This window comes from Furipterus horrens, unplaced genomic scaffold (genome assembly GCF_987537825.1).
Source record: "Furipterus horrens unplaced genomic scaffold, mFurHor1.1.pri manual_scaffold_5, whole genome shotgun sequence".
Classification (NCBI taxonomy): domain Eukaryota; kingdom Metazoa; phylum Chordata; class Mammalia; order Chiroptera; family Furipteridae; genus Furipterus; species Furipterus horrens.
In genome coordinates, this window is record NW_028327175.1 from 28,302,635 (window position 1) to 28,374,723 (window position 72,089).

Below are 72,089 nucleotides of genomic sequence, written 5' to 3' on the forward strand. Positions count from 1 at the left end.
TCCCTATGTTCATAGCAGCACTATTTACAATAGCCAAGTGCTGGAAACAGCCTAAGTGCCCATCAGTGGATGAGTGGATCAAAAAACTGTGGTACATTTACACAACGGAATAGTACCCAGCAGAAAGATTGAAGGAACTCCTACGTTTTGTGACAGCATGGATGGAACTGGAGAGTATTATGCTAAGTGAAATAAGCCAGGCGGTGAAAGACAAATACCATATGATCTCACCTATAAGAGAAACCTAATGAACAAAACAAACAAATGAGCAAAATAGAACCAGAGACATGGAAACGAGGAAGAGACTGACAGCAACCAGAGAGGAGGGGGATACGGGTGGAAAGGAGGGGAAGAGACTAGTCAAGGAATATGCATAAATTACCCATGGACATGGGCAACAGGGTGATGATTGACTGTGGGAGTGGGGGGTGGACTTGGTGGAGGAGCGAAAAGGGGAAAAACTGGGACAAGTGTAATAGAATAACAATAAATATTTAATAAAAAAAGATGAAGATGTGACCTTTAGAGATCTTTCACCTTAACTTAGAAATGGGAAGAGAGAAGTTGAGGGAAGTTGCTTGATTGCTCAGAGTGGAGATGGCATCTATGCCCAGATCTCCTGACTCCAAGTCTGGGACTTTCACCTCCATATCACCATGAAAGCCTTCTAGTGTGGGGACCAGCGATAAAACTAATTTAAAAAGAAAAGGAAGAAAAGGAAAGAAAAACCTTCTGGCAGTAGTGTCCTGCAGCCTGAAGGAGACAGTAGAGATGAGCTCTTACTAGGATTTTGAGGTTCTACTCTGGACCCGATGGTCTGACCAAGTTCTAGAAATGATCCCACGGTGTCAACCTGAGGGGCAGAGGCTGGGGAGTCAGTGAAGAGAAATACAGCAGTTTCTACACTGGTAGATTTTGAAAGTGTGTTTGAAGAAAACCACAATAGTTTTGCCTGAGTGTAATGCTGGCAGCATTTTACTTTGCCATATAGGACTTTGAAAAAAAAAAAAAAAACTAGCTCTGTAAGTTTTCATTACAGTATTTATTCTATTACAGTTGTCCCAGAAAATAATCTCATTTTTTTGGGGGGGGGTGTTCCTCTCCACCCCCTGTATAATTCAAAATAACAAAGTCGGAGAAAATGCATTGTATAATTTTATGTTATTTATATTGTCTTTACAATAATTTTGTCAATATGGGAAGATATATTTGATGCTGTAAAATAAAGTGACCCTCAATTACCCAACTCGTTCCATGTGGTACTTTGTTTTTATCACAGTCACTGCTGAGAATTGGGTTGGTATGCACTTCTAATAATAGTTCAACTATTTGGAATATTCTGCACATTCTGAGAGGAGGTAAAAGCAACAGCCCCTTTCCTGAGAGTGGCTTCTCTTGCTTTCCTTGTGGGACAGAACAAAAAGGCCAGATGCTCAGGGTGCATGGGCTCCAAGGGCAGCCTTTTAGGATTGCCAGTCTGGGGACCCAAGGACCCATCATAGACAAAGTGAACATACCAGAGAGACACAGGGGCTCAGGAAGGGTTGTCAGTGAGCAGCATAGGCTGGGCACAGTGGGTGAGGATCTGGGGCTCAGAAGCAGGTGCCCACATTAATTCCAGGACTTTCACTTGTTAGTTTAAAACTCAGGAGAAGTTACTTTGACACTTAATTCTTTGTTTCCTCGTACGTAAAATGAAAATCAGAATAGTGCTACCTCATTGGATTGCCATGAGGATCATCTGAGCAGAAATGCCTCTTAAGTTCTCTGGACCAGTCCTGACATGCTATAAACCCTCAAAAGATGGTTGCAATTATTATTAGTCCAGAACATTATCTGACAGATGAATGATTAATGGAATTAATGGACGACTTAATGATAATGGGGCACCAGTTAATTTTAGAATTAGATATGCTGTTTCTTCAAGTCAATATGGTTGTGCCCGACAGATAGTGTGATTATCATCTTTTGCCTGCATATATTATTTCCTCCAACTTAATTAAATCATTTTTTCATGTGATGGAATTAAAATATTTAATTAATATACCTAAATGCTCTTTGGTTAGTAGCCCAAGGGTGGGATAAATTTACAGGTGAAATTTAATTTCTGGACATATTTGTATTTATTTGTGGTCTTTATCATATTTCAATTTTAGATAGAAAATCCTCAAGTTGTGAAGGCAGCAGAAAAATAAAAAGTGTGAGGACCATTTAAAAATACCTTATTGCATATCCAATTTCAGCCTACTCATTCTGCTACCCAGAGTGATGGGTGGATAGAGATTATAATAAGGGTTTTGAGTTTTGAATTCTTATTAATTTTTTTTACATTGGCTAGAGCAGTGGGCTTTTTCAAAGGGGAAAGTGAATTATGAAAATAACAACCTGTGACATTAGATATGATTCTCTCTTTGTTGGTGTGAAATACTCTGGAGAATTGGCTCTCCAATCCAGCTAATAGTAACCATCTAGAAAAAAAGTTAAACAGCTTGGTGAGAATTACGTTGCTATGTCTATATGCCTATTGCTATACCATTGCTGAGCTCTGAATTACATGGAGCCTTTTGGGAAAAATTGCAGGAAATATTCTATTTCTTGTTTTTTTTAAGGCCACAATACTATAAAAAGTGTTTATATTCATGGAAGCAAAAATGAGTATAAATAGTTACTTTTTTTGATTTAGAGAAAAGTACTATTATATTAGTATATCATCTACTCTATTGGGTATCTAAACAGATATATAGCTTTATTATATAACCAAATCTACACTTTTGAAGTCAGCAGTGAGTCAAGATTATTTGCAGTCACTTGGTTTCTGTTGATTTTCTGTCCTAAGCTTATGTCCATTTTGGAGATTTACGCTTTGATCATTGGATTTGCCAACAGTAGAGTAATTATGACACTTCAGTTGAATCATCCATTGCCCAGGGCACATTCTGTTGTGGGCAGGGACCATGTCTTGTACATGATAAAATGCTCAGTGCATTTTAGTGCACCCACTTTCCCACTGAAAATGTCTGATAGTCGTTGAACTCAACAACTGTCAATTAACTATTCTCCTTTGTTTGAGAACCATTTTGGGCAGAGGGAGTACTTCACATGGCACCTTTTTTACACACGAAGAGTGGAAGGTCATGGGATAAAATTCTTTCTATAGATACTATAGGTCTTGGTGAACACACTCCCCCAGCCGAATCTGAGCAATGGAGGGGGAGAAAGAGGGAGTCTTTCTGATTGCTCTGGCAAGCTGGGCCTGTGGTTCTTTTGTCTGTGTCCAGGGCTGCAATGGGCTAGGCCAAGTGGACACTGCGGTGTGATTTGAGTGGTGCCAGAAAGCTATTCTTCATCCAAAACCTCCTGTGAGTAGTCATTGTGGCATTGGCTGTAGGAAAACAGCATGCTGACATGGACACAGCCAACCTCTGAAATGACGATTGTTGTTTGGCCAACCTTGGAAAGGGTGTGGTCCAACAGAGGCAGTGCCTCTCCTTCATCTGACCTGTAATCACCAAGAATTATCTCGGAAAACATCCACCCCTTCAGTTGGGATCTTTGATTGGCTTCCTTATCCTAACTCTCCTTTTTTTTTAATTTTTATTTTTTAACAGCTGTTTTATTTTTTTAAGAGAGAGAGGGGAAGGGAAGGAGAAAGAGAGGGAGTGAAACAGAAATGTGAGAGAGAAACATTGACTGGTTGCCTTTCGCATGCACGTAGACCGGGACCAAACTCACAATCCAGGCATGTGCCCTGGCCAGGAATCGAGCTCACAACCCTTTGGTCTGCAGGATGATGCCCAAGAAAATGAGCCACACGGGCCTAACTCTCCTTTTTAAGGTTTCCTCTGACAATCGTTTTGCTCTTATCTCCTTGATTGTCTCCTGGTTCTTGAATTTGGCTCCTGTCTCTTGCTCTCATGAAAGGATGGGTGCTACCAGCTACTCTCATGAAGTCTAACAAAGACAGTCTTCCAGATCTTTAATCATGCAAACCATGCATCATTCAGCAAAATTCTAGAAATGTGAAAAGAAACCAACCAACCAAACTCTAGAAATGCTACTTAAAATTTTTTTTCTTAGAATCTTCTGGTACTTAGGTTTTTCAAATGAAAGTTATTTTAAGAAAACCAATACACTGAATTTTAAATTAGTTTAGCTCCTGTAACGTTTTCTGTTGTGGCGTTCCACAGGCAGAGTGCCTTGGATATGCCTGCCTCTGCCTGCAGTGCATTTCATCCTATCTTTATGGAGAACACTTACTGAGCTTTCAAAATGCACCACGTGCATCCCATCCTCCATCCTCTGGGAGTGATGATCACTTCCCCTTTTGTAAGCTCACAGTAGTTGACTTTGTTTTATAATCCCATTGCTTCATACTTTATGGTACTTATTTCCACATCTTCCATTATTTATTAGTCTATAAAGCCCTTGAAGGCTAGGTCGATGTGTTAACTATTTTCACTTCTTTAGTGTCTAGCAGAATGTATGTAGTAGATGCTTAGTAAAGTCTTATTGTTTGAACCTAGAAATTAAAAGGACTGTGTATGGGAGGAAACAGTCCATGTGAGAACTAAGACTAGTGAGACCAAAGGTGCAGACCTGCTTGTGGGAGGCAGGAGAAGAGTGGAAAAGCAGGGAAAGAGGAGGTTCTGTGAGGCAAAACACTTGCTTTGGTCTCTTAGAAGAATGCTGGCCTGACCCAGCATTTGAAGTAACTCAGAGATACTTGAGAGAGAAATAGGCTGTTGAAGATCTAGCTATAGACCTCCATGAGAGCGAGACCAAGGCCAGTTGTGATGTGAGTCCTCTGTGCATAGGAGGCATTTGGAACTGTAGGTGTGGGTGAGACTGCACAGGTAGAGAGGAGAGAATGAGAAGTTAAGAGGGCCCAGGAACTGAAAGCCACGTGCCTGCAAGTGTGCCAGAGGAAGGGAGTAAGAAGTACACATGGCGATAGCTGTGTTACACAGAGCAGGGGCAGTCATGTTTCCAGAAAGATGATGCTCAGCGATGTTAGTGCTGTTGAAAGATCAAATGAGAACCAAAGAAGTACTTGGTAAAAGGATGAATGAAGAGCAGGTCAAGTAAGATAGAGCACTTCAAACTTAATCTATTCAAATCTGAAATCATGACTTTCTCCAATACAGTTGGTCTGTGCTGGGAGGTGGTTAACAACAGCATTTCATCTTGCTGGTGCCCTTGCGCGAGCAGCCCCAAGCTTGCTCCTTGGTCATGGGAAATTTGGTGTCCCTCTCTGTTTTGATACCTGGACCCTCCTAAACCAAGGCTGAAGTCTCCTTCTCTCTGCTTCCTCAGTTTCTAGTTCAAGGAAGAATGCCTTTCTTCCTTATCATTACATTAATGGGTTCAGTTGTTTTAATGTATAGAAACTGTACATTGAAACAGTTTTGGATATTAACCCCTTATCAGATACATGGTTTGCAAATGTTTTCTCCCTTTCAGTAGGGTGGTGTTTAAGATCTTGGTTTCAGTTTATTTGCGTAAATGCCCAGTTGTGGGATTGCTGGATCTTTCAGTAGTTCTATTTTCAATTTTTTGAGGAACCTCCATATTGTTTTCCATAACAGCTGCACCAGTGGATTCCTCCTTATCCCTTGGGACAGAGAATTAAGTGAAAAAAATACGCAAAGCGTTCTGTAGTCTGACACATTGAAGGTGTTCCACCCAAGTTATTTCCCTTTCTCTTGGACTGGTTTTCTACAGATGAAGCCGACAGAACAAGTAGCCTACAAATTGAAGGAAGGGTCTTGTCAAGGAACAAGTATAAAGGACCCGTGGATATGGACAACGAAGTGGGGATTGACTGTGGGGCGGGGGTGGGAGGGTGGGGCAGGGGAGAACCATGAGGGGGAAATTGGGACAACTATAATTGAAAAACAATAAAATAAAATAAAAAAAATTGAAAGCTCTAGTTCTCTGCCTTGTGTCAGGCCTAGATCCAACTTTGGTTTTTAATAACAGCAAAGTTTGGTCTCAGACACAAATATCCTTTACTCCTTTCACTAGCAATGGATGAAGCAATTATATGACAGTGAGAAATGGGATGAAAAATGGACTCATTTTTTAAACGTTAAGTGTTACTTGTTTTTAGCAAGTAAAGTGGACTTGAAGGCAGCCTCTTTGCTCCTAATGGATTTGCCAGTCTCTCCCGGTAATCAGATTGCAAGGGGCCTGCTCTCCTTTATCACCTGGTAGTCATTTTCAGAGCTGGGGAGACATCACGGGGGACTGGCCTCTGACATGGAGTTCTCTATTTGATTTGCACCATTTGTCCATGTGCAGCTTTATGCCATTCGAGTATCTCACGTGACACCATCACTAAACTCGATTCTTTGTCTAAGTGTGTGTTAGCTCTGGGGCGAGGAACCCTCAGGGCCTGCTGCCCTGGAATGTAGCCCAGTGAGTATTTGTAGCAAAGCTTCAGGCGGAGCTGGGGCTGGAAGGGAGCTTAGGTAAACACTCATTTCTCTGCTCAAACCCACTCCCTCCCCCTAAGTTAGGGAGGAAAAGAAAGAATTCCTGCCCGAGGGTGCAGGGCATGTGATGGTAGACTTTCTGCTTCCTTCTGTAGCTAGGACGGCCCCACACATTCTGGTGAACCTGTGTACTCTGCTGTGTCTGGGGTCTCATCTTCTTCCTTAGGTGCCAACTTGGTTGTGTGTGGAGGTTGAGCAGGATTAGACTCAGACAAAACTTTGAAACAAGTTCATTTTCTTCACCATCACTAACTCAAACAACTTCTTCCAACACTCTGATGATAGCACACCACTTCATTGGACAGATACTTATTTAGCACCTACTAGGTGCCTGGCACCATTCCAGGCCATTGATTTATATCAGTTATCCAAAAAGACAAAATTATTGTCCTCAGCTTATTCTGACAGTGACCTAGGCACAAACACAGGCAAGTCAAAGGTTCAAATGACTGGAGGGGATGGTCAGTAAAGTAATGAGTGGCATAAAGGAGTGGTGGGGACAGTGGCCAAGGAGAGTGAAGTGTACCTGAGGAGGCCACTGCTCTTCTGCCAACATGAGGGAATGGTGGCCCTTTGCATTTCATTTCAAGAAAAGCTGGAAATCTGGATTTTTAACATGTAAAATCTCTTGTTTTTTTTTTTTTTTTTTAATGTTGGCAACTAGCTCAGAAGTTTTAAAAATATTATTCCAGTCCAAATTCAAAAACAGAAAAACAGAAAAAATAAAAATCTGTCTTTGCCAGATTCTTCCCATTGCAGTCAGTTTGTGACTTCTGTGCTCTGAAGTAAGCAATAAAAATAGGCTTTTTAACTTCAGGCAACCAGTAGATAAAGGAACCTACTATTTGGGAGGCAGCTGCTCAGCTCTCTCCAGGAAGCATAATTGACCAATGGCCTCATCTGCTGCCCCTTCTTACCCACCCCCACATTTACACTGAGGCCACCCTCTCTGTAGCCACTAGCCAATGAATGGGCATGGCTGAGTACGGAAGCGTAATGCAGGACTTCTTCAGGGGGTGACTTGGCTCAAGGTTTGCCCATAGACTTGGCCAAACCACTCTTTCGGCAGTCTGAGACTCTTTCCCCTCCAGTCTTCCTTCCCTCTCTCCTTCCACAGCATCAGACCTGCAGTCTCAGCCTCTTCCTGCCTTCTGCTCTCTCCCAACAAATCCCTTGCACATAGAATTCTCAGTGGACCAGAACTAACACTAGGTACCAGAAGTTTTTATTGAAAGGGAGTTCCCTTCCTAGTCCTGGTTCCCTAGCTTGTTATTTCCTATTAGTTTTTTCTGGCTTGTTATTTGATGCCTCAGTGAGTTTCAGAGGGGCTTGGACCCTGGGGAGGGGAGTTGAAGGGTGGGGAGGTCATCTGAGTGGAGGGAATGGGAGGGAGTGGGGATTGGCGATGATAAGCCCCCACAGTGGGAGGCAGTGGCAGGTGAGAGATCAGGGAGGGTGGTCTGGACAGGGGGATGTTGGGATGGGGTGGTATCTTTCCTAGCAGAAGGCAGTAAAAGCCTTTACCACAATAACCAGCTTTGGCACCTTACTGTTTAGCGATTCACTTGAGCATCTGCTTTTTTTAGTCAAAGGGCAGTTAGATCATGGTCTCTCTATTACGCGTTTCTTTTTCGGATTCCTTCCCTGTATGTCCGTCCTCCTTCCTCCCTTTATCACTATTCCCTTCACTTAAAACACACTCACACACACGTACATGCGCACACACACACACACACGCGCGCGCGCGCACCCCCCCCCCCCCCCCACTTACACTTCCAGCTTAGGTCTCTGGAAGTTCATAACTTGCCAGATAAGATATTAGACTTTTGGGGCAATACACGATGGGATAGTTGATTTAATATTTTATAGCAGCGCACATGGTACTTTTAGCACCTTTATACTCATGTTTTCAATCCATTCTAATTTGTTCAGTTTTTCACTGAATCCTGTGAGAGGTAAGAATTATTGTCCTTGCAGTTATAATCATGACTCAGACTTCAGCCCACTTGCTCCGATTCTCAGGGGCTGTCGTCCAGATGGTGAGAATAGTGTTGTTGTGCATGTTTGTTGACAATAGCTGGAGTAATATGTTCAACTCTGTGGAAGATATAACCAGCAACTGGGGTTTCTAATGGGCAGCTTTTATTCCGGTCTCTCGGCATTACTTTGCTTGCATGTGTGTGACTCAGAACAAAATTGCTTTGAAACCAAAACAACGGACTGTCCCCAGTCAGATTGTGACAGATCCATGGCTTGCAGAGAGTAGAACACAATAATCAATGAGATACTATAAACAAAATAATCTGGGGCACTTACATCAACTTTACAAAAAGGTACCTTAGAAAAAATGCTGACTTTTCAGTTCTTAAATGGGGATGAACTCACTCTATGAAAAACAAAATGTGGTTTTTAAATAGAAGTACATCTACTGTCTGGCAGAAAGTTCTTGTGATTCTTTTGAAGTCTTTAAGCTTTTTCTTACTACAGACTAATGTCTCCCACCACTCTATTTTTGCTTTGTGCTTGACTACCTTGACCATGTGGTATTTCCAGTCCAGCCTACATTTGAATGAAGGTGTCCTTTGGGGGCCAAAGGGAGTGGCTGACATGAGACCCCAGCTGCTGGTAGGCAGGGATTCAATTGTCCCTGATAGACAGAAAAAACCATTATAATGAATAGGTTCTTGAGCTGGGAGGGAATTAGTCAAAAATTGTTTAAGGAAAAACTGTTATTGTTCTTGCATCTGACATCTTAAACACAGTTATTAAATCCATCTGCCTCTTGGTGGCTGGGACGTGAAAACCAGCAGCCAACCCCACTTCATATACCCAATTGTACAAGATTGCTTGCAGCTTACCTGTAACTTGCCAATTCTTACTTTCATATTTTAAGTTCGAGACTTTCTAGAGACATTCTCTTTTATGTATTATTTTTCCGTGTTATTTTGAACTATAACAACTTACAGCAAGCACATACAATTTATATGAACTGTTGTTTAATATAAACCAAATTAATGACTATGAGCCCATTAAACTGTTGTTTAATAAGCCAAAAAAAGAGAGAGAGCTCCCAGAAAACCTACCCTGCTGGCACTTTGATCTTGGACTTCTAGCCTCCCGAACTGTGAGAAAGTAAATGTCTGTTGTTCAAGCCACTCAGTCTGTGGTATTTTGTTACAGCAGCCTGAGCAGACTGATGTAGTATTGAAGTTATTCTTATATATTATCACCTAAAAGTTTTATATTTTTGGTATTGGCATTGAGCTTTTAAATTAAACTGGGAGTTTTTTCTGTTTGTGGTGTGTAGCAAATGTTCTATTTCATTTTTTCCCCTATGGATATCTAATTATTTCTACACATTTTACTCAAAAGCCCATCGTCTCCCACTGATTTGTAATGCTGTCCCTGTCATTTATCTGATGTTCACATAAGCATGTGTGTATATGCTTTTGGGCTATATATTCTGTTCCATTTGTCAGTTTAGCTTTATCTGCACAAAATTAATGTGTCTTCATTAACATCAGATATATAACAAGACTTGATACCGGGTAGAGTGAGTCTTAACAACAACTTTTCCATCAGTGTCTTGGCTACTTTTGGGCCTTTGCATTTTCATCTGTTTTAGAATCAGCTTGTCAATTTCCACACTCATGCACACACATACTACTAACCTGCTGGTATTTTGATAGGGACTGCATGAACCTGAGCCATTCCACCTGGAACTACCACACCGACCCCGTAGGCCACAGTGCTCCCACCATTTTGCTCTGGCGGAAACCTCCTGCCCAGAGAAAATGTCATCTTTAATTAATCTTTAAAATACTGAATATTTCATTAGATGAATATGGTAAATGTATTTAAGTTTTCTAGTATCTTTCAATAAAGTTGAATGATAGTTTTTGAAGAGGTTGCGTACATATATTCTATTTATTCTTAGGCACTTTATATATGTGTGTGTGTGTGTGTGTATATATATACATATACATATATATATATATATTTAATATGCTTTATTGATTACGCTGTTACAGTTGTCCCAATTTCTTTTCCCTCTGCTCCCCTCCACCCAGTGAAACCCCTCCCTCCAGTTGCCCCCCCCTTAGTCCATGCCCATTGGTTGTGCATATAGTTCTTCTCAACATCTTCCTGTCTACTTCACTCCCTCCTACTATGCTTCTTAATTCCTGTACCATCTCCCTCCCTTTCCTCGCTTCCTCCTCCCTGCTGACCTCCCCCCATAATGTACTTATACCTATAGTTATTTTTCCACTCTCATTGCCTACTTAGTTTGCCTTTGTTTCAGTTTCCTAGCTTCTTTGTTGTTTGTTGTGATACAGTTTTCATTTTAATGTTCATAGTTTTGATCCTCTTTCTCCTAAACAAGTCCCTCTAACATTTCATATAACAGTGGTTTGGATCTGATGAACTCCTTCAGTTTTACTTTGTCCTGGAAGCACTTTCTCTACCCTTCTATTCTGAATGACAGCTTCACTGGATAGAGTAATCATGGTTGTAGGTTTTTGCTTTTCATTACTTTGAATGTCTCTTGCCAGTCCCTTCTTGCCTGCAGAGTTTCTTTTGAGAAATCAGCTCATAGTCTTATTGGGACCCCTTTGTATGTAATTCTCTTCTTCTCTCTTGCTGCATTTAAGATTCTCTCTTTATTCTTAATTTTTGATGTTTTGATTATAATGTGTCTTGGTGTGGTTCTCCCTGGGTCCAGTTTTTTTGGAACTCTTGGTGCTTCCTGGACCTGTAAGTCTATCCACCCCCCCCAAGTTTGGGAAGTTCTGCTTCATTGTTTTTTCACATAATTTTTCAATTTCTAGTTCTTCTTCTTCACCTTCTGGCAGCCCTATGATTCGGATGTTGGCCTGCTTATAGCTGTCTGATAAGTTTCTGAGCCTCTCCTCATTTTCCTCACTTCTTGTTTCCTCTTTCTGCACTGGTTGACTGGTTGTTCCTTCCCTATGTTCCAATTTGTTGAATTGATCCCTGGTTTTCTTGCCCTCACCACTGGTTTCGTATGTATTTTTGTTCATTTCAGCAGGACTAGACTTCATTTCTTCCCCCATCTTGTTTGAGATCTGCTCTCAGGTTTTTAAGCATTTTTATAACCAAAGCTCTGAACTGTGCCTCAGAAAGATTTCTTATCTGCTGCTCTGTTAGATTAGATATTTGCTGTCTGGTCAGCTGCATCACCAGGATCTCTATCATGATCTGTGCCATCCTGACAGTTTTGTGTTTACCTTTGCTGTCACACTTCCTATGCTATTGGGGGTGGGAGTCCAAAATGGATTCCTGCCATTAACTCTCTGCCGAGAGACCAGGAGCCTCCTCCTCCATCCCACCCACTCCGGGCCTCACAGTCCAAGGCAAAAGAGGTCTGCCTTCCCCGGCTTTGGAATCGCAAATAGGTCTTGTCTGCAGCCGAGGGTGCTCCCCAGGTAATTCTTGGCTCCCCTTAAATACGGGTGTCTGTGCTTACTGCTGTCCTGCCATAGTCGCTGCTGCTGCCATGGACGGCACAGCCTGACCTCTCCTCCCTAGCTTTGCCCCTCCTACCTGTCCAGATGAACACCACTTCTTTATAACTTCATACGTTGGACACTACCTGAATAGTGTCTGAGGATTTGAGAAAATAACCCCTAAATCCTTTCATGTAGACCTCTTTTTAAAGTGTATTTTATTGATTATGCTGTTTTCCCAATTTTTTCCCCTTTGCCCACCTCACCCAGTACCCCCCTTCCTTTCAACAACCCCTCCCCGCTAAGTTAATGTCCATGGATCATGCATGTAAGTTCTTTGGCTTCACCCTTTCCTATACTATTCTTAACATCCCCCTGTCTATTTTGTTCTTACCAATTATGCTTCTTGTTCCTTGCACCATTTCCCCATCCCCGCCTCCTGCCCAGCTAATAACCCTCCAAATGATCCCCACACCCATGATTCTGTTACTGTTCTGGTTGTTTGCTTAGTTTGTTTTTGTTTTTTAGAGTCAGTTGTTGATGGTTGTGAGTTTGTTCTTATTTCAATGTTGATAGTTTTGATCTTTTTCTTAAATAAGTCCCTTTAACATTTCATATAATAAAGGCTTGGTGATGATGAACTCCTTTAGCTTTACCTTGTCTGGGAAGCAGTTTATCTGCCCTTCCATTATAAATGATAGTTTTGCTGGATACAGTAATTTAGATTATAGATCCTTGGTTTTCATCACCTTGAATACTTCTTGCCAGCCCCTTCTTGCCTGCAAAGTTTCTTTTGAGACATCAGCTTATAGGAACTCCTTTGCAGGTAACTCTCTTCTTTTTTGTTGCTGCTTTAAGATTCTCTCTTTATCTTGAACCTTTTGCATTTTAATTATGATGTGTCTTGGTGTGGTCCTCTTTGGGTCTAGCTTGGTTGGGACTCTCTGTGCTCCCTGGACTTGAATGTCTATTTCCTTCACCAAATTAGGGAAGTTGTTTTTCATTATTCCTTGATCTTCCTCTTCTCTTTCTGGAACCGCTATTATTTGGGTGTTGGTATGTTTAAAGTTGCCCCAGAGGTTCATAAACCTCTCCTCATTTTTTTTTCAATCTTTATTTCTTCTTTCTGTCCCAGGTGAATGTTTATTTCTTCCTTTTGTTCAAACCAGGATTTGAATCCTGACTTCTGTCCTATCACTGTTGGTTCTCTGTATATTTTTCTTTATTTTACTTTGTATAACCTTTACTTTTTTCTTTATTTTGTGGCTGTACTCAATCATTTCTCTGATCATCCTGATCACCAGTGTTTTGAACTCTTCATATGATAGGTTGACTATCTCTTCTTTGTTTAGTTCTTTTTCTGGGATTTTGTTCAGTTCTTTCATCTGGGCCATATTTATTTGCCTCCTCAATTTGGCAGCCTCCCTGTGTTTGTTTCTATCTATTAGGTAGAGCTGCTGTGACTCTGTGTCTTGGGAGTATGGCCTATTATAGTAGGTGTCCTGTGGCACAGCCAGTGGCACAGCCCCTCCCTCCTTGTAACCCACACTGGGTACTTGAGGTGTGCCCTTCATGTGGGCTGAGTACACCCTTCTCCTGTAGTCGAGCCTTGGTTGCTGTTGGCAGATCAATGGGGGGCCAGTCAGCTACAAGGACTGGCTATGACCACAGGCAACTAACCTCTGCCCTCCATGGAGGATCAGCTGTGCGGGGGCAGGGTGGTGGTACTCTGACTTGGTCTGTAGCTGACTACTGGGTGCGCTGGCCCTGGGGTTTCCTGGGTGGTGCAGGCCAAGGTCAGCCCCTATCTGTGTTTTGCCTGGGGCACCCTGCCTGAGCTATAAAGCAATCCAACATGGCTGCTACTTGTGCTGGGCTTGGAGATTATGAGGCAAAGCCAAGTTGTGAATTGAAGCTGCCTGCTGGTAGTGCGAAGCCTGGAGCTCACTGAGGCCAGCTATTGCTTCTGTGATAGGATTTAGGAAGTTGTGAAGCATGAGCCAAGACCAGCCATTCCTATGGAGAAGCAGCTTGGGTGGGCCCATAATTTGGGTGGGGCAGAGTCTCTGGGGATCTCCAATGCAGGTCAAACAGTGTTAGCCAGGTTGATGGAGTCTCAGTTATGGCACCAACTTGCCAGCTCTGTGGGAGAAAGGTATAGAAAAGAGACAATGGCCTCTGCTGGCCTTGATGCCAGACACTTCAGTTCCTCCCTGTATAGCACTGGTGCCTTTCAAGCTGCTACCCTGGTGCTGGAGCCCAGAGGGAGGGAGTCTGAGAAGGTGAGTTTGTCTGTGGGTTCTTTAAGATGAACTGCTTGGGCATCCAGCAGTTTCTTCCACCAACTCAACCTCCCCTGTTTTTTTGCAGCCAAAAGTTGTGGGGACTGGAACCCCGGGCTGGAGGGCCTGGCGTGGGGCTGGGACTCCTTGCTCCTGAGACATCCGTCCTGAATTTTTATCCACCACACGTGGGTGAGAGACAGCCCGTTCCACATCTGCACCCCTCCTACCTATCTTGATGGTTGTGACTTAATTCTGCAGTTGTCAGACTTCCCTTCAACTCAATTTCTGATGGTTCTGGTAGATGGTTGTTCTCTATTTTAGTTGTTATTCTCATGTGGTTGTGCAAAGAGGTGAGCCACTTCTGCCTGTGCCACCATCTTGACCAGATCCCTCTCATGTGGAACTGTTAACACTGGTTGCAGTGGACTGGCTATCCTTCCACAAAGCACGAAAAGCCCTTTGTAGTGAGAAAATACCAAAGCTTTAATTTTGATCATCATAACTCATGTGTTTACCGTTCTTTGCTTTTTGTATACTTAGGTTGAATCCAATTTTACAACTTCCTCTATTCTTGGATACTTCCTTCTGATCCTTTCAGTTTAGCAATGCATCAGACTTTTTTTTTTTTTTTTTTAAGCTACTTGGCTTCTAATTTCCTTTTTACTTTTGTAGTTTGAGCATGTCAGTGAATCTGTGGCCTCATATTTCCTCTAACAGGCTCTGTCCCTTATTATAATTCAGGTGAGGCCCTGATGTCTCAGCCTCAGAAGGATACAGTTACAGAAATATTGTATGGGGAGTATTGTGGGTTGAATAATGTCTTTCTCAAATTCATATGTTGAAGTCCTAACCCTAAGCACCTCAGAATGTGACCTGATTTGGACCTAGGGTTGTTACAGATATAATTAGTTAAGATGAGGTCATACTGGAGCAGCGTGGGCTGCTAATCCAATACGACTGGTGTCTTTATCGAGAGGAGAAATTTATACACAAAAACACACATGCACAGGGAGAATGACACACGAACTTGAAGACAGACATCAGGGCAGTGTGCCTTTGGCTGAGGAATACCGAAGATTCCAGCCAGTGGACCTCCAGAAGCCAGGAGAGAGGCAAGGGACAGAATCTCTCCGTTAGCCTCAGAAGGAACCAACCCTGCTGACACCCTGATCTTGGACTTTGGGCTTCTGGATTCTGAGACAATAAACTGTCATTTGATCCTCCCAATCTGTGATACTTTGGTACAGCAGCTCTAGCAAACTAATAAAGGGAGGTTGTGTACGTTAGATCAAAATGAAGGACAATTAGAAATAAGGAGAACCCTTTTACTTTAGGCCAATAGAAATTATAGGGTGGTGGATTTGGCACTCAATATTTGTCAGTAACTTTGACCTTCTTATTACTCTCAAATGTGCTTTTTCCAATGACCCTTATTCATAGGTCACTCTGCTTTAATTCTTCTGCCTCAAGTATATTTTCATGCCCATTTCCATCCTTCCAGGAGCCAGTAGTTACATTCATGCAGATGCATTCCTAGGTATTCCCAGTTAGAAGACCTAGAGACTGCCAATGGCTTCATCTTATCCAGGGATTAAAAATACAATTTTCCATTCTTGGATATCAATGTTTATATATGGACTGGAAGAGGTAAAGGCAAAACTACTTTGTCCCAAATGTCCTTCCTAGCTTTCTTCCTAAGCTCAAAGTAGAATAATGATTTTTATCATGTATTTTTTAGTGCCAAAACATTTCCTATACTAACTAGCTCAGCTAGAAAACTTTGAGATGGTTACTTGGGAGAAGTGTCATCCTCATTTATTGACTAGGAATGATGCCAAGGGTATAAATGAGGCATTTGTTTGTTGTTCCTGGCAAAAAGGAATCAGAGATAGATGTCACCAGTTCATATCAAGCCAAGTCTGAAAATCCATGTCATTTGTCACAATCTGAAGCCATAGAGGGGAGTCAGCAGTGTGGATAAACCTACCAATCTTCATGGGTTATTTCTTGGCTGCCTCATTTTAGAGAGGAATTATATTTTGGACTCTTGCTATTGATTACATCTGAGGCAGATGAAAGGAAGCAAGTTACAATTGTTTAACATGTATGCACAGGTCAGCATATCCCACCTCCAAATTATTAGCTATGTAAGAAATCATAGTTCTCTGGAGACTTACTGAAAGCCCGGGGTTTCAATCACATTAATAAGTTTAGTGACCTTCAAGGGAAACAAGCAAATTATAGCTTCTTCAACTTGTACATGCCAGGAATTGGCCATTTATCCTGCTACCAGACAAATGGACATTGTAGTGACTTCTTGCCAGAAGAGTAGAGAATGAAAAAGATTCTGGGCAGTGAAGATGAGTTTGGACACACTTATGATCTACAATTCAGTCATCCAAAGATGCTAAAGTCAAACTCTTGGACTAATTCTAACTGAAAAACTAGTAGGTCTCGAATTCTTTGGAAGCTCTAGAAATGCATGTATATCAGTAAATAAAATTAGAAGTTAATTTCTTCAAAATCTTTTATATAAAACATACCACCAAAAGCTAGGACTTGACTCATTATTTCAAAGAAAGTTACCCTTCCTTTGTAGAAAAATGCTTCAAGAATAATCATGATGCACTGTAAAGCTATATTTTTTTAATCCTCCATTGTTTCATAAACTCAACATTCTGAGTAGTCACAATGAGGTATTCCTACCACAGCAGACATTTAAACTTCTCTCTTATTCTTTTTCCTTGTCTTTGAACCACATTCATGATGGAAACTTAATCCCTACTCAAACCTCTGTCTGGAGCTGTCTGGAAATAAGGAGTGACTTTTAACAGGCAGACAATAAATAGACAGGATGGATTTTATCTATAGAGAAGCACCTGACAACCCTAGTGTGACCAGCAAAGCTTGAGGTTGTTAAAGCTCTCAGGTTCCAAGTGTTACAGCCCTGAATGAACATTTGTAACCCATTTCTGAGACTGATCTTCTTCCAGTACTGGCAGCATATTCGTCCAGCCATGGGGTCACCTGCTGGCCGTTGGACAGTTGCTTTGCCAGATTATCTGTTTTCCATTATGTGGCTTCCCCATGGTCCTGTAGCTGTTTGGCTTATTCTGCAGATGATCAACTGGGAAGTTCAAGCTGCACTTCTTCTGTTTTAAATGAGTCACGGGCACATTAGAGTTTGGAAAGTAAAAGCAAACACACAATTCTCAGCAGACAGTATTACTTGTTATGAAGTCTACTGGACAAGTAGATCAATGCAGGTCCTATGTGTCTTCAGCTTCACAAACAAGACCAGAATTGAAGTGGTTGAGAGTTGGAGGTGGTATTCTTTCTTTGTCAATTGCAGGCTTTTAAAATTGTAACGTACTTCAAAGGCTACATTGTTGTCTGGTTGTCTGTGTTGTCTAGCCATTTTGGGCCATCAGACAATTAAGATAACTCCTGAGTCAATAAAAGTTTTCAGCCTGGGCTCCTATATTACTGCAGCTAGGTTATCAATAAGGCAGGATGTTGAGTGCATTCTTCTCTCTGAAACCTGTGCTTTTGGGATACGGTTTATAGATTTTGGCTCAGACAGGAAGACTTTAAACATTTATTCACTCCTGTGTGTGGAGGCATACAGGTTCCTCAGAGAAGTGCCTGTTATCCTGCTCCCTCACCGGCAGCCTTGACATCCAGGTCATGGAGTCAGCTGCTTGCCTAAAGACACATCTTAAATCTTAGCTCCTGGAAAGAGAAAGCATCTCTCTCTGGCTCCAGGGGTGCCACCAGTTAAAGCTTTAAAAGGAGACACAGCATTTCTTTCTGCTCTTTCTCATCCTCACTCCCACCTCCATGTCTGAGACTCTTCAATTAATGAATTCCGAAGTTAGAATATGAGAGTAATTCCACTGTAGCACCTCCCAGAACCCAGCAGTGTGTTTTGCTGTTTGGACAGGAGTAATACCATGTACGAGAGACAAATCTTTCATTGGGAGCTCCAACCTGATGTGCAGGCTTGCTGCCTAGTGTACTTAGGTTTATACCCATCTGCCTGGATGGCAAGAGGCCTGTGGAGGTGGCACAAGCCAGGTCCGAGAAGGCTCTTCTGCCAATGGAGGAGCTGGTTCAAGGGCACAGCCTGTAGAACACAGTGTGTGCCAACATTCCTGCCAAGAGAACATTCTGTTGGGCAGTTGTGCTGAACAGGGCAGGGTGCTGCTCTACAATGGGCAACATCTGCTGACTGGAAGCTGGTGGAGGATGTGCCCTCAGTGACTGACCCCATTGCATGCCGTTACCCAACAAACTATCAGTCAACGCCTCGTGAAAGTAAGCGAGTGTGAACATCTCTTCTTCATTGTGGAAATATTTATTGAATACCTGCTATTTGCAAGTCATTGTGTGAGATGGTGAGATGTTTCCAGATACTATAGGTAAATTTCACATGGATCCTCGCTTTGCATGACTGACAGTAGCAACAGAAATAGGCATGCATGTAGAGCGCTGGTTGACTTGAAAGGAATGCCATAGTCATAGAGACACAGACACCAAAGCCACAGAGGTGTGCTGTGGAAGCCAAGAGGGGGGAAGAAGATGCTCAGTAGAGGGGCTGCCAGGGGAGTAGTGTGCAGACTGAGCTTCTAGGGTGAGAAGGGTTTTCACCTGTGGTTAGGGTGGAAAAGACCAACTGAGGTGGAGGGCATTGCATGTTCAGGCAGGAGTGAGCAAATGTCCTGCTCGAGTGAACCCAGGGAGCAGTGAAAGAGGAGGTAGAAAGACATTCTGGGGACAGAGCATGGGAGACCAAGACAGCAGGATGAGGAGTTGGCCTTGGAGAGCTGGTTAAAATGATGGAGACAGAGCTATGCTCCCTCTGGTGCATGGAGAGGTGTTGGGAGAGATGGGAGCTTGGTTAAGAGACCTCAGCAACAGTGCTGGTCCTCAGTGCTGAGAGACAAGTTAGGACCTTTGTAATTTGTCACCAACATTTATTGACCTCCTTGTTACAGGCTCCTTATGTGGACCTTATAATATTTGGCTGCTCCACCTAACCAGGAAGATATATTAAGTAAGAGACCTTGGCAACTCAATACAATGGGATAAGGGCAAAGCTATAGGAATTCCTGTGGGAATCTGGGAACCCTGAGAAGGGGCAACACAGAAGTAGCCAAATGCCTAAAATGTTACTCACAGATCAGAGGACAGAATGAGCCTCAGAGCTTGCTATCCTGGCTCTACCCCAGCAACATGGCTTTGGGCAAGTTACATCACTTTTCTTGCCTCATTTATAAAATGAGCCTAGAATACCACTTATTTCCTAGGATTGTTGTGAAAATTAAGTGGGTGAGTGTGTTTCCTGTGCATAGAACAGCTTGGTTTCTACTATCTGATCAGTACACAATTTTTAAATTGTTTTGTAAAGGCAGTGCTGCAACGAACAATCAGGACGGTGTTTCAACAGGCGTTTGTTTCTCTCTCATGGGTCTGTGGGTCAGGGCAGCTCTGATAACTCTAGGCTGAGGGCCTTATTCTTATGTCTCCACAGCCTGGATTCCAGGAGCACCTCCCGTGTGATACTTGTCATAGCAAAGAGCAGGAGAGCTGAGATCCAAGCCAAGCTGTGTTCCCACACTCAGCGTACATTACATCTGCTCATGTTCCACACCCAAGTCCAACATCAGTGGGGCAAGTACATTTATTCTTCCCATGGAAGTGGGGAGGGGATACTGGATATTTGATAAATAATAACATAATATACCACATCTGCCATGGGAGTTTTTCTGGAAGAGGTAATGGAAATAGATTGAGAAAAAGTTGGGCAGGTGTGTTAACTGGAGGTGAAAACACAAATACAAAGATGGAAAACTGACCAAGTTGGGACTAAGTGTTGTCATGAGCTTTCTTATTTTGGAATGTAGTTGACATATTACATAACAAAAAGCATTACACTGGCAATAAGGAGACCCATGTTCTAGTCGTGTATTCTTGGTGAAGATGCTTACAATTTTGGCGGAGTTGGGGGAGCTCTGTTGTTTCATTTGCAAAAAGGAAGGAACTAGATTAACTAACCTCTAAGTTCTCCCAATATTCTGCGATTTTATAATGACTAGAAGAAAGAAGGGTTGATGAAATTTGCCCTTGGAGGAATACAAGGTGTCTAATCTGGTGGAACGCATCTATATTAACCTTGGGAGTTTATTTTTGACATAGACAATAGTAAAAGAGTTACTATAGGCTCTTGATCAGTGGAGAAATAGTCATATGGGGCTTAAGAAATAAATACTCATAAGTTCTGGGTTGTGTCGTGTGGATGATGTAAACTTCAGTGTGAATCAGAATCGCCTGGAGGGCTAAACTAGATTGTTGGGTTACACCTCAGAATTTGATTCAGTAGGTCTTGGGTGGGGTTTTCGAATTTGCATGTCAGACAAGTTCCTGGGTGCTGCTGCTCCAACTGGTCCAGGGACCACACTTTGAGAGTCACTGGGGTTCGGGATATTGTTGGCACCCTGCCCAAATGCCTTCCACCACAGATGTACCCATCCCCCAGCTGCTTTGAGTATGGTCACACCTCATAGCTGTCCTGTCTCTGGAGAGTTGCCCTTGGCTCACTGAACCCTCTGTGGGGTAAAGCAACCCATCCCCAAGGTATATTAAATCATCAAAGGCTTTCAATGGTTGGTTCCCTCCTCTTAAGCCAGAATCACTCTGTCATGTTATTGGTTCTCTAAAGCTTCCCTGTGACTTCAGCCTCTAGCTAGTCTTTGGTTGAGAGCACATTTTTTGTTAGCATTTTGCCCCTGCTGTATTCAGCTGCCATCCCTCCCCCCTTCTCCTGAGATCAACCCCTAGATCAATCATGTGACCAAGAAATCTCCTCTCAGACGCTGCTTCTGATGAAACTGACTTAGGGCAGATGGTCTACAGTTGGGCAAGCCCAGAGACAAGGAGACCTGCTTGTATGTTGTTTCGGGGATCCAGACATTAGGTGTTGAGGACATAGTTTTGTGGAAACAAAAATGAGATGGTCCAAAGAACTTTAATTTAAAAAAACACTAAAATAGGTCCACTCACCATATGTAGTATTTCGTGTAAGGATAGACATGGGGCAAAGGGGAAGATGTACAGCTATGTCCAGATGGTGGAAACCTGAAGCCTGAGAATGTCATAGGCTCTATAATGGGCATTTTGTAAAGGTGGTTTTGAGAAAGAATAACTTGGATTTCAGCTTGTGAGATTTTGTGTATTTTAGCGACACCCACAAAATTTTCCTGTAGGTACCTGCATAAATGGAACTTGAGTGAGGGTGAGTTGTCAGAGCTGGGCTATAGTTTGGGGGATCATTTTTACAGTTTGCCATTAGATCATGAGGGGTTAATGAGGTTACTGAGACTGAAAACTCTGGGACAGCCCTTGGTCACGCCTGAGGGAAAAGTAGACTTTGAAAGAAAGTAAAGAGGAAGAGAGAACCTAAATAAGATGAAGGCATAAAAAGGATCTGGGAGACAGGAAAAGGTGAGCACAATTTTGTTTTCAATTGGTTAGCCTCATTTGGCACATATTGAAGTATTGGTATAATGAACATCTGAGCCCTGAAGAAATTTTAGGCTCTATGGGGTTGTCATTTGTGTGTGTGTGTGTGTGTGTGTGTGTGTGCGTGCACATGTGTGTGTGCGTGCGTGTGCGTGTGTGTGTATATGATTGGTTTAGACAGGAACGGACATTTACACCTTAGTGTAGTTTCTCAGACCATAAATAAATATTTGTATACTCAGAGAAGTTGAGTGTTAAACATTTTAAAAGAAGAGATAGCCTGGATGGAAAGATGGTGAAGGTTATTTCAAATGGTCTTTGTTCTGACCATTTCATCTTACTCCAAGGCAGGGGAGAGGTGTGTGCAAAGGCAAATCCATAGAAATAAAGGGTCAGGGAGGCACAGACACACTTGACCCAGGGGTTATTAGTTGTGTGTTGTATGCAGGGCATTGTCCCAGACTCTGAGGAGTTGTCCAGGATGGACAAGACCACTCTCCAGGAACTTTTTCTTGTTCCCAGGAGACAGCGTCCAGTATGCAGGAATTACTAAGTGTTCAGAGTTTAAGGACTCTGTAAACTTTTGTATGCTGTTTGCAATTTTTCACCCTAAGTTCTCATTTTCTGTATTCAAAGACCTCCTTTGTTATCCAACCCTTAATTGGAAATCTTCTTGGTGCATATAAATCTCATCTAATTATATTTATATGTCCTTGCCCACACCTTTTCTATTCTCTTTTAAAAAATTGTTAATTGCTTCCATTTTCTAGCTCCTTCCTGTGGTAGTTGGTCGCACAGTGAAACATTATCCTCAAACTCATGCTAATATGTGAATAATATGTTTTCATTTCTACTTTTAAATTTTATTTAGCATTTGTCATTGCCTTTCTTGGTTTTGGTTTGGTTTTATTTTTGTTCTTGTTTTTGATTATTTCCCCAGAATGTGCCTCTTTATTTCCCTGAATATTCTCAGTTACATTACCAATAATCACTAAGTCCATCAGTAAACCAATTTAAAAAGAATAACAATAATAATCCATTGCATTTGGAGAATACTTCCAGGTTCTTTTCCATTTCATTACTTACTTTGGTCCTTAATTTGAGCTGCATTTGCAAATCGGCTTGTTTTATTTTGGCTTTAGCATCTATTTTTCCTCCTTTCTTCTTTTACTCTCCTGATATGATGTCTAGCCGTTGTTTGTCACATTTCTGAAATACTCGAGGTCCAATTTCATTTGAATTAATGCATCCTACGTGGTGCTTTGCATCTTTTTCAAACTTGACAACTAAGACACGTTTTGAATGACTGTCTTATCTCTGGAGAGCATTAACATTTCTTCCACCTTCAATTTGGAGCTTATCCAGAAATGAATTTTGCTTGCAACTAATTTATTCAACAAATATTATTAAATATGTGCTTCATGCAAAGCACAAGTCTAGGTTCTGTGGGGGAGATAAAGCAGAATGGACTGAGCTCTTGATTTAATAACACATATTAATCTGCCAGACAAATCTACCAGTAATACCTGGATGAGGTAATGGTAATATGGGATCATATTACCTCAAGAAAAAAGACATTGGTAGAATTCATTGAAGGCGAGTGTTTCCTAGTAAACACGGAGGAGTTTAGCTTGCTGGCCATTCAGGTCAGCCAACCCAGCCCCATTTATATTCCAATGTAGACAGTGGTCTGCTAGTAAATGTTTAACATTCTCTTTCTGCAGGTGGAGGAGGAGTCCTTATTGTGGCATTTGTTCATTTCCATGGTGTGAGTGCTTCCCGTAGGGCCAATTTCACACTGTCACCCTAATGTTACTGATTACGCACTTGGGAGGAAGTGTGCAGAGGTCACTCTCTTGAGCTAGTACGAAGGGCTGCTGTGCACCACTAAATATGGACCAGAAGTGACCACTAGGAGAATATTTTGAATTTTCTTAAAACTTCTAAAAATTCATCGTTTGTTTCCTATAGGGACCATTAGCAAAGCAGTTATAAAAAAGGAAAAGAAACTCCTTGGTTTTGTAGAACCAGTGACCTGGGGAAAGACCCAATTTTTCTACTTGATTGGTTTACCACCTTTATCCTGAGACATTGATGGGGTTAAAATAGGGAAAACAAGTGTGGTCAGTGGACCTTATTTTGGGGACCATTGGGCATCTAGGAAGAAAAGCTGATGCAGTACGTGACTGCTGAATACAGGAGTGGGCTCTGGGGTTTAATGGGCACTAACAACATTTGATGTTGACCACTAAAAGTGAATAGGATTGTTGTTAATTCTAAACATTTTTACTATGTGTTTAACAGTGGGAAGAAAACAAGATTTCATGTAAAATAGAAAATCCCCACTCTGAATATCTAATGACAGTCTGTTTTTACTTTTATTTCTATGTCATATACTTTAATGGTGGTGATATTCATGGAGAATATAATATTTATGTGCTCTGTTTTTATTCAATTGCTGTTACTTCACTTACGCATTTCCAAGCAGCCTCACATTTTACATACTTCATTTGGCAAACAATTATTCAGCAAAAGCAAAAGTATACTGAGGGTCTCCTATGTGCCAGACAGTGTGCCTGAGGATACAATGGAACCAAATCAGACATACGGAGCTGAGTCAGTGAAGCAGACAGATGAAAACAAAAGCCTTAACATAAATAAGTGGATGCAATATTAGAAATTACAAAGGAGATGTATTTGGGGATATGTACCTAACAAAGAACTTTCTTTCTTGTTTAGGGAGGTCAGGGAAGCCTTATAGAGGAAATGATGCTTCAGTTGAAACTTTAAGAGTGAAGAGGCATTGCCTGGATAAAAATGTGTGGTAGAGAAACTGCCTGTACAAAGGCCCTGTGATAAGAAATAGGGCAAATGTAAAGAACTGTGGCTGGAGTATAAGTAATATGGAAAAGATGGTGGAATTTCACTCCTATGGTAGTGTTATATAAGACTCCACCTTAACAGATTAGAGGAAGAAATTATCCTTGTTAGTGTGATGAAGTGAGCTGGCATGTAAAGGAAATTCACATGGTGGGGAACTGACCGACAACTCTAGGATCTGAGGGCAGCTTCCAGTAGACAGCCAGCAAAAACCTGGGGCCCTTACTCACACAGTTGAGAGGAAATGAATTCCACCAACAACTTGCATATCCTGGAAAAAGACTCTTCCCAGTCAAGCTGTCAGATGAAAACGTTGTCCCCTGACAACTTTATTGCAGCCTGGGAAGCCCTGAGCAGAGGACCTAACAAGCTGAGTCTGGACTTCTGACCCATAGAAACTGAAACGATAAATTGTGTTGTTTTAAGCCACTATATTTGTGGCAATGTGTTATGTATGTGGCAATAGAAAACTAATTCTTGGTGTTACAAGAACGTCTCTGTAGTTGCTTTTAGAGAACAGATTCAAACAGCAAAGAATGGATGAGGACAGATTACTAACATAGGTGAGAGATGAGAGGGCAACGATGGAGCAGATGGAGAGAAGGGAAGTGATTTGAGAAACATACTGAAGGCAAATTCTGTGATTCTCAATTTGAATAAATTTAAAGTAAAATCGCAAAAAAAAAAAAAAAAAAAAAATGACAGAGGAAGCATCCAGAGGGACAGATAAGAAAACTGACTTCTCAACAAATATGATGAGATTCAGGTGACAATAGAATGACATCTTTAAAGTGCTGTAAGAAAAGAAAGACCAACCTGGATTTTTGTGTCTTGTGAAAATATCTTTGAAAAGTCTATGTGAAATAAGGACTTTTTAGATAAATAAAAACAGATATTTTGTCAATTACAGGCCTTAAGAAATTCTAAAGGGAATTCTTCAGGCAAAAGAAAATCCCATTGGAAACATAAAAATACAGTAAGAAATGAAGAGCAACAGATGCAATAAATATAAATGAATCCTGACTGTACAAAATAATAAAAATGTCTTGGGATCTAAGTATATAGAATTAAAATGCATGACAATATCCAAGACATGAGGGAGTAAATGAAGTTAATGTTTGGATAGAGGCAAAAATCTTAATTCTTGTTAGACTTTAAAAAGTCAAGGGTGTATGCTTAAACTTTTAGTCACCACTAAAAGATATTAATATAACTTGTAACTAAACATAGAGGGGAAATAGGAAAATTAAACATAGGACCAATATAGGAGCTATTCATTCAGGTGGTGAACCCTGGAAGAGTTTTAAGAGATGTGAACATTTTGTTTTTAAATTGAATTTATTGGGGTAATATTGGTTAATAAAATCATAAAGGTTCCAGGTGTACAATTATATAATACATCATCTGTATATTACATTGTGTGCTCACCACCCTAAGTCAAGTCTCCGTTCTTTCCATTTACCCCCTTTTTACCCTCTTCTAACTCCCTCCACCCATCTTTCCCTCTGGTAATCATAATGCTATTGTCTGTGTCTGTGAGGGTTTTTTTTAATTGCCTAATCTCTTCACCTTTTTACCGAGTTCTGCAACCCCTCCCCCCTTTGACACCTGTCAGTCTGTTTTTTATAAGTCTGTTTTTCCTCTGTTTTGTTTGTTAATTTATTTTGTTCATTAGAGTTCACATATGAGTGAAATCAGATGGTATTTGTCTCTCTCTGACTGGCTTATTTTACTTAGCATATCTCCTTCAATTTTAAATAATTTAGCCTTGCTGGGTAAAGAAGTCTTGGTTGTAGGTTCTTGCTTCTCATCATTTTGAATATTGTGTGCTAATTTCTACTGGCCTGAAATGTTTTTGTTGAGAAACAAATGTTTCTTTGTGTTTGTTTTTATGTATTAGGAAGAGCTCCTATGACTCCCCATCTGGATAGGGTGGTCTTATATAGTATGTATCCTGTAGGACATAGGGCACAGTCTCCTTGATCACCTGAACTGGGTGCTCTAGGAATGTCCCTTGTGTGTGTTATGTGGTTCTCCTCTTATAATTGAATCTTGATTGCTCTTGGCTTGTTCATGTGTGGGGTCAACCCTCAGGCTGACTGACTATGGGGATTAACTTCGGCCGGTGCAAAAGCTGCTATGCAGGTGCTGACCACATAAAGCGGAGTTCACCTGAGCATGGTCTGGTGCCTGCCAAGATCTCCCTTTGGATATTCTGCTTGTGAAGCTCATGGATCTGCTTCTGATGTTGTCTGAAGCTGGCCTCTGGTATGTTGATTCTGGAGCCTCTTGTGAGGTACTCTGGTGCAGGCCACTATCAGTCACTGGCCCTGGGCAACCTGTTTGGAAATACAAAGTGATCCATCATTGTGGCTGCCTCTTTTGAGCCTGGGTGTGTGTGAGAAGGAACAAACTGCACTCCAAGGCTGGCTTTTACCAGCACCGAGCCCAGGGGCAAGTCAGCAAAAGTCCCAAGGCACCGTAAGATCTCCCTCCTCCTGCTACTTGTTAGGCTAAGTCATCGAAAGAGCCTCTGGTGGTACCTGAGTTGCATGACTAAGGTTCTCATTGAGTCACTGTGGTAGGGGTGAGTGTTGTTCATTAGATCCGTACAGGTCAAAACTCAGTGCTAGTGCTGGGTCTGAGGCCACTCAGCAAATGTCCCAGGGTATACCAAGTCCAGCTGCCATCTACTGGGTGTTTGCACACTTCTGTGGTAGTTCAGGATCTCAGAGATCTGTCAGGGTGAGGCCAACAGTGTTGATCAGGCCCAGATAGACCAAGATTTGGCCATGTGAAGGGAGGGCTCTGCGCTGGTCAGGCATGGGAGGGAAAAATGTCATGCTTCTTAGAGCCACACAACTCATTCTGTCCAGAGCCCTATGCCAGAGCAGGGCCAGCAGAAATTGGGAGGGTGGGGCTAGTGGGTCTCCCATGAAGGGGAGGTACTGGTCAGGCATGGGGAAAGGAGGGGGGAGTGGCCCCGCCCCAGGGTCACACAGTACACAGTATTATCACAGATGCTGTGTAGACCTTGGCAGGACAGGAATACCTGGAGTTGGGGGGGGGGACGGTGCTATCGGGAGCCTGGAGAGTGGGGCAGGCTCACAGATCTCCTATGAGAGGGAGACATCAGTAAGGTTCATGGGAAAGTGTGTGGAATGACCTCTGCCACACAGCCACATGATTCAGCCACTGACCCCTGCCCCTGAGTATGCCCAGACCTCTACACTTTCGCCAAGGCAGCTGACTCCTCAGCAGGGAGTGAGCTCTGCAGGGTGGGGCTCTTGCTTTCCCCCAGGTTGATGCCACATGGAAGGGAGTATTCCATCCAAGAAAAATAGCATGTATGGTGTGGCAGAAGAACTCCGCTCACCGATTCTGGTGGCTGTCCCTTCAGCCCTCTCCCTAGAGCCACGAACCCCAGTCTCTCCTCACATGACTCTAGTCTGCTCTGCCCTCCCTCCACTAGAGCCCAGGGTGGGTGGCTGTGAATGAGATTTTGTGCATTGGCCCTTTAAGAGGGTGCCTGTGTCTATAGCAGGCTACCGTTTCTCCCTGGAGGACAGAATCCCTGCTGATTTCACACCAGATGTTATGTGGACACTTCTTCCTGACACTGGTGCTCTGGGCTGGGGAACCTAGCTTGGGGTTGAGACCCCATGCTTCTCAGAGGGGATCTTTGCAGCTGAGACATCCCTCCAGAACCTCTGCTGCCTTTGGAAGTGGGGCCAGCCCTTTCGCATCTCCACCCTTCCTACCTTTCTTGATGTGGCTTCTTCTGTAAATCCTTGGTTATAAGACTTCTCTTCAGCTAGTCTTCAGTTGGTTATTCAGGCTGATTGGTTTATATTTTAGCTGTAATTCCAGTTTGGTCCTGGGAGGAGGTGAATGTAACATCCACCTACTCTGCCACCATCTTGGATCTAGAGGTATAAACTTGATGGTTGGATGAATACATGTGCATCTCAGAAGAGATATCTGAGCTGGAGATAAACTTTTTTTATTATTATTATAAGAGAAAATTTATTTAGAAAGTCACAGAGGTAGAAGAAATGGGTTCTTGAAACAAATTATAGGAACAAAAGAAGGGCTTAAGGGCTTAAGGGCTTTTGGAGCTAAGGAGAAAGAGAGAGACAAGGAAAATATGCCTGGGAGAAGGGGGTGGGGAAATACTTGGGCATTTTGAGAGAGAGAGAGAGTCAGACAGAGACAGAGACAGAGGTGGGGGTGAGAGAGAGAGAGAGAGAGGAAGAGAGAGCACTGCACTATGTCCTTTGTCTTGAGGATGTTTATCTGGAGGTCAGGGGAGGATCCCAATAGCAGCCTTCCAGGTGTATCCCCGTGGTCTCCACCAGGTCAAGGGGTCATTAGTCAATGCAGCTGGTTCTGATGTCAGCCATGGCATCACTTGCCTGGTTTTGCTGCTTTTCTGGGTCTGGAGCTGAAACACAACTAACACATCTGCTTTCCAGGTAAAATTGAACAAGAGTGAGGCATATTCTGTTTGTGTATGTCAGTTCTTAATTTATCTCATTTTCTCTGCTGCTTACAGTGAAATGACAAAATAGGTAGCAAATTTCCAGGAGAGAACCAAAAGCAGCTAAAGGGAAGGCATCAAAGCTTTTACTGCATAGTCATATCATGTGTTGGTAATCCCAGTCTATCCAAGGTTGGAGTCCTAAATGAGTGGATTCGTAAGTCTTCTGGGAGGACAGAAATCTTGAAATGGTGAACAGAATTATGTCTGGCATGATTTGAGGCACTTTCCCAAGAATTGTCATAATAAATAATACATTAAGTATTCTATATTAAGATAGCCAAGATCTGAATACTTAATTATTAAGCATTGAAAGCAAGAATAATGATTATTATTTTAAATATGTGGTTACCTGTAATAAACTACATTTTTTTTACACAGGTGTGCTTATCTTTGCAACCTCTGACAACATCATATATAAAAAAGTACCCATCTGTGGTTCAGCCTTGCAAAACACTCAATACCTCTGGTGTTAAGCCTACGGAGAATTTTGCTTGTTGCTTCTTTATTGACAGTTGTGATTGAGCTTAGAGTCATTTTGCACTTGCTGGGTTCCTCAAGCAGCTTCTCTTGTTGCAATATCTTCCTTATTTTGAGGTTGTCAAGGGTGTTGTGATGGCAATTTCCAGGGGTTTCATCATATCACTGAAAGCTTCTCTTCGTGATTTTGTCTTACAGAAAAAAAAAAAAAAGTGATGGACTAGATTTTCATTCACGTATAAGGTCTGCTTGTCTTTATAAAAGACTATGGCTTGTCTTCAGTAGATTGCTTTCTAAAACAGAACGTTATTTTATTGCTGATATTATGTATGAGTTCTTATCTCTTCCTTTTCGCGTAGCAGCTTTAGTGTCGGAAACCTGGGAGTTTAGCCCAGGTTATTTGTCCTTTCTGTGTGCGTGTATGTGTCGCTGTCCCGTGTCCCTCTGCTGCATTCATCCCCATTGCCTCCACTGCTGTTCCAGGACCTGGTTGCATGGCCCTGTCTCTCCTTGGATTTCCTTGGCCAAGCACAGAGTCTCATTCCCTGGTGGCTGCTTAGCCCTGGCTCCATCACAGCAGTGGAAACAGGCTTGTCTGATGCTGACTTTGTAATGGTTCTGAGTTAAAATGTTCAGTTCTTATCACACTGTATCTTTTCACAGGCTTCTGTCATAAGCTCCCCAGCCAGTGCATTCCTATCAGTTGGTCCAGACCTGAACCCGAGCCTCCCAACCTCCCACTCGCCTGGCCTTTTAGAATGCTGGTTTAGCCCACTGCTGGCATCTAAACACACAGCAGAGAGAACGCTGAAGGTCAGCGTTCTCCATGTGAACCATTTCCCTCTCTGAAGATGACCTTAGGGGACTGATCATCACACCTTATTTTCTTCCTAAAATACTCATATCAAAGGATATTTTTCCCTGGGTTTGTGATGTTATGATGCTGAGGAGAGCTATGCTTTCAGAACCAAAGTGTTGTTCACCATTTGAAACTCTCAGAACCTGTGAGGCCAGGGATGCTGCTGAACACCCTACAATGCACAGGACAGCCCTTCACCATAGAGAATTATCCAGCCCCAAATGTCAGCAGTGCTGAGGTTGGGAAACCCAGATATAAATGGGTTGAATGCTGATAGAGTTTATTTAATGTTGGAACTCCAAATAACTAAGAGAAACCTGATTTTACATGGGCTCAGATGAATTTCTTCTAGATTCAATTTCAACTGGATGACTCTTCCGACATAATTTTCTCAGGCAATCTGGGATCTAGGCATCACAAACCTCTTTTTATAAAGAGGAAACCAAGTCGAGAGAGGTTCTTACCCAATGAGTGGCAAACCAGGGATTTGAACTCAGGATCTCTGCTTCAGAGGTCGACTCAGCAGAAACAGCTGTCATGGTGGCACCACAGGGCCTTCCTTGGCAGTGTTTCTCTTTCATGAGGCCTTGCTGGTTGCCCGAGGTCTGGCTACATGATGTTGTGCACATTGTCAACATCCTGCTGGGAAGTGGTGCTGAATTATTTTTCTTTCAGAATTGGCTCTGTTAGAGATTGAATGGGTGACAGCAAGCAATTATTCCTTTCCTTCTTTTGCCTGTGTTCTCTGGTCTCATTCAGAGGCACAAAAGAGACACATTTCTATGGGCCTGGAATGCCAGCAGATTGCTGTGAAAGGGTCTGAGCTACAGGACATGGAATGAATGCTGCACAGGCCATTTCGAGGCATTTCTCACATGAGGCCACGTCTGCTTGTTTTGTTTCATAAGTGTGGTGACCGAGGGACTCCTCCTGGCCATAATGGAAGGGCACTTGGGAGACCCTGGCTCTGTCAGACACAATTTCCTTCATGCTCATGTGTTCCCGTACCAAATGCTGCACAGTGCTACCGTGTGCTGGCTCCTGGGGACTCGCAACTGCTTTGGAATAGGAAACTTGGCATTTCCTTTGACGTTTACAAGCCTTGGGCAACTGGGGCAGATATTTCTCCTGGCTGGGCAGTGCCCCTAGGAGCAGGCGGGAATCAATTTCTAACCTTTTGCCGGGCAGCACAGGCATTGTGAAAGCAACTTAATCTCCAATGATTAAACATTAAGTGTTTTCTAACATTTAAACATTAGGCTCTTTTTATGATTGTGCAAGCAACAGTAAAGCAAGGGGGAGAGGAGTTTACTGCATCTTAATTTGTGCAGCAAATTAAATTTCTATCGACGAGAAGTGCTTCTCCCCAAGAAAGACCCTCCAAGTGCCTGGATGGAGAAGATGGCCAATGTTTGTAGGTTTAAAAAAATACAATAATAACATTTATAGAGATGAAGCTGTCAAAACTACCCCTGATACTGCAGATTAATTTTGACAGTCACCTTTATAATGCAAGAAAGAGAGATATGCCTGCCACCCTGGGGAATGTCTAGGGATGAAACTAGACAAATGTACTTGTTGTGGTTGCTTTGCTGTATTTGATTTTTAATTTTTTCCCCTCACCCTACAAACATTTATCCACAGGTATGAACACATTAGCATAAATAACTCTGTACTCTGGGCATATTTTTATATGTTTTTGTGTGCACAGTTTTTAAATTTTTTCTGGAATTGCACATGTTCACCAAAAGATTGCAATCATAATAATAGTTAGTATCTACTGAGTGTCTTTATGTGCTGGGCAGTTTGGTCTTTGGTGCTTCGTATATGCTAACTTGATCAGGGCACACTTAACCCTCAGAGGCCGGCATTCTGTGACTCCAATTTCCAAAGGAGGAAAGAGAAACACAGGAAATTGAGGAAATGCTGGGAAGTAGCACAGATGGGACTTGAATCCAGGCAGTCTGGCTCTGAGTCTGTTCTGAGATCCTTAAACTGGGCATGCTCTGCTTGCTTCCCTTTCTCTATGTGCAAGGGGAACTTGTGCTCCTATAGGACTTGTTCTGGGTTCTGGGCCATAGGGCATGGAAAACGAGGGTATGGGGTCAGGGGGAGGGATGCTGAGCCTGTGGTCCTCCCAGACAGGAGTTCTTCAATTAAGATGTTCTACTTTCCTGCTTTACTTGCTTGGGGCATGAAGCGAGCCAACACTGATGCCTATAGGTCACCTTTAAGTTGAGTAGTTTAGAGCTATAACAAAAGAATTGGCTTGAAGCAACTCAATTCTCACTCTCACAAGATGTATATATATTTTATATATTAATTTACTTGGTTAAGCTATTTCAAACAGTGAATGTTAAACTAATCTCAACCTTCCAGAGCAGCAATTTCATATGGTACAATTATATCTATGTTTATATTAACATTTATAACTATAGGTGAAATAACCCTTAATCAGATTAGTAATTTGGTGGGATAATTTTCCCTTTGTACCATCCAGGCATTTTCCTTCTTTCATTGATTATTTATTCTTCATCCTCTTTCCCTCCTTTAGGCAGCCTATGGCATTTTTTTAACCTGATATAAATCACTCAGTAGTCTTCTAGTTTGCATTTATTGGTGACATTAGGCCATCCTTTTATTTTAACCCACTTTTGTTGTTTTCCCTTAAGTTTGTCTTTTCACAGCTTTCAGAGAAGAATCTTACACAACAGAGGATACTGTTAGCAGCAATATTGAAAAGTTAATAAAAGCAGGTTACAAAGCATAGAGAAATATTTTTTAAAGCCCTTTAATTTTAGTATCCATATTTTGGCTTGCTATGTCTCTTTCCTTTCTTTCAATTGATCTTATTTTAAAGTTTGCCGGCTTGCAAGGGACCACACTGGCTTTGCTGATATGTCATGTTCTTTTTCTCACTTTTCCCTGTTTACATCTGGGCAGCGTGTCGAAGAAGGGAAACCCTTTGACTCTCAATGGTCAACTTCCTCTCTGCTTCGAGGAACCCTTGACAAGTGGGCTTCTACAGATTAGTGCTGAGCGAAGAGGCACTCTTCCAGCACGGAGCAGCTGTAGGGAGAGCCTTGGCTGGGAGTTGATGTTGGCAGAATGGCCTCCCTTCTACTTCTGCCTTTTGCTTCATGATTCATCTCTTTTGAAAAGCCTCCCAACACATGAGTCTAAGATTATATTTTCAGACAAGCACTGTTGTCTTTGAGATGAGCCTCCTCCTGCAAAACCTCAACACTGCTCCTTTAGTATGTGAATCAGGAGAGTGTGAGTGTGTTCGGAAAAACAGGAAGGAAATCATTACTTATTTATTATATTGAGAACTGGTGAGACACAAGGATGCCAACATGCATACTTTTATTTATCCTTGTGTGTAACAACTATGTGAAGTGTGAGAATGAGACCCAGAGCAAGGTACAAATCAGAGAATTAGAACTCCAAGAAGAGGAGCTCGACTAGCTGTAAGAGAAGAGAGGAAACGAAAAGGCTGGCCATGGTGCTGATTGGCTCTGTGACTCTGAAGGGCACGTCATTTCTCCAGCTTTATCCTCCCACCCCATTTTAAAAAAATATCAAAGGTAAACTAAGATAACTGAGGATTTCCTAACAACTTAGTGATCCTATGAGCTCTCTAATATGTCAGAGACCTTTTCAAGAAGAGTAATAAATATAACTAATGAGTTGGTAAGACCTGTGAAGAAAAGGTTTGGAAAGCAAGAATTATTTTGCCTTAGAAGAGAAAAGACAAGAGGCTGATAGTAATTTTAGGATAACAAAGTAATCTAAAAATATGAATCTAGTTAGAAGCCTAGATTTTCTTTAAATCTAATATATTATGATTTGAAAAGAATGCAATATGATCATTAGATAGAATGATAAAATTAGTAAAGAATTTACACACACAAAAGCAAAAACATAATTACATTCCTCAAACCCACCTTTAAGTGTTCATTGGGTTTTCTTTTTAGCATCTTTCTCTAGTTAAAATAAAAGTGTAAATAATGTTGCATTTTATACAATTCAGTATCTTGTTATTTTAAATTTATATGAAAATGAGCATTTCTAAATGTTATCTTTGTAAACATTTTTATTGCTCCATTTTATTCTTTTGTGAGATTATGCCACAGTTTATATAGCTATATAATTTTTTTTGCTTCTAGTCATAACCCTGTAGCAAAAATTTTGCGTAGCACTTTGCTCTCTATTTTCACTATTTCTCCATAATAAAATGCTGCTCCTGTGCTTCCTGGATCAATAGAAATGAACATGTTTGAGGTTGTTGATAATGTTGTCGATCTGTCTTCCCAAAAAGTTGAATCAAGTTGCCTTCCTAACAGTGATGTGTTTCCTGTCTCACCAGTGAGTTCTCCAGCAGTTATAATTATATAATTTTATATTACAGTTTAATTATATAATTATGTTATAATTAGAAGTTAATTTGAGAGGGAAACCATTACTTTAATGTTCTCCCTCTGCCCCCTCTCCCCCCACTTACTTGAATACTTTTCCACCTCTTGTTAACAAGGTTTGTTTCTTCTTTTTTGTAAATGTCTCTTTATAAACTTTGTCCATTAATTTGTGGATGTCTTAGTGATTTTGACCAATTAGCAGGATTAACTTAGATTTTACAAGGCCATACAAGCATGGTGTGAATTTAAAAAACCCACATGCCTAGGAATTTTTTGAAAAGACTAGACCTCTGAGTGAATCTGAGTAAATGCAGCCTCAGGAAAAATGTCACAGCTTGAGGGAGTCACTTTGCTTCTCTGCATCTGTGTTCAACACTGTTAAATAGGCATCAAATGAGATCATCTTCATGATCATGAAAAAATGCTCTTAGAGAAGGAGGAAAGAGACCTCAGAATTAGTACCTTATTGGTCAGAGATACCAGAGTATGATACTTTATTTAGTATCAAATAGGCACCTGATGAGTTCCAAGGTTCCAGCAAAGGAATTTTCCAGAAAAAATTTTGATAATTTGATGCCTATATGTTTGTCTTATGTTTTCTTTCTTCCTTTCTTTCACCTATCTATCATCTATCTATCTATCTATCTATCTATCTATCTATCTATCATCTATCTATCTATCTATCTATTTCTTTTCTGTCTTTATCCAATAAGTCTTTGAACAGGTCTAGTGCTCTTTTTTTTTTTTTTAAAGCAGTCAGTTAAACATATTTTTTAGACAGAGGACAAGAGAGAGGGAGAAACATCAAAGTGCCAGAGAAACATCCATCTGTTGCCTCCCATCTGCCCTCTAACTGGGCACCTGGCCCACAACCCAGGCATGTGCCCCGACTGGGAATCGAACTGGCAACCCTTCAGTTTGCAGGCTGGCACTCAATCCACTGAGCCACACCAGCCAGGGCAGGGCTCATCCTTTTAACAGCTACTTCCCTCCACAACCAAAGCTCTAGGTGGTCTTCACAACAGCCCTGTGTCTTCACACCTGTTGTTCAAGTAACACCCCCTTCTATCTGTTTCCTTCCCTTCTGACCACCCCCCTTTTTTTTTTCTGCTGGTATACACTGCTTCTGGGTTTGACTTAGACTTCAACTACACTTCTTGCTCTGATCTCTGAAGTAACACTTTGTCTGGGTTAGTTGGAAAATGCTAGAGCTGAAGGGACAGTTCCCTGCCACTCCTGGGCCCATGATTTGACCCCTCAGCAGACCTGGTTTCTGCTTTTCCAGCAGGCGCTGAGGCAGAAATACATGGTGGTCATTGTTCTCCCTTGCAATTGAAAATAGAAAAAAAGATATATCTGTATTCTAATTTCAACAATCATAAAATTCTTGGTCATCAAGAGGAGATATTAATTTTGAATCACATAAGAGATTTTGGAGGATGAGCACTTTCCTTGTCTATGATTGCAAAGAAATGATAAAGTTTTGACATCCTGATTCTCTTAGAAAAAGAACCAGGTGCTGTCTCTGGGTCCCTTCCCTATTCCATGATTACTATCTCTCTCTCTCTTACCACTTGCCGTGTCATGGTGAAGGTTTGGTACTTTTTTGTTTCTAGTAAAAATTATTAGACCCATTGATTAATAAAACAAGCAGTACTGAGGTTATAATTTTAATGCCTTTGAGTATTAAAAATTTTTTATTTCAGAGCTTTGGCAGAAATTTTAGCCTCTGGCTAAACAATTATTACTTTGCAGTAATTTTTTCTCCTAGCGATATATAGCCTTGTATTGCCTGGTTTCCTTCCCAGCATAAATTCATTTATTTCAAGTTCTCAACACAGTAAGGTTCTTTATCAATTGCTAATTCTCCCTCACTCGGCAGAAACCATTTTCTTTATATTCATGACATAGCACTTCTGTAATCTCTGCTTCACAGGAATATTCCTTCATAGAAAGATCCACATACCAAGTAGATGTAATAAAACTATTCTCTACTAACCTGAAGTAAAATAATGACCTATGCCTTATTTGGGGGTCTTGTTGTCATTAAGAGTGGTATTTCAAGCTTGATACATCACCTCTTTAATTTACAGCACTCTGAGATTATGAATATATGGTAAAGCATCATTTACAGCATTTAATTAAGGATGGACAGCTGTTTGCAATGGTCTGGAATCCAACTGTATCATTCAGAATGAGCTATCTTCTACTTAATCTCTATATTACTCTACAAGTTAGAAAATCACATTTTTAGTCTCACGCACACAAGAATGAGGATATGAATAAAATCAAATGCAAAGTAGTTGATCTCAAAGATGAATTCAGTTTGGAGATTACCTTGTTATCCATGAACTACTTACATAATATTAATAAATAACATTTATTGATGGCATTCTTCATGTCAATCCATGTATTGCATTGGCCAAAAAGTTCATTTAGTTTTTTCTGTGTGATGGCTCTAGTAGTGCTTAGTTGTCTTTAACTTCATTCAAAAATTTTTGTTAGATTATATTGTGACAGCTGTTCTATCAGTATGCATTTTTTTAAAAGTTATCAAAATTGGTGAATATTTTGTGCAGCCATTTTAACATTGAAGCTGGAAGAAGATACACAACATTTTTGGTGTATTATGCTTTATTATTTCAAGAAAGGTAAAAATGCAACTGAAATGCAAAAGAAAAAATACTCATGCAGTATATCAAGAAGGTGCTGTACTGATTGAAAAAGTCAAAAGTGGTTTGTGAAATTTCTTGGCACTATTAACATCTTTGCAAAATAATTCTTTGCTGTGGGGCTGTCTTATGCATTGAAAGATGTTTAGCAGCACCCTGACCTCTACCAACTAGAAGCCAAGAGTGGGAGGTGGCCGACATACTCAGAATATTCAGATCAATAAAGTTATCCATAAAAATTAAAAATGTGATATATTTTATGGAAAAAAATTAAACGGACTTTTTGGCCAGCCCAATTTTTGGTATGGAAGCATTTAATGTTTACTCACAATATGTAATTCCTCAGCCCCAACTGGAGTAATTAAGATGAGACCTAAAGAATGAATGCAAGCCAAGCACTTGCAAGAGGAATAGAGGAGAAAAAATATATTCTAGATAGAGGTTAATGGACTGTAAGTTTTATAACATAGGTAAATTAGTTTGGAGTTTAAATAGGTAAAGTTTGGACTTTATTGTAAAGAGAAGAAGTTGTTGGATTTTAATCAGAAAAATGTTGAGACTTGACTTGTGTTTTAAAATCATGATTCTGAGTACAGTATGGAGAATGAGTCAGAGAGGATGGAAACTGGAAGCTGGGAGTCCAGCAAAGAATTGTTGGAGAGCCCATACAATAGATGACACTTGTGCCACCCAGTAGAGGGACTGGACCAGGAGAAGTGGATGGACTGCAATGCTGTGTAGCAGACAGTACTGAGTAAGAGCATTGGAGATCTGTTGGACCTGGAGGTTGAGTAAGAGAAGAGATCACAACAGAAGGAAAGCCTGATGCTGAGCACCTATGTTGGGGCCATTTCTGACACCAAGAAGAGGGACACGGATGATGAACTCAGTCTGGTGCATGTTGAATGTTCAGTGCCAATGGGCATAAAGTGGAGACAGCCTATTAGCAGTTTGATATATGTGTCTGGGGCTCAGGAGTTAGGTCTTGAGTAAAGTTATAGAATTTAAATTAATTTACATGTAGTCAGAGAGTGAAACCAGAAGAGTGAATTAAATTGTCCAGGAAGGGGGTGTAGAGATCCTAAAGAACACAAATATTTAAGAGACGGTGAGAAGTGCAGACTTCAAAGGCACAGGAGAATTCGGTGGCATGAAAATCAAAAGGTGTGTTCATGGAAATGAAGAAAAAAGCGTGTTTTCAAAAGAAGGGAAAACACCAAATAATAGCTTTATTATAAACAAGGTTAGGACTTAAATGTGTCCCTTAATTAAAAGAAAATTTATGTCTTGAGGTCAAAAGTAGTACATGATCACTGAAAAAAAACAAAACAGACCCAGCTGATGTGTAGCTATAATAATGGCATCTTGTACAGGTTTTAAAAGATGCTAACTTATTTTAATATAAAGTGAAAACTCTACTAACTAGCAAAGTTAACTTTGCAAAAGTAAGTAAAAGATATTCTTACTTCTTAGGTACGTATGTGTAAAAATAAGCAGTGGAAGAACAAGCAGCAAACCAGTGAAATAGTTATCTATTGAAACATTGTAGTGTGTTCCTTTTTATATTTTTTGAACTTTTGAATCATGTAGGTATTGGTAAATTTTAAAGCAAATTGAAACAGATATTATTGTACATTCAACTGATAACAGAGAAAGGATTTATCTCAACTGGCTTTACTATATAGTACCGAATATAAATCTTTAATATCATGTATCTAAAGATAAAAAGAATTATATACTTCATTCAGTGTTTTTAGTAGTAATGATAGTATCATATTTAAAAATTATTTTACATGTTGTAGGATAAAGCTAAGAATACTATAATGGTAAAATTGAAAATCTCTTAAATGTTCATAATTCAAAACTTATATTTTCTGTTTCTGACGACTGAAATGATCTAGAAACAATATCACCTCAGTAGTAATGAGCACCGCTGATACCCAAAATTTGGCTTTTAGTACCATTTACGCCTATAGGGAAACATGGCACCTTAGAGAAATGCCTATTTCAGACCAGGAAAGGTAAAAATTGAGGATGGAACAGTTGTGATGCCAAAAAGGAAGGAGAGTTAGTTAGATTAATGAACAAAAGGACATAGGATTAAGCTAGAAAGTACTCCCATTGGCCAATTTGAGCATAAAATGGTTTTAGTTGATTTCAACAGATTGCATATATAAAACCCCTTAAGTCCATAACAATATTTTCGTGAAAGTGGGTGGAAAAATCTTGCTTTTTCTATATAAAGAGCACAGTTATGCATACAGGACATAAACAGTTATCAGCATATCTGTAGGATTCCAATTTCATGGGGGGTGGTGAATAGGGGAAAAAATGTCTGAAGTGTCTAAAAAGGCTTCCTCAGGAGATGATGAGGAAAAAAATGAAAAGGATGGGAGACACTGTGGTATGCTGCCAAGCTGCCTCCTCTCAAGAAATGTGAGAGCATTTTTCATTCCTACCAACAGAGGGAGACTCGTTTCATTCTATTCCTAAATCCTCAAATCCAGAAAAACGGACAAATCTGTTTTTGTTCGTCTTTTTTTTTTTTTTTTTTCTTTCTCAGTGATGTTTTGTAATTATTTTTGAAAAACATAAGTTCTTCTGTTTTTTCAAGTTTGTATTTTGGGGAGTTGGAGGGGGTGCTTTCATGTTAAGCGAAGAGTTCGCTTTTACCCTGCTCATTACTGGAGCTACTTCCACAGTAGTAGCAATGTTTAGCCCCTTGCAGTGGTAACTTTGCCACAGTGCCTGATTCTCTTTTCAGTCCTGTCCAGCCATCTTTCATTCATATTCATGCCCTGATTTTGTCATCTAGGCTTTTCCCCCCTCCTCATGGATATCCTACAGCTACTTCAAAATAGCCAGACCTTATTGCATTCTATTTAAGTTGCCAAGTAATGACTGCAAGGTTCTTTCGTGTAATGCAGAAGACTCATCTAAGGTCTGATCCCCCATCGATCGTTCCACATTTGAAGTAGTGTTTTCACTGATGCTCATCATCAGACAAGGAAGCGTCTGTTCCAGCACAGTGCTTGTGAAGAGAGAAAGCAAGGGGTGGGGGTGTGAGATGAAAGGATCCTTTTTTGAATCTACCTTTGGAAGTGGGTGCTGTTGGTATGCAGGGCTCCTGCTAGGGTCCCCAATTTCACCCAATGTACCTCTGCTCTCCTGAGAGATATGCCCCTGTTTTGTTTTCTCATTTTCAGATCTGGTGAAGTACGTGAACAGCTACAATTCTTGGCTGGCACTGTTATCAGGACTCTCTCTGTCTCTGCCCCCACCTACAAAGCTTTACCCATGAGTCATCACCAACCAGAAAGCAGCAAGATTCTGCTAGCAGCCCCTGCTCTTTACTTCCTGCTAAGTTGTCTCCTGCAACTCATATTTCTGTTCAGATATAGGCTAACAATGGCAGGAGAGGAGGAATGTTGGCGGGAAGTAAAGTGGCTCATCTTCCAGCACTTCAAGGGTGGCCTGGGATCGTGAGTCAGAATGCTAACTAGTTTAGTATCGTTGGACAGATGTTTGGGGATGAAAAATGCCTTCTTGTTTTTGTTCTTTTATTTTTATTTTTAAAGTTTTTTTTTTTTTTTTTAAATAAAGTACAGTTTGAGGTTGCTATGCATTGAAGCTTGGGTGGATTTATCTTAATCAAATCTTTGTGTGACCTCTGGCTATTTCTTCCAAGATTGATGAAGCAGTCTTATGAGTCTCATTTTTATGAGTTTTTGTGCTTTGTGGGTATTTACAAGAGAAGGTAGAATGCACCAGACACCATTTCAAGCTGAAAATTATTGTGATCTCGCCAACCAACCTTTCTGATGGTTTTATGTTACATTATTAAGTTGATGTACAGTAGTTGACTTAATGATGTCCCAGTGTTGACTAACATGTTTCCAAATATTTACTATAATTATGAATAGTTTTATAATGAACACCTTTGTTCATAAAACATCCATTGCTTGTAAACATAGGCAGATGTTCTGACAGCCTGGTTTTGGCAGGAATTTCTTCTTGTCCTACAATTTCTGTTTCTCTTTTTTTCAGAGAAATTCAGCCCCCATCTCAGTCAGTCTAGAATTGAGATTGTGTCTCCCAGTCTTCCTTTCTAGTGATTTCCTTTCAATGTGACTAAGTTCTAATGAATGGGTTGTGAGTCGAAGCCAATTGTGCAAACTCTGGGAAGTTTGGTTAAAGGGAGGAACTACCTACTGCCTATTTCCCCTCACTCCAGTGTTCTGCTTGGGATGTGATGGCTGGAAACACAATTCCCTACACTGTGAAGTTGAGTAATGGCAAAATTGGAGAGGTGGGAACAGCGGGGTCCTTGTGGTTTCATGCCAGTGCTGGGCTGCTTATATGAGAATAAGTACTGTTCTATCATCAATATTTGGAGGGGACCTTACAACTCGCAGTTCTATGCAATCGTACAGTATACCTGGGATAACATTACAGTACTAGATGGTAATGACTCATCAGTAGATGGGGGGAGAAACTAGAGATCCTGGAACGGAAGGCAGGAATCTCACTTGATAGACTCTCACTTACTTCAGCTTTTTCCTGTGTGATCAGCCTGGCTTACAGGACCTACTTAAATGCACCTCAAGCCAGCATGCTATATCCATCCACGCCTGTTGGTACATCCCTTGAAGCCAGATAGAGCAGATATAGTTATCCCCTTTTCTGACAAACTAAGACCAAACTCGCCCAAACTGGGACCCTTGCTAAAATTATCAGTTTTTTCACTAACTCCCAAATTTACTGAATCATAAGGTCTGAGAATGAAGCCCAAGAAGTAGCATTTTTAATAAACTTATTGACTGATTCCAATATGCAGCAATATATGGGAACTTCTGGCTAATTTTTCTCTAGTCTGAGATTGTTGCTTTGTTTTCCCTGTTGCTCACTCTCACCCTAAAAATTAAGCCACATTAAATGGATCTGGGAAATAAATGACTTGACCTGAGAGTCTCATCTTCAAGTGATGCTGAACTCAAGCATATAAGTAGTCATTTGAGTTAAGAACTGCAAGCCCAGCACATCCCCTTGACTCAGAATCATTGAGATGTCTCTAAGTCTCCAGTGACCATCCCTAGACCTCTGTCAGCAATCCTCATCTCAGGTTATACAAGGGCTATAGCCCCCCTTTTTGTTAAATCAAACTCCCTTTTATCTACCTAAAGTAGTAACTGAAGAGCTCTAAAAAGAAGAGGGGCACAGTGATGAGGGATACAGACACATTTTGATTCACTCAAGGATGTTTTCTATAGTAACAACTCTTTCTCTTTGAATAATATATAGGTTTTTATTTTGAATAATACATAGTTTTGGAGTCATTAAGTTGTTATGTTCTTTGTGTCCACCTGGGAAGATGAACTGTGAGTTGAGAGTACTCAAATATTTATTTCCTTGTGTTTACAATTTTTGGGTCTCTGTTGCTAGGGCTGTGTGGTGGGCTGTTTTCAAAAAGTGGCCACAATTATTCCCCTCCCCGTATCCCATGTCTTGTGAGGTGATGTCACCATTTCTCCCCTTGAGAGGCAGAGCCTAATTCCCCACCACTGGAGTCTGGGATGGGCTTGTGACTCAGTCTGACCATGAGGATTGGATGAAGTGGCTCATGCTAGTTCACAGTGTTGGCTCAAGAGGCCTGTCATACTTCACTTATATTATTGGAAGCAATAAGCCTGGGAAAGCCTGCTGGATGAAGAAGGTTAGTGGCTCAGTCACCTGTCACCCCAGCTCACAGCCAACCAGCCTACCTGACCTGCAGCTGAATGTGGATGCTGAGAGAGCCTAGCCGAGTCTCAGTCCAAATATTGATGACCCGCAAAATCATAAGCTACATAAATGTTGTCTTAAGCCACTAACTTTGGAGATGGTTAATTATTCAGCAAAAGCTAGCTGACACCAGCCATCATCATGGCTACAGAGGGTGGTGAAAAGCTTGGGGCAACCACACCAAATACATGAACAGGGGTAATGGTGCAGAATTCAACAACTGAGTGAGTGAGGATGTTTCCCATCCTGATGAGATGAATTGTCCTCACTGAGAGTCTCCTCTTAGTATAGCCAATGTGGTCTACCTGTACAATGCAATTTGATTTTAAGAAGTTCTAGTCATGGGTGGGATGATCTTAAGAATGCTTTTAACCTCTGCCAGCTGACCCAAGCATCCCATATCTGTTCCTCATCTCATCTTTTTGGCCGTGAAGAGACACAGTGATTATGGGAAAACATGCCCCGATAATATAGTCCTAAATCAATGCTTCTTCCTCAGTATCTTTTTTTTTTTTTTGAGATATAATTTATATACAACAAAATCCACCATTTTACACTGTGCTCTCAGTGGTTTTTGCTATGTTCACAAGGTTGTGCAACCATCACCACTTTCTAATTTTAGAACATTTTCATCACCCCCAAAAGAAACCCCATACTCATTAGCTCAGTGACTTCTTAAATTTCTTTTCTGTTTGCAGAATTTCAAAGATTCTTTTCCTACATCAATTTCTATTGCACAATCAGAAAATATGTACATTTACGAATCATGTCAGGTTTTTATTAAAGGTCAGTTGTTTTCAAGGAAAGCAGGAAGGATATTTTTTCAAATTTAAGATATAGAAATAAAAGCAATGCAGAAAAAAAAAACCAAAAAGAAAAAGAAAAATTAGGTATGTGTAAAATAGTAAGTAAAATCCATTTCACTCCCATCTCCATGGAAACAACTGCAGTTTTCAGCTTGGGGTATGTTTTTCTAGACAAGGATGTTTTTTTACAGATATTAAAGCTCTTCCACATAAGATATATATTTTTTAATCCTCACCTAAGGATATGATGTTGATTTTAGAGTGAGAGGAAGGGAGAGAGAGCGACATTGATCGTTTGCCTCTTGTGCGTGCTCTGACCAAGGATCAAACCCACAGCCTAGGAATGTGCCCTGACCAGGGACCAGTGCCACAACCTTTTGGCGTATGGGATGACATTCCAACCAACTGATCCACCCCGCCAGGGCCACATAGAGGTTTAATAGGACTCATTTCTTTGGCTCATGACATGGGAGCATGGAGGAATTTTCATGATATTCTGCTTCCTTTGTAGAGCTCAGACTCTTATTGGAGACTTGGAATCGCATGAAGTACCATATTTAGGGAAACACTCTGTGTGTAGTAAAAATATAAGAAGTTTGGAAAAATTAAATATAACATTGACATGTTATTATAAAAATATTAATGGTATTTTGCTGAAAATTTGGTAAGCTATAGAGAATAAAAGTGACCCTTAATCAGACCCTAAGTTAATTACTGTTATCATCTTAATGTAGTTCTTTTAAACATTTATTTAAAAAAATATTCGAATTGGAACTTCAACTTTGAGAATTGTGATTAGTCTGGTAGAAATTTGTATTGACACTGTATGACTTATTAATTAAGTTATTTTTAAAATCATGACCTGCTTTGGTGTTTCATGGTATGTGTGTATACTTGTGGATACCTTATACTAAAAACCTTTCAACGGGCTGAGAGAACTTGATTAGAATGCCTTAAGACTGCTTTTCATCACACCTAATAATGAAATATTTCTCCCTGAGATGAATTATTTTTGACTATTTCTGATAAGTTTCTCTGATAAATGGTAGTATGGCACTATCCTGAGAAATGTCTGCAGAAAAAAGCAATCGATTTTTCAATTTATGCTCATCTGTGATTCAAAGGCTGTTTTTATTACAGAATTTTATATTGTGCTTTAATTCTGTTCCATTTGTGGTCATTGTTTTATGAGTATTTTAGTTTTTAAGACCTTATTTTTACAACAGAATGTTTTAGATCATCACTGTCTTTGTTTGAAAGACAATGAGCCAAAAAAAAAAAATTATCCTGTTTATGGGCAGATTAACACTGTCAACTATCTTTTCAAAAATAATGTGCTGTAGTAAGACTTAATAACATACTTATAATTGGTCATGTTGAAAAAGAGGACAGCCAATAATCAAAACAGAATGCAGCCCTGGCTGGTGTGACACAGATTGCACGCCAGCCTGTGAACCGAAAGGTTGCCGGTTCAATTCCCAGTCAGGGCACATGCCTGGGTTGCAGCCCAGGCCCCCACTTGGGGGCATGCGAGAGCCAACCAATCGACATTTCTTTCTCTCGCATGTCTCTCTAAGAATAAGTAAATTAAAAACAAAAACAAAAAAACAACAGAATGCAAGTGATAGTTGATAAACCATAAATCACAAAATATTCACTCTTGAATGGAAACTTATGATTTTGTTTTAGGATAAAAACATATAATCCTTGAGAGAGGAAATTTGCATCTTGATAAATTCATCTCCATTGACACATGATAGCTAATCTCACAAACCACAGTGGAGTCCCTCTCTGTGTCTAGGCTGCTGAAGAGTTATAGCAGTCCTATATATTTAAAAAGGATAAAAATGCCAGTAAATTTCAGGAACATTCATGACCCTAAAAGGGTGACCATTCCCTTACAGGTAATTTCAAAGGGAAATAAATATAATTTTGCTTTAGCTTGAGTTTCCTAAAAGGTGAACAATTTTGGAAAAAATACAAAGCATGTTTATTTTATTGAGTTTATTAACTAATTTTCAAGCATAACCAGACAATAAACTAAAAATATATACGGGATGTTGTGTATTTATGGTTTATGGTTGTCCTTGATTAACTAAAGTCCCCCTACCCTCTATTTTTTCTTTGCTCAGAACTAGAATTTAGTCAACAAACAACACAAACTTCTTGAGTGATTATTATGTGCTGTGGATCCTCTGCTATTCTTGGTAGCATGCATATGTAGCAGCATGAAATCTTTAGGGGTCTGCAAATTTGTAGAGCTTACTCTCTCCTTTTTGTGATTTTTACTGATGTCATGGCTTTTTATTAAAAATCTAGAATATATATATTCATGAGAGAGAGACTGAATGAATGAGAGATCACTTACACAGTTGTCATGACTTCAAATGTAGAGTTTGTTTCTCGGTGCTGACAGGCATCTGGTCCATACTTCTGGTGCTTCCCCTCTATCTGTAAAGTCTTTTGATTACACCGCATTCATTCTCTGGTGTTAAGGAATTTGATGCACTATTTCAACCAGTTACAACCTCCTTTTCCATCTCTTCTTCAAGGGAAGTTTATTTGGAAGGCTTTTAGGAAGCTTATTTACATTTACATTTACCCATTTGAAAATAAATTAAATTGCATTTCAATTACATCACCCATGTGTTCACTATTCCATCTCCCTTCCTCCAACAAGCCTTGTGAGAGGGAGAAGGAGAAAGACTGCATTAAGCTGTATATTTCATGTAGAAATTTCAAAATGTCCTGACAGATTGCCAAAATAAATGCTAAACAATAACAGTGTTTACACTTAGTAATGAGATAATTTATTAGTAAATTTGTGAGACATTGCTTCCCCTGCTTTGCAAATGAGTAAGCAAAGTCAGAAAAGGATATTTTCGTTTCCCAAGGTCACATACTCTTTCTCTGACAGAGCCAGGGAAAGAAATAGAATTTTTCCCTATTTTATCTTCTGTTTAGTCCATTGAGCCACTAAAATTTTGCAAGTAGGAAAGATTATGGAGTAGGTAAGTTATGTAATTGTTAAATGATTCAAATGTATCCACATTTCCCTTCATTCTAAAGTAAGAGAGAACTAGGACTGACTGATTTGTTTGCATTTGTAGACAAATGCTTCAATTACATTTAATTTTTATCTGGAATGTAGAATGAATCCCCTATTTGAAATTTCATAAAATATCTGCATGAGAAAATGGCTCAGGAACAGTGGAATGGATCATCATGAAAACCCTGAAGCACCTTGTGTTTGCTTTTCAAAATTTTTACTCAACTCAGTGGATTGAGCGTTGGCCTGCAAGCCAAGTGCCGCTGGATCGATTCCCAGTCAGGGCACATTACTAGGTTGCACGTCAGGTCCCCAGTTGGGGCACGCGTGAGAGACAACCACACAATGATGTTTCTTTCCCTCTCCTTCTCCTTTCCCTTCTCTCTAAAAAAATAAAACACATAAACAAACAAACAAATAAATAAAAACAAAACAAAACTCCATAACAATTAAAATTAAAAAAACTTTTTTTACTCAAGATATTCCAGCTTAGATAAGAGAAAATTCTTTATATATATGTTGGGTTGGCCAAAAAGTTTGTTTCGTTTTTTCCATAAAATAAAACACATTTTTCATTTTCACCAATAACTTTATTTATTTGAATATTTTGAGTGTGTTGGGAATCTCCCATGTGGTATAATGTTGATTGTTCTTAATTAATGTCTCAATTTGATTGCTATCAACTTCAACTGGTCTACCTGACCATGGAGCATTATCCAGCGAGAAATCTCCAACATGAAATGTTGCAAACCACTTTTGACATGTTCAATCAGTCATAGCACCCTCCCCATACAAATCTGTTTTTTTTTTGCATTTCAGTTGCGTTTTTACATTTCTTTAAGTAATAAAGCATAATATGCTGAAAATGTTGCATATTTTCTACCATCTTCAATATTGAAATGGCTATGCAAAAACTCACCAATTTTGATAAGCTTTTATAAAATGCATGCTGATATGACAGCCATCACCATACACTCTGACAAAATTGTTTTGAATGAAGTTAAAAACAACTAAGCACTACTAAAGCCATTTTACAGAAAAAAAACCAAATGCACTTTCTGGACAACGATATATATATCCTTTTTTTCTTTTTTATTGATTAAGAAAAGTCAGGCACATAGGTATCAATTAACCAATTAACATCCATATTTTAATGTAGACATTAAAAACGGCCATAATTATCTATCTAAGCCCCGTTGTCTGAATTCTATCACAGGAAGAAGGGGATCTTACTCCAAAGCAAAAGACATAAGAACAGAGTAGATGAGGATTTGGGAAAAGTGCTCTACCTGTGATAGTGGTGGCTGAGTCACATTCAATTGTACCTGGGTTGAAAAGAAAAGAATAGTGCTTTGGCAGACTTGTATTCCAGAAAGCATTTTGAACTTGAAAACCAGATTATAGTGAAATAAAGGCAATATTGTGATTGAAGAGATAAGAAGGAAAAGACTTGAAAAAGATGTTTTGAGTGGTCTGCAAATGGAAAGAGAAGTGAGGTTGACAATGAAAACCAAGTTAGAGTTGATGAGATAACTAAATTGGAGGTTTAGGAGGCAGAGATGGATATAAAAGGATATACTTTAAATTGTATAACTAGCCCTGATCAGTGTGGTTGGGCACTGTTCTTGTTCTGCAGAGCGAAGGTCACTTGTTTGATTCCTGGTCAGGGCAAATGCCTGGGTTTTGAGTTTGGTCCCCGGTTGGGGCACATGGGAGAGGCAACTGATTGATATTTCTCTCTTACATTAATGTTTCTCTCCCTTCCTCTCTCCCTTCCCCTCTCTCTAAAATAAATAAATATTTTAAAAATGAATTGTATAACTGTGTGCATAGTAGTGATGAGAGGTTAAGTGTAATTCATTTTCAAGCTTTTTTTGTAAGTCAGTTTCGAGTCTGTTTATAGCTAGCCATTGCCTATATGCACAATGCATCAGTTAGAATATAGGTTAAGCTACTGTAACAAAGAAATCCCAAACACAGAGGTTTAAGAAAGCAAGACTCTCTTCTCTAACAGTGCAGAGGGCAGCAGTGAGTGAGCTCTGTTAACAAGTGATCAAAAAAGGTGTGTCATGTTTGTGAACTGAAAGAGGCCCAAGAGGCTGTTGTGTTAGAAGGTTGAGAACAGATCGGTATCTGGTTGGAGAGATAGGCAGGAACATGTCATAAGGGCCCTTAACCTTGGACATGTTAAGTTTGAGATCTCTGTGAGATATGCAAGTGTGGACATCTAGTAAATATTTGGATGTCTAAACCTGGAGTTCAAGGTGAAGTCTGAATGTATCAGTTTGGAAGTCATCAGAATGTGGATGATATGGAAAGGCATGGTAATGGATTTGATTACCTAGGTATAAAAAGAAGTAATAAGGAGTGAGTTTTAAGGGACTCATCATTTAGGGATCAGATGAAGGGAAATAACCAGCAAAGGAGGCTGAGAGAAAGCACCCAGTGAAGTGAAAGAGAGCAGGAAAAGGAAGTAGAAGAGGAAAGTTACTAACAACATATATTTTGTGGTCTTCAAGCTTATATATTTGTTACTCTTTCCCATTAAATTTAGGGTGGTAGAGGACACCCATTTTGTGACCAGAATCAACTCTTTGGGTTTAAGGGTAGGGCTTTTTAAATTCATGAGGGAATGTCCACATAGAGTCCTGTGGCGGGAACCAGATACAGTCTTGGGGACCTTCTTGCTGATGAGTCAGTGGGTAAGGTGCTACTACAGACAGAGAAAAATTCTCTCTGGGATGGGTATAGACAAAGGGAAGCTATTCATGTGCAGAGAGTGGAAAGTGCTCTGTAAAGAGAAGGCTGAATGATCATTAGCTCAGCTCTCACTGACGTCTGGGCACTGAAGCATCGCTCCTTGCTATGGTCCTCCAGTCAGTCCACTCTCCTCTCCTATTGTTTCCAGGATTTTGGGTCTCCTCTTTCTCAGAAGTTTCCCAGATATGAGCTCCACCCTTCCGTGAGTCCCCTCTGGTAGCAGTCTCTCCTTTGCTTCCATACTTCTCCACCAGTTGCTTGTGCTTCCTCATCCCACACCTTTATGCCCACAACACCTCAGAACCTACTTTCTTCTTCTTCTTTTTATTATTATTATTTATTTATTTTTAAATTTTATTTTTTGGTTTTTCAATTACAGTTGTCCTATTTTTCCCCCACTGCTCCCCCCACCCAGCCCACCCCCTCTCCCACAATCATAACCCTCCCCGTTGTCCATGTCCAGGACCTACTTTCTTCTTAATTGTCATGGCCCATTAAACTCAGAGCCACAGCAATTGAAGGTATGGTTTTCCTTTCTATAGAGAACAAGGAAGCCTAGACTTGCAACCTCCCCCAGGAAGTGAGGGGAAGCGGTCATATTTCATCTTTTTCATGTAGTGCAAAACAATCAGAAAAAAAGTAAACAGAACAGTTAAGTTTTCATATTTATACAGACTGAAACTTTCACCAAGACAGCAGAATGTTTTCAGAGAAGGAAATGTGTCTACTGCAAATGAGAGGCCAAGTAATATCTCATTCACTTCCTTTGGATTTGGCACATGAAGGCTTCAGTGACCTTGTTGAGAGACGTGTCCTTGGATGGTAGAAGCAGAAGACAGATTGGGGTCCTCTGAAGATGAGTGGGGTGTAACTTCCTCTAGCATGTATGCAGAAAGTGGGCTTCTCCTGTTGCAGAGACCAAGACAAAATCAACCTGTGGTCTACATGTGTTTTACATGCATGTGAATCAATAACAAAAATAAAAGGATGAGTGAAGGAGAGGGAAAGGATAAATGGGAGAAGTTCCATGTAAGGGTTGTGATTATGCATCAGCTGGATCCTGTGTCTAGTAACTTAAGTTGTTCACTTGTATGTATGCCAAATAGTTGGTATCATCTGGGATTAAGATGTATTTTTTATTTTGAGACAATTGCCCATTCACATGCAGCTCTAAGAAGGAATACAGAGAGATCTCATGTAAGGATAAAGGTCTGGATAGGCATGGATAATAAAAGGATAGGCGTGGAAAGGACTGAGTGTGTGATCAAAGCAGTGGATTTTATTCATGGGACAAGGATTCTAGACTGGACCTGCAGAAAAGTGAAAAGTGTAGAGAAGTCAGCGGATAGTGAGAAGGAGGTGGCGTGAGAAGGGCTGGATGTTTTGATGCATCAGGAATACTCAACAAATATTCGAGACACAGAACAGGAGGAAATCAAAGAATAAATTATTGTAATCAAGAGTTCTGATTGAAATTTCTGCCCACGACAAGGCATAACTATTGTGCATGCCTTGGTGGAAGGGAGAAAGGTCACTGGAGGTAAGGTCAAGGTACCAAGAGGCTAGGAAGTTTGAGGAGTCAACCCGAGGGAGACCAGTCATCCAAGCTAGGATACTGAAAGTCATTTTAGAACTCCCTTTTCTTTACTTCCTATGTACAAATTTATCAAGATTTTACCTCCGCACTGTTTCTTCTGAGCCATTTTCTCTATACCTGCCACCTGGGCCTAGTTTCTCTGTACCCTGGAGGAACCTCAGACCTGGCCTCCTGTCATCAGACTTCCCTCTTATATGCATCAGTCGCTCAGGCACCAGAGTGATGACCGTCAAGACCCTCGTGTCCATGACTTACCAGACAAAGCCCAAGCTTGGCATCTACCCAGGGATCCAAAGGAGCTGGCCCTTCTGTCCCTTGCTCTCCACCTGGTCAGGCAGAGCTGTTTGGAGGTGCCCAAGCATCTGCTGGCTCTTTACCTTCTCCTAAGTTTGTCCAATTCTTACTCATCTTCCATCACAGGTCTACATCCTCTAAAAAGCTCTGCCTTAGTTCTCAACTGTGTCAAGTACATTTCCCCCCTTTCTTCTTACCAAGACAGAGTCTCCAGTACAGCACTCCCTGTATTGGAAAGCACTCCTGCATTACATTGGAGATGTGTGTTTATGTGTCTGTCCTGTGTAGACTGTAAGCTTGGCACAGGCAGACAACATGTCTCATTCACAATGATCTGAACCCAAATGAAATTACCTCCTGTCTATACTAAGGTCACTCACCTTTGATACTACTGACATTTGGAGCTTGATAATTCTGTTGCTGGGCTTGTCCTCTGCATTGCAGGATGTTGAACAGCATCCCTGGCCTCTACTGACAAGATGCAGGAAGCATCCCCAGTTGTGAAAACCAAAAATGTCTTCAGCCACCAAATGTCCCTTCAGGGATAAAATCTGCCCTGGTTCAGAATCTTTGGTCTATATTAGGAATACTCAGGAGGAGGCTGGCCAAAAGAGTCAAGAAAACAGGCCTGTTCTAAGGGTCACAACCAAGTTTGTGTGGGAATGCACTCATCTTTGCATTTTTTACCTTTTCCTTATGCTGCTCAGTCTCATCTGTTGTTCCATAAAGGCCAACATTTATTCAAAAATCCATTTTGGATGTTTTTATGATATCAAAATGATCTTTAAAAAATTTTTTTCACTGAAAGACTGCGTCAGGAAGTTTATAATATCCTCAAAATGCCACTGAGAGGAAAATGTACTTGAGAACAAACATCTGTTAGCTCTTTTGAAGCTGTGTCAGCCCTCAGGGTTTAGCACTCACGTTTGGCAAGAACAAATCTTCACTTTCTTTAAAGTTTCACAAAAGATGCTGTGAGATGTTTTTTTCTTTCTCTTCTTTTTTGACTTAAGTGCTTAATTGGGAGAATTATGTCCCTTAATTCAGTAATGCAATGAAAGAGTTGCAAATCATTTCAAAGGATTCGTCAAGTCACATGGTGTATTAAGACACAGCTGGATTGTTTTAGTAAAAGAAATAATAAGTTATTTCTGGACCGTTGTATAATATATCTCTTCCTAGTCAACTGTGCTCATTGACACAACATGCTCCATAATAAATGTCAGCTACCAGCTGGTATAAAGGGTGGACCCTCTGTCTGACAATGCCTCTAGTCTTGGCTTCCTTAGATCATCTTCTCAATTCTATGCAGCCTGGCTAAGTCTTCTCTGCTTGCCAAGGGACCTCTCTTGGAAGATTATCCTGTTAGGTATATGAGATGTGATTATCATCACTGCGTGGTAAACAGTTTATGCAATGTGTGACATTGGTGGGAATTCATGCATGGCTGTATTTTAGAGAAGATTTTGAGTTAGAGTGGTCCCTTGTTTTTTGTTTAATGACCTAAAAGAACTAGGAGGTAAGACCAATGCTTTTCTGCCTAAGCAGCAAGAAGGTATTTTTCCATATGTTTAAAGAATTCCAAAATATGGAACTCTCTTGGCTGGTCATACCTAGGGGCCAGAAAAATTGGCTTTCCCAGAATTCCCCTGAGAAGGATTTCATCTTTGGCATCATTTGAAGTTATATTAGAGGCGTACTGAAAAGTAACTGGAGTACAGACCATATGGGGACAGCATGCCTGCCCAAAGAGAGGCACAGACAAGGCTTCGCAGGAGAGACCGAGTTCTTTTTTTGTTGTTGTTGTTTTGTTTGTTTGTTTTTAAGATCATTATACACAGGCATCACCTGAGCTGGGAACAGTGCATTTTGAAGACAAACTGGAGAAGAAAGCGAATTCTAGAGAGTGTCCCAGGGAATAAAAGAGAGAGGTAGGGTCAGAGCCCTGCCTATGACCAGGGTTCTGTGGCTTTGACGAGCTGTGTAACTTTTGTGAGCTTTGAATTATCATTTGTGAAAGAGGGAGAGTAAGAGCTGTCCTGTGAGACCCGGTGGGGATGACACGACCCAATGTGGGTCGACGGCCTGACACAGTGCTCACACCAGCAGGACCTGCCCTCACTTCACAGGCAGACCATGTGCTGCGTTTCCCCTGCCGTCTGGGGGAATCTCAGCCAGACCTAAAAGTCACTGGTATATTTTAAAACATTTGCATGAGGATTGTGTATTTGAATGAAGGCGAGGGAAAGTGGGTGGGGGCCACGAGAGTGTGGAGTGCTGGGAGGGAAAGAGGTTGAGATGGAAGTGGAGCAGTAAGGATGTGTCTGGGCCCTGCTTGCTGTCTGGCTGGGCAGGGGGAGCAGCAGCCCTTCCTGGGGGTCCGGAGGACATTGAGCAGGGAAGGTCTGATGCCTGTGGGCATAGTGAGACAGCAATGTGTGGGCTGCCCCTGGCCCATACACTGTTTTTATTCAGATTGGGTGCCTTGCCCCTCCTTTGCACCGTTATGGTCCTACAGGGGGGCCCTGAGCTTAGCAAGCAGAGCCAAAATGGATTTCCACTCTTGCCACCATCTTCTTGGCTGGGTTTCCGTGTGCGGCTCACAGCCTGCACAACTGCGTGTGGGGGCTTGAGTGCCCGAGCCCACCTGGTGGGCTCATTGGTGAGTGCAGAAACAGTGCTGCGGGGCGACTTCCCCAATACACGGTGTGGACGCGTCCTCGTTCCCCATTGGGCATGTGGGCAGAGTACATCTTAAGGGGCTACGCTCCTCCCAGAGGTGGGAGTTCCCCAAGGATGCTCCTACTTGCTTCCTTGCATTACTCAACCCCCAGGCCGGATGCATGTGCTGAGGGCAGGGCAGCTGCCCTGCCTCTGGCAGCGGGGTCTGAGTTTATGCTGTGTGTCTCACGCTGTTGTCCAAGGTGGGTGAAGTGGCACCATGGCCCAACTTGGGACAGAAAGGAGAACTCCCTTGGACATGTGTGTTCCTGCCTGAGAAGGGGAAAGCTTGGAGGAGAGACCCCACCTGGCCCTTCCCTGGTCTGTTAGCAGACGCCCTCTGTCTGTGACTATGGGATAGTCACTGAAAGGAGAGCCCCTCTGACCGCTGATGGGGAGTGGAGGGGGTGGGGCTGGGAGAGCCAGGACCTCAGCTGTCCTTGTAGTCCTAGACTTGACTTAGGTGGCATAGCCACTCTTTCACTACACACCCAAGTGGGCTTCAAACATGATTTGGTGAGCCAGGTCCGTGGGTTAAGTTATAACCTATTGCTCTTCCTATTGAAATGTGAGTGGTCATTCAACCAAATCTCACAGCAGGAGAAATGGCCAGTACCTCAGCAGCTGTTGGTCACGTCACCGTTTGGGAAAGCGAGTCCAGGAGAAAATCAGTGCTTTTCCTTCAGTAATGTGGTTAATTATGGGTGGAATCTGGCCAAAGCTGTAGTTTTCTCCCCAATTAAGTGTTCTCTCTATAACATTCTCTACCAAATATGAGGAAAAAAAAATCATTCCAAGTGCACTAGATTACTTTTGGTGATAGCCTTTTCGAGGTATAATTTATATACCATGAAATTCATTTGTACAATTTGGTGATTTTTAGTAAATTTACCTCGTTGGGCAGTTATCACCACAATTCCATATTACAACATTTCAATACCCCCAAAAGATCCCACGTGGACATTTGCAGTGACTCTCCACTTCTGCCTCCCTCTCTCAATTCTAAGCAACTACTAGTCTGCCATTTCTATAGATTTGGCCTGTTTTTAGAAAAGACATACTAATTGAATCATGCAGTATGTGGTCTTACTTCATTCACTTAGCAAAATGAGTTTAAGATTCATCCATGTTGTAGCATGTTTCTGTACTTCATTCCTTTTTATTACCAAATGGTATTTCATTGTATGAATATACTACCTTTTGTTTCCAAATGCCCACTGACTGGCGAATGGGTGTTATTTCCACTTTTTGCTTATTACTAGTGCTGCTGTGAACATTTGTGCCCAAGTCTTTGTGTGGATGTAGCAATAGATTATTTTAGAATGAATTTGCAAAGTGTTCCAAAGAGAGTTTATTATGATGCCAAAAACAGCACCCTATAAAATGTCCTTTTTTCGACTTTTACTCTCAATCTATTACACAATTATAATAGAGATATGAGTTGCAGAATTATCCATGGCATCATTAACATCATTAGCACCATTGCCAAAAGCTTTTATTAGGCTCTTAATGCTCCCTAATACCTGGGGAGGGTAGGAGATTGTTTTTTATCTAGACTAAAATTTTTTTACTATTAATTTGTACTCTCTCCTGTCTCACTCTGAAAGGAAGATAAGTTTTTGTTATTCTCAGAGATGCTGAGAATTTTCATCGGGCAAGGTATTAAATGTGTAAGCTTTGGCTATGTTGTCTTCAAAGTCTCCTATGTGCTGTAGGACCAGCCTTTGAGGGCACCCTCGTTAGTCCTGGTGCTCCTGACATTGGATTACTGGCAGTGGGGGCTCTTCTGTGCATTGTAGGGCATGTTAGCAACATTCCAGCCCAGTACCCACAGAATGGAAGTAGTGAACTCCCAGTTGTGACAACAAAGTCTCCAGACATTGCCAGACATCCAGACATCCCCAGGGGAGGGGGCAGTATAGGATCCCTGGAATCAGAGCTCAGGGGACAGCTGTGAAATCCCTTCCTGCACTGCCAGCCAGGCCTCCCTGTGCCCCTGGAGGAGCCCAGGTGGGTGCTGAAGTCTCTCAGACAGGGCAGTCTGTAAATGGAACCTTGTTACCTCATGACTGCAGCAACATTAGCTTCATTTAAAATACGGTGTCTGCCAACGAAGAGAGGAGAGTCTCATGAAAAGATGCATGTTTAGGCTGGGAGGATGTTGTTATGGGAAACAAGTAGATGAAAACACGACAGCCTGAAGGGGAAATAACTTCTCATTTAACTCTGATTTGAAGTCAAGTGCTGCTTGAGTCAAAAACGGCCACCTACCAGATGGCCCAGTCTGTCACTTGGCCAGGAACTGGTACTGTGTCTCTGGCAGAGGAACACTTTGATCTTTTGCAGAAAAGAACAGTTTTCTACACACAACGTTCTTGTATGTTTTCAAATGACATTTTTTAAAGGACAGTGGGGCCACTCCTTTATTTTGGCTTAGGGTGGAGCTCTGAATACTTCTGTAGAAGGGGGAATTTTGGGGCTTCTCATTTGCAGGGCAAACAGCTATACCAATTTTCAGGGACTGAGAGGTTCCCTAGGACACAAGACTTTCAGTGCTAAACCCAGAACAGTTGGTCACCTGCCTCAGAAGAGGCAGTAGGCTGCCTCTAGTCCTACCTGTGACCCTGGCTAGCCCTATCATTTTGAAGAGTCTTCTCCCTACCTTGAAGCTGCAGGTTCTTCTCATGGTGAGTAGGGGTGGTGACATATACCTGTGACCCTGCTGGGGCTGGCACACAGGCGGGCAGTGGGGTGGGTGTGAGTGGTGAGTCACTGTGAAGAGTTATGTCCAGGGCGATGGAAGGCACATCATCAGTCCAGTGAGCCTTGGGGTACCGACTGTGTGGTCTTGTCGAAATGGAATCATCCTATTATTTAAATACTTAACCTACAATCATAAAACACCTTTGAGTCTTTATCAGTGTGCCCAACACACCCTGTGGTTGACTCCTTTGCTATGTAAAGGGGACACTGGCTCTTGAAGAGTAACTCTGAGGTCCCTGGTAGACTCTGACATCTCTGTTGGGGAGTATTTATCCACCTGCCTGCAGTCAGCCCACAGGGATCCCAGGACATGGAGAGAATTCAGGGAATTTGGGCAGTGGGGCAGGCCTGGGAAATATTGGGTTGGCCAGAAAGTCCATATGGTTTTTTCCATAAAAGATACATTTTTCATTGTCACCAATATCTTTATTAATTTGGATATTTTGAGTATGTTGTCTGTCCCTCGCATGGTAGAACATTGTTCTCAATTCATGTCTCGATTTGATCGCTATTAACTTCAACTGGTCTACTGACCATGGATCATCATCCAGTGAGCAATCACTAGCATGAAACTTTGCAAACCACTTTTGACACATTCAGTTAGTTACAGCATCTTCTCCATACACTGCAGAAATCTTTTGTGTGTGTGTATTTCAGCTGCATTTTTACCTTTCTTGAAATAATAAGCATAGTATGCTGAAAATGTCACATATTTTCTTCCATCTTCAGTATTAAAGTGGCTACACAAAAATACACCAATTTTGATAAGCTTCATAAATGTACGCTGATCTGACAGCCGTCACAATACAATCTAACAAAATTGTTTCAAATGAAGTTAAAGACCACTAAGTGCTATTAGAGCCATCTTATGGAAAAAAACTGAAAGAACTTTTTGGCCAACCCACTATCTGGAGTGGTTGATTGTAAGCTTTCTGACAATGGGACCCTTTGAGATGGGACACCAGTTGTGGATTCTGTCCCCACAAAATGACGGTATTTCTGTTTACCCTGACTCTGGCACACAAGTGCAAGAATTTCCCCTGAAGTTCACCCTTGGTCTCTTGGGTAAAGGAATCAAAGATGGACCCTGACCCAGAGCCTGAGGACTCTGCAGAACAGGAGTACCAAATGAGGCACTCCTGAGAACACTCCTGCGGCGCACCTGAAGCCAAGCTGTATTGACTCCGTCTTTCCCTTGGATCCTTCAGCTGCGAAGAGAGGGGGGGTCTGCTGCATGGGCAACAGCAGACCCTCCATATCACCCTGCCCAGGCTCTGTAGCTTCAGCTTCACTGGAGAGGACACTCCAGCGTCATCGCAAGATGTCGATTCAACACGGGAGGAGACAGATACCGTGTCACTCCCAAGTCGGACTGCACAACCATTCTTGGCGGTTCAGATAGACTCTTAAGAAGCTACACCATCGTCACTCGAGACAGACGGCTGCCAATGATGAGAACACAGGGAAAACCAGAGGGGAGAAACGTGAAGGAAGAGTCTGAATCTCAGGAAAGTATTTCTGCCTTGCCTGGGGTGGGTCCTCCAATGGCTGAATATAAACAGGGAAGAGAGGATACTCATGAACCCCTAGAGCAGTTGTACCCTCTGAGTCCTACAGGTACTGTCTGAAATCCTCCAAAGGACTTTGTATCCCAGTCTTGGCTACTTGTTTCTCTTGGAGAAATAAGGCAATGAAAGCTTGATGTTTAGAAGCTGAGAATAGGGGGAGCCATGTATATTGAACACTTACTACATGCTGGACAAAGTGCTAAGGCCTTTCCATGCTACAGAGCTTTTAGCTTTTGAGGCCATTACTTTTCTCTCTGGCCCCAAAAGGGGGAAAAGTCTCCTATACATGGAGTCATCTTAGCTGTCAAGGCCAAGGACTGGACAGTGATGTAGGTGAAGTGCATGTGCCTTCAGGTTTCAAGTGGACGTGAAGAAGAGCAAGGTTATACGTAAATTGCTTTTAGTTAATGGACATGCTTTAAAAAACCCAAAATACTAAATGTTGGGGACCACTCCTTGTGCTTTCAGGAATTGTAGCCCAAGCTGTGAGCCAACCTCCTTCCCCACCCCTCCACCCCAGAGGCCTTTAAGTCTCAATGGAAAACTGGAAGGCTGTGAGGCAGGAAGGACTGAAGGCCACTCAGAGGGTTCCCATGGGAATTGGATTTAAAGAATGCATATTATGCTTTAGAGCTTGCTCCGCTTTTCTTATTTCTTAGTTAGCTATAAACAGTCTGTAGCTAAAAATGTATGAAGCCTTTCCTCTAATGCCAGTGTGGTGTCAAGATGTTTAATAGACCCTGACACAGACTGGTCACTGTGTTCTCTATATTGATATCTGTAATCAGTAATTGTCAACTGTAACCCAAGCATCTAAAAACTTATTGATGATTCACAGATCTTGACCTATATATCCCAAATCCCCTCCTCAATAAAAGGCACAGGAGACCAAAGTTCAGTGCTCTTTTCCCCTAGAGAGATTAGCCACCTCCCATTTCTCCAGACAAAATACAGTGTCCTGGATAAATTTGTTCTGCTGTGGTCATGAAACTTTTTTTGTACAGAGAGTTTCCAACCAAGCCGGGGCATTGGAGGCAGGACTGCCTCAGCTAAGAATACCATTATTATATTATTGAGTATAAGTAGAACGGTTGTAGATACTGTACAGAAAAAGATTCTCTTCAGTGCAGTAGGGGGGTTAAAATTAGTTGCAATATTGGGACCATTCTTTCTCCCTTCAAATGGCTATTAAAACAAAAAATTTTATATCTCAAACATAATGGGACACCCTTCTGAGTCTATTTGAAGTATACAATCATTTGGATTTTTTAAAAACTATTTTAGTAAAGAGATTTGTTTCTGAAAAGATTACTTAGAATAATTTTTGTTTAAATTAACAATTTCTACAGTTGAAATTTTTTTCTTAAGCTGTTTAATGACAAATTTAAAATAATAAATTTAGCAATTTTGAAATAAAAATAAATACTTGTGCTTGTTCATTAGTACTTATTCAGTTAAATCATTAGTTAAACAAATGGGATTTAACTAAACAGTCACCAAACTTAGAAATTTAACTAGTTAAGTTCCCTTAAGTGTTTAAAAACTCTATTCTCAAAATTTACTATATCTGAACACTTCATATTCCTCTGACTGGATAGACTTACAACTCCAACATGCAAATTCCTTTTAAGGACTTAATTCAGCTCTTACACATATAAGTAGTGATTTGTTATATTATGACAAATATAACAAATCAAGTTTTCATACACTATCAAACAGAGATTCCCTTACTCCTTTCAAACAAAACCAGAAATCTTTAATCAACTAAAAAATTCAAATCAAATCCTAAGGCCAATATGTCACATGCTCAAATGTGCTGAAATCCCATAGGCATTTCAAGTGATTTTAAATGACACAGATCTTTTTTAAAGGCGATGATTACATAACTCATTCCACAACTCAACACAGAAGTATTAATATTGTGGGTTATATTTGCTTTATTATCTCTTCACCTTTCTGATTAGAAAGTTGTTTAATTGTCTGGGGGACCTGACTTACAGCTAAGGATCAGTTCTGAAATGTGGTTTGAGATCCAGGTTATGTTCCTAAGTCTGGAAGCAGACACAGGATCTGGACACCACATCCAGAATGATCTGTTCACAGGGTGATAAAACTTCGCAAGGCCTCACTTTTCGTGCCTCCTAATGTTTTATGCTGTCTCTCTACCCACTCTTAAAAATTAGCAACCTAATAATTCACAGCCATAAATTCCGTGACTTGAATTAATAAGACCCTGCTCTCCTCAGGGTTGCATCTGGTTTCTGTTCTGCCTGGCCACGTTCTGCATCCCAGGGCAAATGTTTCAGCATCCCCAGTCTGCAGGCTTGGTGACATCCTTGACTGAGAACCACAGCAGAATGCTTATACTGCAGGTGCATATTGGGTATTTGGGTTTCTTTTATTGCATCTTCCAAGGACTGCTTTATTATTATACCCTCAGAAGCTAATACCCTCCTCCATCTGTCCTTAAGGTTTTCCCATTTGTGGTATTTGGTTTCCTTTGAAGTGATCAAAGCTTAGTTTTCTCTTTGTTATTTGAGTTAAAAGAACTACCTTTTTACTGATTATTCCATAACACCACAGATAGTATTGAGTTGTTTTGAAAACAAAAATTCCCTAACATGAGTGTTTTATTCTCTTTTATCTTTACTTACCATCTCCCTTTGTCCCCTACTACTCATTCCCCTCAAAATCTACAAATGAAAAAAGTACCTGCATTATTCTGATTGGTCCTGTCTGATCAGGATTTTAGTTTGCTGGGAGGGTCCTTTGCAGAGTTCTCAATGGCCTCATGTTCTATTTGTAGATGGGCTGGAGGAAAGTCTTTCCACAAAGGTGTTCTCTTTCATGCTCTGTCGTCCCTACCAGCATAGCAAAGAAATCTTGGCTTCTTGCTTTTAATTGTGGGATCCTCTTCACTTTGAAGAGCATACACTTGGATTTGAGGTCAAATGAACATTTTGATCAGAATATCAGTTTACAGATGAAATGTGAAACTGGTTGGAGGAATAAAGGTCATATTAGAGGCCTTCTTCTTCTCAATGAATTCTACTTTTTATCTTCTGAAATAGAAGTCAAGATTCATACAGAGATCCTTTTTTCTATGCACATAACCACTTTCCCTGTGAGATTAATGATCGCTGCCATGTTTCCTCCCCAGTTGTCAAGCAGGAGTAGTCATTTAGGAACTCCCCAGAGACACAGTACTGACACCCGAGCAAAGAAATATGGGCTCACCAACATCCACACTCACTTTTACATTTTTTATCCCTTTGGAATAGAATGCATGTTGTCAATAGTTGCCATGAAAATCATTTTTTCACTTCAAAAGTCTGGTTGATTGTTGCCAACATTTATAACCCAACTCAAGATGGTTAGACATTTTAAGTACATAAAGAAAGTCTACTTGCTCCAGTAGTAATATCATCCAACTCCGATCTTTATATTTATAAGCTACAGGTTGTAGAGAAGGATTCAATCTATGTCTGTGACTCTGATACCCAATGGGCTTTTAAAGTGGCAGAGGTTTACCATCTCTTTAAAATTACTATCTGTGAATAAGAATATCTATGCATATATGCATACTTATCTATAGATACACACATACACATATGAAACTCTTAAATTATACTTTAATTATATCTAAAAGCAAATATCAATTTTTATATAAACATATACAAAAAATATATAAGTAAAAAATACAAAAAATACTTAGATGAAATCAGGAATAATGATAATAATACCAAAATAGTTAAACATTATTCCAAATATTCTGAAAACTGATGGAAAATATGCAAATGAAATGCATCTTCCAAAAGATGATGTCTTATGTTTGCTGTTGATCAGGAAACAGCCAACACAGTTGGCATTGCCTATGTGCAGGTAGACTTTGTCCTGCCTGTTACACTGATGCTGCTTCAGTGAGTCATGAGTGGGTTGGTAACTACATGGTTGAGTTTAACTGATCTTTAAAATATCTCCAAAATTCACATAAGATTTGGCATTTAAGGGAAAAGTTACTAAATACATAAAAGGCCATGAAAACAGAGCAGTATAAATGTGTTACTAGTACAGCAAATATTGCTTTGGTAGAATAAGCATATTTTCTAATTTCTTCCAAAGTGACTGCTAAAGTTTGAATGACAGATTATAATATTTTTTTCAAAGCATTCACTGCTCCTCTCTACTAGACCCCTCCATACAAGGCCCCTCCTTCTTTTATCTACCTGCAGGAGGAGCATACTCTTATGTCCCAATCATGTCACACTTGACAGTGTGAATTCCTTTGGTCAGTGGCATGTGAGCACAGCAACATATGTACTTCTGAGCAGAAGCCTAGGAGCCATCACACTTTTCTGCTGTTCCCTTTCCCTCTGCCATGAGGATGGTATGTCTCTGAAAGGGGATGTTTCCTCAGCCTACATCCCAGAATGAGGGCCTGTGGAGCAGAAAGCCACAGCCAACCTGCGAAGCACATGTAATGCTGGGATTTGGGTGGCGTTTGTTACTGCAACCTAACTTATCAAAAGCTGACTAATAGGAGAAGATAAGAAAAGGTGTAGGTGAAAATGAATTACTACTGATATGTACGCAGAAGAATTGTCTAGTGTAGGGGAACCAATGTGACCAAGGCAGGAGAAATGGACAAATCCCTACGAATAGAATAAAGGTGTTCAGAGTAAGGAGAGACAGGTGTGACAAATACATGCATGTTATACATAGGCTGTCATTATGACATCCTGTTGTAGCTTCATTTAAAAACTATTTTTCTTTGTCATTTGAAAAATAAAAGTGAGTCTTACAATCAGTGTTGTCTTAGAAACAATTCGTGAAACAGTCATGGTTCTACTGAGAGGTGCCATGTTTTGTTCAGGTTGGGGGAGGGTCCCATCCTGTTCACACACTGAATCACTTGTGACTATTTCTCAAACATTTTGATCTAAAAATCTGTCAAAGAATGTGTTCATTTTAATTAATGACTAAAAGGACTATGCGTATGTATATCCTCCAAATAAAGAATAAATTGTGCCATATTTCTAGGCAAATGTCAAATTGTTCCTGGAGGGGAGGATCTAAGGCTGCTCTTGGTTGCTGTGCTTTTGAAGTCACTACTTTGTATCAAATACCCAGGAGGACACTCTCCCAGGTCTGGGTTGATGCTCCTTTTTCTTATCTGGATGGCAATTCTATTTAACCAATGAATAAGTTACTTAGGGGGTGCAGGGGGAGTAGGGCAAAGGAGTAATGCCCTCCAGCTCATTTTTGTTCTATGTGCTTTAGAATAGGAGGGGACAGGTGTTATCATTATGAAATGATACATATAAGAAGATCTTCAGGGTGCATATGTGAGTGTGTAAATGCACACATTGTCCACACATAGCCCTTGTTATGGGGTGGGGTGGCAATAATTAATTTGAGACCATACTTCCATTTTCCTTTTCCTCTTAATTTGTGTCTACATTATGAATAAAATTTGCATAGAATACAAAACATTTTTATTTTTACTTACAACCTCCGCTCTGCATTGTTTTCTAAAATACCCTCTCTAATCACTTCTAGTGAGTTGAATGTTGTTTAGCTGAAATCAACCCACATGCTACCCAAGACACTACATTTCTCTCAGAGATGAAAGGCAAGGCAAATAGAACTATAATTATATTTCCATTTGGCTTCCTATCGCCTCCTTATTCCTATTTTTTTTTTTAGAGACAAAGAGCTTAATAGAAGTGCTTTTCTCACTTACCTGTTGGAAACGCTTTACATTTCAAGAATTAACTCTTGGAGATTTTCAGGTCAAAAATAAGGGTTGGCCAATCTTGGTGAGTGATAGCAAAATAACTGGATGCCTGCAGGGATTACTTGGTGACTTTGAGCCATTTTAGGGATGCAGAGCAGAAGCACTTGGCTATAGACTACTTACATAGCCCCAACCCGATGTGCCCAAGTTCATACAGTCAGTCATCCTTAAGCTGTCTATAGGGTGAAGAGTCAAATGAAGTTCAGAAAATCAACTGGTATGTGTAAACGTTGCAGGTAACCAGTTTAGGTTATGAAGGTTGCAGGTGAAGCCCCAAATTTGGATTGAACATGCAAATACCTATCCATGTGAGTCTTTTCGCCAGGAACCATGAAGCTCTCTGGTCTATCCTAGTTCATCTGCAATATGAAGTGCTGAACAAGTCGACCTTTTAGCTTCCTCTGAATACTGACCACCCCATGATCTTACTCCATCCTCCCACCCTGTGCAGCTCATGACAGCCTTCAGCAGCCTTGCCATGTGCGCATCACAACAGAATCACCTGGGCTGTGCCTCGTTCAGCTTGACAGGGTACATAAAGCATCTGCCATCCAGGCACCCTTAATTAAATTGCTGTCGTTCTGCAAAGTCTAATTCAGAGTGCCACTCAATTTTGAGAAATCCTGGGCAAGAGCTTTTTGTCTTTAACAAACCTGTGCTGCACGTGGCAGGAGAAGTTTGCCCTTGCTTAGACACCCGCATCATTTGTTCAAGTGCAGACACTCAGGGGCCTCTCCTTCAGGTTGATTGTAAGGAGTTCTGACAGTCTCTTGCCAAGTTGCTGGAGAGGAGTAGCCCCAGGGTTGCTTCGCACATAGGAGATGTTAGGTCCTTAATTGTCTGGGAAGACAATCAAGGAATAAATGACCAGATTTTGATTTTTCTGAAGTGTCACTGCCATTTGGCTGCTGAACTTGCAAGAAATAGTGGGGTCAGCCAACATTTGCAGCTATATGTGACAGGGCATTGCAACCTCCCAAAGGCAGGGATTTCTTCTATGGGCCACTTGTAGAAACTGAGTGTCTTGTATTTCCATCAGGCTGGGGAAAAAATAGCATGGCTATTAGGATACTTTTATGTTACTTAGCTTTTAAGAATAAAGACAAAGGGGGGAAACGGAGACAAATTTATAAAAACCATATAAAATGCAACTAATCCTATATTTCCCTTTTCCATATGTTCTCTTTTAAGCTTTTGAGTACGTACTACAAAGAAATTTTTTTTAAATGTGTATGCCTGTTAAGACTATACATTTCTCAGTGTTACACTTGATGAGTAACTGATATATGCTTCCTAATGCTGTCTTGCTTTCTAACTTTATCTCCCAATTGTTTGTTGACTGTGATAGCTAGCTAATGGACTAGATGAATGGAATTTAAAATGAATGGAGCAGATGGTGAGGATGTGGAGAAAGGGGAGCCCTAGTGCACTGTTGGTGGGAATGCAGACTGGTGCAGCCACTATGAAAAACAATATGGAATTTCCTCAAAAAACTAAAAATGAAACTGCCTTTTCATCCAGTTGATTCCACTGCTGGGATTATACCCAAAGAATCCTGAAACACCAATTCAAAAGAACCTATGCACCCCTATGTTCATAGCAGCACCGTTTACAATAGCCAAGTGCTGGAAACAGCCTAAGTGCCCGTCAGTGGATGAGTGGATCAAGAAAACTGGTACATTTACACAATGGAATGCTACGCAGCAGAAAGAAAGAAGGGACTCTTACCTTTTGCAACAGCATGGATGGAACTGGAGAGTATTATGCTTAGTGAAATAAACCAGGCAGTGAAAGACAAATACCATATGATCTCACCTAATACAGGAACCTAATGAACTAAACAAATGAGCAACATAGAACCAGAGGCATAGAAACAAGGGACAGACTGGCAGTGACCAGAGGGGAGAGGAGAAGGGGAGAAGTGGGGAAAGAAGATGAAGGGTCTAGTCAAGGAACTAGTATAAATGACCCATGGACATGAATGACCCATGAACAGGGTGGGGATTAACTGTGGAATAAGAGGGGCGGGGCACAGGGGAAAAATGGGACAACTGTAATAGAACAATTAAAAAATAAATTTAAAATAAAATAAAATGAATGGAGCAGAGTCTCTGCTTTTATGGAGTTCACTGAAGTTGAGTGGAGAAACCTGCGCTAAAACAGATCATCAAATGTAATGCCATGAGTCCACACTTGAGGTTGAATTGCCAACAATGAGCAGGAGTAATTTAGGAAAAGATTACTGCAAGCAGGTTAGGGTTAGCAAAGCAACAGAGTAGAGAAATGGTGCAGTAGATGTGGAGAAAGTTCATTTAGCTGAGGCAAGAAAGTGCAATGGTCCTTGGTCACTTGGTACACCAAGGTTACAGCATTTGTCAAAGTCACACAAAAATTTATAGACAAGTAATGGAAAAATATACTGCAATGGAACTTACATCTAGGGTTTTAGTCAAAGGCTCTCAAACACCTTCTTAGGGAAAAACACTCCTAGAAATGGTGAGAGTGCATAGCAAACTTTCTTCCTGGTACAATTTAATAGGTCATTGCTGTCCTCCCTTAGTTTAGAGCCTGAAAGTCCAGGTTTCTACCTCTCTTCCCAGTTCCGAAGGATTTTCTGCCTATTCGTGTATGCGCTAATGTTTCTAGTCTGCCCTTAGAAAATAGATCATTTACATGTAACCCATCTGTGGGTTACTTTAAAGTCAAGTCCCTGATTGTAAATAAGCAAAAGAGAATTAGAACAGTTGCGGCAGAGTGGCTGGGGTCCTGGATTGCTAACATTTTTAAATGTTGGAGTGTGTTTCATTGCTTTTTGTATTTTCAGTGGTTATGAAACTTACAGAGGCTGAATGTGGGAACAACCAAATCTAGACTTTTTGAGCCAATTCTCGCAAATGCGATGTTGTTTCTCTTATGAAACCTGGTGTGGAGGAGAGTGGTGGCCTTGGAAGATCAGTAGATCAGGGTTTGAATCCTTATTCTGACCGCTAAGCTAACAGCTAGTGTTCACCCCTCAGAACCCCCTTCCTTATCTGTAGATGCACTCAAACCCCTTGGGCTGTTAGGATGACTAAATGGGATAGCTTATGCAAAATGCTGAACATTAGTCTCTGGAACTCTTAAATGTCAGAGCCCCTCTCAAGCAGGAATAAAATTACATACTCGTATATGGTACCAATTCTACTAGAGTTATAGTTGAGATTTAAAAAAAAAAAACTGCTTTATCTACAATTCAAAGACATGCATGTTTATTGTACAGCTACCCTATCTCAGGCACTGTACAAGCCTCCAATAAATAAAGATAATGGATGAGAGTCCCTGTCCCCACAATGCAGAATATGTTACACAGTCATTAAAAATATAGATTGAGAGCCTTATTAGATGACTTGTAGGGGCTTCTACCAGATGTTACTGTGTGAGAAAAGCAAAATTCAGAAAAGGCACATAGAATATTTTATTTTTATGAAACAGTGATAAAGCCCACCCCTGAAGATGCACAATTACATAATGTGTATATGCCTACAAAGCCATATGCAGGAATCTCTGAGTAATTAGAGGCATATGGAAGGCTACTAACATCTATGTGTCAATATAGCTTACCTGCTGGGAAAAAAAAAGATGATAAGGAAATGGAAAGGAGATGGTAGCAGGTGAAAATGGCATGAGCTCTCATTCAGATAAAGATGTGTATGTGTATGTTTCAATAGAGATGCATTCATTTTTGTTGTTGTTGAATAAGATTTGGGCTTTTTAATTTAACATGAAAGACTGTTATGGGTTAATTATATATTCAAAAACAAATGTTGAAGTTCTAACCTCTAGTACCCCAGATTTTGACTTTATTTGGAATAGGATCATTGCAGATATAATTAGTTAGGTTGAGATGAAGTCATCCTGGAGTAGAGAGGACTCCTAATTCATTACAATTGATGTCCTTATATGAAGATGGCTACTTAAAGACAGACACAGAGAATGCCATGTGAAGACAGAGGCAAAGACTGGAGTGACACCGGCATAGCAGGGGAATGGCCTGCATTGGTGACTCCCAGGAGACGGAAGAGGTGAGGGAGGCTTCTCCCCTAGAGCCTTCAGAGAGAGCATGGCCCTGCTACCCACACCTTGATCTTGGATGATTGCCGCCAGAACTATGAGAGAATAAATTTCCATTGTTTTAAGTCACAAAGTTTGTGGTACTTTGTTCTGGCCATCCTGGGAAACTAATAGAGACACAACTCTTGGTTCTGTTTTATAACCTGACTCTTATTTAACAAACTATTGTGAACATCTTTCCAAGTCATTAAAGTTTCTGCTTTAATATCCAAGATTAAATTTTATTTCTACTTTGAAAGCATGACTGCATTTTGTATGGGGCAAATTGACCTTATAAAGAGATTTCTGGACCGTTCTGCTCCAGTCGGCTTTCTCAGGGTCAGGTTGGAGATTCAGAATGGGAGCTTCTCGCAGACACTTAAGTGGAAGGTTGGGGACTCTGTCCTATACCTACTGTCTGTTATCATTTCTCCTTTGCCTGCGTACACTCCAGGCCTTTGCAGGCGCTGGGAGTACCACACATGCCAACGAGTTTGTGAGATCTTGACATGTGGACTCTTGGGAGACCAGGCCAGAGTGCTGAGACCCAGGCCTGACCCAGTAGCCCTGGACCTGCAGGGGACCATGGGCCTGTCAGGGGCCTATGTGGACAGACCTAGGCCTGCTGGCAGCCTGAGGTTGGGGCAGGTGAGAGGCTCTTTCTTCCTAAGAGGAACCCCTGACGATCAAAAGTAAGTTTCCTGCTAGCCTAATTGGAGAATTGCTCAGAATCAAATCTATACTTATTTATAGAAAATTAAGAGCTACTATTCATAGAAGCTCCTTTTATGGCACGAAATGTTCAGTTTCACCTATTTTCTTTACATCTGTTAATTTATTTAAACCTCATGCCTAAATGCTATTATTCTCATTTTGTTGATGTAAAACTGAAGCACAGAGATGCTCCATGGTTGGGTAGACCAACTGAAGTTGATAATGATCAAATCGAGACATGAATTGAGAACAATCAACTCTCTACCACATGGAAGAGAGCTGACATACTCAAAATATTCAAATCAGTAAAGTTATTGGTGAAAATGAAAAGCGTGTCTTTTATTTTACAGAAAAAGCCATATGGACTTTTTGGCCAACCCAATATTTTTACTCCAGAGTCAGTCAGTCCAAAAACCCTATTTAGTAATTTGAAGTGTGGGTTGTAGATGAGAAAGGATGTCCTGGCGAGTTAAGTCCAAAGATGATTAACTAGCGCTCAGGCCCCCACAGCTGAGTTCAGATGGCCGTGCTCTTGAGGCCATCTGGTTCTAGAGGGATGGCGGGCTGGGGCTTCCTCCAGGCCAGCCAGGCAGCTGCAGTAGTCAAGCTGACCAGATGCTCTCAGGAGCAGCTCCTGTTCCCAGGGCCAGCTTGGCCTGTTGACCATATTGCCTTCTGTAATGGCTAAGGAGTTAAAGTTGAATCATTGAGACTATGCTTCCAGATGCTTGAGTGATATGAGTTAAGTATATGAGGAGACTTACAACATTGTAATGATTCTTGAAAATACAGGGGAACTAGGCTATGCAAGCATTTAAATGGCTGGATTTAAAAGTTAATGAAGTACTCAGAAGCCAATAGAGTAAAGACAAGGAGAAGGCAACGGGACTGCAGAGATTTGGTGGAGACAGGAGACAGGCTCCTGTGCAGCCATCAGAAGGCGAGGACAGGCAGCAGCAAACCACACAAGCGCCTGCTACCTGTCACCTCCAACAGCATTCTAGGCCTTTAACCTCCTTTCTTGTTCAGGAGTTTCTGTTCTCCCCAGCTGTCCTCATTCTGAGAGGTTCCCCTGCTTTATTTTTTTTATTTTTATTTTTTATTGCAGCTTATAAAATATTAGCCCATTTGCCCCATCAGTTTCTAGATAAGATTCACTCCTTCTTTCCCCAGAGGATGTTTTTATAAGTAGGAATCTGTTTCCTTGACAATGCAACATTTAGTTCCAGCAGAAAGAAAACAAAAGGCTTAATGCCTTTAGAAGTGTTTTTAAGTAATGGATGAGATAGACACAGATTCTAATAAGTATAACTCTTAGTCTCTGGTTAATATGCTCATCCTGATGGAAAGACAAGGTCCCTGGTGGCTGGAGATGGAATGCGGGGCTTGATTCAGAGAGGCCCCTCTCTGACTTGCTCTGAGGCCCAAGTGTTCAGGTCAATCTCAGCAATATCAGGACTTATTTTGTGGATGGGGACTCCCATTCCCACTGCAGGATGCACACCCAGGAGAAATTAGCTTAATATAAGCATCTGGTGCTGAAAGGGAAAGAGCAGAGTAGGGAGCATCTGTGAACTGGATACTATGTTGTTAAAGACAGAGCGCTCATTTGAAATTCTCCCAGAAACCAGCAAAGCTCAGCCCACTGATCCTGGAGGAAGAGGATTACAAGAAATTATAATTTACAGAAAAGGACCTTCCTTTCATCTCTGTAGAGCCTCATGGGTGAGAGGAGCTCTGTTATGGTCTGAATATTTGTGTCTCCCCAAAATTCATATCTGGAGAAGAAATTCCACCTCAGAACTGCAGCATCCACTCCTCTCTGAGTTTCCAACCTGCTACTCCCCACAATTGTGTTAGCCAATTCTTTAAAAATCATTTTTTTATCCACATGCATATACAGTTAGGGTTCTCCAGGGAAATAGAACCAATATGAAATACTCTAAATAGGGTATGTACAGGGGTGGGCAAAAGTAGATTTACAGTTGTTTGTATGGAAAATAAAGCAATAATTAATAAGTAGTACAAGAATGAACTCTGTGTTTCACATACAACTGTAGAAAAAGGGAATGTTAATGATGTAGGAGAGAAAGGGATCCTTACTGGAGTAGGTCAGAGGGGATGTGGCACACAAGGTTGGTCTTTGATGAAAATGAAAATGTGAGTTTATTTCTAGAAGTGGTTGTCAAAGTTGCATGTGCATCAGAATTCACCCAAGGGCTTGCTGAAACACAAAGTTCTGGCGGGAGGATGAAGAGCATAATGGGGGCCAAATAAATGGTGGTGGAAGGAGACTAGACTTTGGATAGTGAGCGCACAATGCAATGTATAGATGATGTATTATAGAATTGTACACCTGGGCCCTGGCTGCTGTGGCTCAGTGGATTGAGTGTCGGCCTGCGAGCCAAGTGTTGCTGGTTTGATTCCCAGTCAGGGTACATGACTAGGTTGCATGTCTGGTCCCCAGTTGGGGGCGTGAGTGAGAGGCAACCACACGTTAAAAAAAAAAAAAAGAATTGTACACCTGAAAATA